This window comes from Nuphar pumila, chromosome 7, assembly GCF_984573655.1.
Source record: "Nuphar pumila chromosome 7, dmNupPumi1.hap1.1, whole genome shotgun sequence".
NCBI lineage: Eukaryota > Viridiplantae > Streptophyta > Magnoliopsida > Nymphaeales > Nymphaeaceae > Nuphar > Nuphar pumila.
This window is the reverse complement of record NC_143255.1, coordinates 123,969,701-124,024,628: the sequence shown is the minus strand read 5'-3', so window position 1 is coordinate 124,024,628 and position 54,928 is coordinate 123,969,701. Positions and strand designations below refer to the sequence as shown.

Below are 54,928 nucleotides of genomic sequence, written 5' to 3'. Positions count from 1 at the left end.
GGTGACGTGCACTAGCTGCTCCTACCACACAAGCAAGTCCCCGTCCAATTCCGACCGAATTCAATTCCGTTTATTTGCATTTGGTAAGGCAAAACAATATCTGATTATAATCGGATACAGATATAGTTTTGTTCTTTTACTAAGAATCCAAAAAATATTCAAATTTGACAAATATTTGAATCCGTTTATATGTAAAAAAAAAAAAAACGGATCTGGTATGAGCTTGAATCTGATCAGTTTACATCCCTATAGAAGCATAGGAATAAGCCCTTGCTTATCCCTTGCTCAGCGCAACTCCCTAAGGGCGACCGTAAGCACATCTGATAATATAATCAGATATGGATTTGATATGCCTTTTGCTTCATCCAACTCCGAACCAAAATCTGTGGCAAGATTCCATTAAGTCAGATTCAATAAGTTTAGATCTGAATCGATCCAACCCATTTAAAAACATCCAAGACCACATTTACTTGCTTGGCAAATGGCCCATAAGAGTCCAACTCATCCAATAAGGGCTTATGCTGGATGTCAGCCTGCAAAAGGAAGAGCTTCTCACAGGAATCGAACCTCAACCACCCATCTAATGGCCTAAGCCCCACCCCACTACGGCAAACCCCCTCCGGTCCGGGTGCTGCAAGCCCAAAGCTGTGTTATGAAAATCATGTGCCCCCCACGGAATAGTGGAGGACGGGACAACCCTGGGCACGCGGGATTTTTTTTTTAGGGGTGCATGGACAGGGCAGGACAGTATATCCTGTCCTGTCTATGGACAGTACAGTACAGGATGCGCTGTCCTGTCCATGTGCATCCGTGATTCAAACAGGCCCTTAAGTTCGTTCGTGTTGTTTCCTAAGGATCAGCAACTTAGACCAAAAGAAGCAGAGAGAAGGAACAGAACAAGCATCTATTGATCAAAAGTATGGTCTATGCAGAATCTTTCAAATAAAGATTTGATCTAAATAACTTGAAGCCAACATCATCATCACTCAATCAATCTGAAGGATGCATCGTCAACAATTGCCCATCGACACTGCAAAGCAGCAAAACAAGTGTAAGCCATGTAGTCCTAATGGAGTATATGGAAGAGTAAATGAACATATATAATCAAGGTTTTATCAAAGTGATTGGAAAATTCACCTTTTGACATAATAGTATCAGAGATCAGCAAGAATAAACATCTGGACGAGGGTTATGGGAAGCACCATAGGACATGGGGAAGTGCGCTTCCCCGAAGCATGTTTCAAAAGCGCGAAACATGATGCTTTCGAAACGTGGCGCTTCTAAAACGTGCTGAAAAATGTCAAAAAATTGGAAAGCGTGCTTCCCATTTAGGAGAAGCTCGCTTTTCCTTCTTTTTTTATTTTTTTTAATTTCTTTTTTCGCTCCCCCCCCCTCGCTTTCTAGGTCGCTTCCGGTTCGCTTCTCTTTTCACTTCCGAGACGATTCCTGGTTCGTTTTTAAGTCATCCCACGCTTCCCACTTCTTAACATTTTGAAAGTGCCTCGCTTCCCACTTCCCCAACTGGCAACTCTAGTTTGGACAACCTCTACCAGGAGAACCATTGGTAGCCACAAGTACCCACCACGTTCGATAACCTTAACATCAAAAGCAAAAAATCAATATTTGTGCTCGACTTTCTGAAAGCAAAGCATTGACCCTTTAAGCAGTTCACTTTCATTATTAATTGGAACTGAAAATTAGAATTTCTAGCTTACAAGACCAGTTGAATTTAATGGAAATGAAAGTTCAACCATGCATTACAAGGTCAAGGGAATAGTTGAATAAAAGTAACATAAATTGAGTCTAGCTATAGCATATCAACCAGCAGGTTAGTACTTATTTGGCATGTTTATTGGCTCAGCTATTAAAACCAACACTGATCTGAATAAGTTGTTACGATGCAATAACACCATCAATGTATGTAAAACAACCTAAACCGTCTAAAAAACAAAGGGGCCAAGAAAATGCTTGATGTTTCCGGACAGAGCAGTCCACCATTTTAGAAGATCCACTTTCTATGGTCCTTAACAAAGATCAATGTCCCACTTCAACAGTAATGGCAAGAATCCTAAACGATGATAATTGTAATAACGTGGAAACTTCAATTATGTCCTCAGGCATTACCATGGTTTGAATCTAAAAGCTTCAGCTCAATTGAGATCACAATTGCACTTAAATGATCTCAAACTGCTATCTGACAGAAAAGCATGTAATTTTTATCACTTTTGCTGATGGCCAATGGTAGCCATAATACAAAAAACACTTCTGTTTAGATCTGATCGATATAATCCTCACGGCATTGAACTGGAAGGCATTTAAATATGCAAACTTGGTATTAAAGCTTTCAGTTTAAAGTAGCCTTCGAGATGTTAGTGTTACATCTCCAATGGTTTCATGCCCTAAATGAGAATGTATCAGCTTCTTATTGCATATTGCATCTATTTCTGTGCAGGTCCATTTCAAATCAGACAGTCATTAACTATCACTTAGATTCTTTTTCCTTGAGACAAGTAGCGACGAAAACAAAAATGTGCATTAATGGGCTATCAATGGTTTATCTTACCAATGCAGTTTTCATTTAGGATAGGGCAAAAACATATACAAATGAGCAAGAACTCACCCTAATGATCCAGTGAGCACAGCCCAGAAATCTAGCCACACCCAGGGCAAAAACACAATGGGCTGTAAATGGTTTGACCATCTGGAAAAGCATTTCAAAAGCTATATGTCAGTAATTTGATGTAATTCAATAAAATGATTCACCACATATAGGCATTAAATGATAATTATTTAGTTTGGGTAGCCAAACAAACCAAGTCCGCTTAGTTGGATCTGGTAAGGGGCCTTTCACATTGGAACCCATTGAAAAAGGTCAGAAACAGAAAGCAATAAAGACTTACATCTTGTTACACTGTTTCACATGTAAATTTAGACCCAAAAAAGTATAGGGACCAAAATTTTATGGCTCTCTATGGTTTCCAAACCTAATTCCAAGTTCATATCTGATGCACCAGATCAAATTTATCAGATTTGTTCACAATACATCTCAATTGAACATGATCCATTTACATCATGGCATATACCATCACATTTTGCATTATGCATAACTGTGGCAAGACAGAAACCGATTCCAAGTAGACGCAAAAGGCCAAAAGAACTCTATAGAAAATGAAGTGCATTGTATATGGATGCACAAATACAGAAAACAGTGCAGCAGGAACCACCTAGAGGAGGAAGAACACATTCATAAGAAAAGTAATCCATTGAGAATTTAAAAACATAAGGTAGCATGGGTTTCTAGCAATTCAGCACAACTCAAATTGTAAAAAACAAGGTAAACCTGAGAATTTGGGCTGGAACAAGTAAATAAGATGAAAACATTATTTGCATTCCAGCACCATGCCGGGCCATAGACAAGTACATTTAATAATCAATTAATCACACACGGGAATCAAGCTATCTTCATCCACACTCAACCAAGCCATCATGGTCATGTTCAAGGTTGCACAAGCAAAGATGGGTTCCAAATGAATATGGGATCAAATGAATCATTTTGAGCAACTGGGATGCCCAACTGGGTTATCACAGTTCAAAAATGGTACAATCCATGAGTTCAGAGAACAAAATATGGCAAGCCTAGCTGAAACAGTAAGAAAGGAAGGGATGATAATGATAATGGCCAAAGAGGGCATAAACTGATAGCACTTCCATGAATCAATCCATGACACAAGCCAATTCCACTGGATAAACATACATAGAAAACTTACCGTATAATACAGAGGGAAGTTGTCTAATTCTTTGACATAGGTGGGCTTTAATTTGAATCGTATCATATAGATATCCCACAGTGTTGAAACAAGAGTTGCACAATCAAGAACTGTATGAATGTAATGTCATATTTCATGGAAAAACTACAAATTAATCTTGCAGCCAGAAATATAGCAGTTCTACAACATTATTACTTCAGTGAAAGACCTGAAAATGGAAAGAAGAGTCAAAAACTACGATATAACATATGGAAGACTAAATAAAAGCTTATATGTTGGCATTTTTATATGATAATTTTATTCTGCTTACCCTACAAGCATGAGGAAGGAGTACTCTGCTTAAGAAAGTAGCTTCACAAACAAACTTACATAAACATGGTTAATCACTGATATAATTCTTCATATTGAATTGTGTTTTTGCTAGAGTGTGCGTGTGTGTGTGTGCTCAACAATCAAGACTGATTGGGAGTTTTAGGCCTCGGCCTTATTTGCAAATACCAGGTATTAAAACTAGAACCCATAGATTTTGCTATAATTCAGCTTAAACTTGTGAGGTGAGTATTTTGGGTCATCTTCAACCAAACCTGAACCCTTGAAGTAATATTGGTCATGACAAAATCCATCCTAATCTGTGCAACTGGGGCTAACAATTAAATTACGATAGTGAGTTGTTCTTGACAAGGGTACTATTAAATTACAATTCATTATTTGAATTGTGTTAACATTTAACATATATTACTAATAATATTAACGCAAAATAAGTTAACACATAGATTTCATGTAAACGTTACATAACCCAGAAAAAAAGGTCCAAACTGTCAGAGATGAACGTGGCATATATATGCTACATCTTATCTTAGAATATATATATATATATATATATATATATATATATATATGATAAAATTGTCAAAAAATGCCCATATATAATGCTAAACAACTTATGGATAACAAAACAATAGGTAAAAGCATAAAACCCTCTAATTCAAGGCTTCATTGTTACAAACTTCAAATTTTCTCCAGATTTGACTTTGAAGTTGAAATCAAGCAGCATAGTGAATAATTGTACGACTTACCTAGGAAGAGTTATACCTGATAAGAAATGCTTAGCATTCAACAAACTCACACAACTCCAAGTACTAACTAATCCAAAGTTCAAACACAACCCAGAGGCAATGCATGGTTGGAGAATACCATAACTGGCGGTATTCCAGAAGCAAGTCAAGAAGCCCATTCAGTCTCTAAGTCAATTAGCAACAAAAATTGAACTGCTGAAGATGAGATGGTGATGGAAATGGAAATCTAATTCTCAAACTGTCACGAGAGTCTCATGAGAGCATTTGCACCTGTTTAGCAATCAAAATCAAATGGAAGCTATTTTTCTTTTAAGACAGGACTGATGATGGATGAGTAATAATGTACTGATCCATTCAGTAAATCTTCCAAGCGATTTGTGTGAGTTTATGTTATTGGCCTATGGAAATCTGTACAGATCCGAAGGCAACATAATTGGCGGCAATACCATGTCACACAAGCAGGAAAAAGGAAATACTAACAAGAGAGAGAGAGAGAGAGAGAGAGAGAGAGAGAGAGAGAGCAAATTGCACCATGCTTAAATGATGAACAACAAAAAGAACAGGATGAACTAAGGCCTCCACTATCATAATGAAAAACACCTATAAAAACATATGATACAATGATCAATTTGCATGATAAACACATCAAAGTTATCAAGTACCCCTTGATATTAGAACATGAAATCCAAAACAAATTTGGGAAAAAGAAAGCCACAAGAACCCCCAAATCAAATTGCCTAAGAGACCAACTGCTGCCAACAAAATTTTATCTTACATCTAACATAAAGCAACCAATGATCACCACAACAGAAACGCCAACCAAAAACCAAAAATCAAGTTGTCCTCAAACAAAAGAATGAAACAAAGGCATTGAAAAGAAGGGAATTTCTGAAACCAACAAACCCGAACAGGTCTTTTTGGTGATGAGCTTGTAGGCAAGAACCATGATGCCAGCCACATGAATGACTTCAGACGCCACAAAGAAATGGCTGTGATCTCTCACCAGGAACCTCAGCAGAACCACACCAGTGATCAAGGTGGTCACACCAAGGAAGATGTTCACTTTGATTGACTGCCTCCGAACCCAAGTGCACTGGGTTCCTGAAGCCCCTCCTCCTCCCCATTAGACCCTCACACAAGGAGAAGCACCACCAACCAAGAGAAGAGAGAGAGAGAGAGAGAGAGAGAGAGAGAGAGAGAGAGAGAGATTACTAAGGTAGGGGGTCAACAAAGAGTTGAGCCCGTGAGCAAACAACAGACCCAAAACAAATTAAGGGTCGAAAGCACGAAGGCAAAACAAAGAAAAATAGAAGAACACAAAGATCAGCCAGGGTCTTGAGGAAGAGAGGGCGGCTGAAGGGGGTGGATAACAAGGAAGAGAGGCTCAAGATTGTATACACATCAGCCAAGATGCAATGGACGAGCTTATTGAAGACAACCAGAATTTGACGGAAGATTACATTGTTGCGAGTCATCCACACAGCCCACCAAGAAGTAAAAAGCCAAGTTCTCCAGATCAGCTGCCACCGCTTGCAACTGCGAACCTGTGGCGGGCCTCACAGAAGGTCGAGCATGAAGGATTCCTGTCTCACGATGACTTCAGGCTAATTCAACATACTTTTAAAAAGATCCACAAAGATTGGGCAGGCCCAAAAGAGATGGTAGGTGGATTCTTTCGCCGCTTGGCAAAGAACGCACCTACTCGGATACTGAAAACCCACCTTCTTTAAGAAGTTGTCCGTCTAGACCCTATCCTGCAAAATTAACAAGGCTAAGAACCAAAAGCGGGGAGTTGGGCTATTAGCCCATAAAAGGCGCTCAGGAAGCCAGTCAGCCCAAGACAAAGAAGAGACCGATAAAGAGTTTTGGTGCAAAAAGCACCGCTAAGCATAATTGCCCATTGAGAAGCTACGCATCAGGGCCGAAATCACCATCTTGCATGATGACGAAAGACATGGCCTTAAGCCACATGTGACACAGGTGCGAGATATGAAGCCTGCAGGGATGACAGCTATAGTAGATCGACTCAAGGGAATCGTACTTAGCATGGGGCAGAGAAGTACACAGATTGCCTGGACGGTGCGTCATCCAGCATTGCTTCACGAGGAGAGCAATACTCCTTAGTCTGGGAGCGAAGATCCCTAGATCAGCCATACGCCTAGGTAACACCAACAAGTTCCATCCAACCAGGTGGCATTTAGTTCGAGGTTGACAACCAGACTAAAGAAAATCCACCATCAAATGGGAGAACTTCTTCTCCACACCCAAGGGCATCATAATCATGGACATAAAAAATTTTAGGATAAAGGACAAGACGTGACTAATAAAGGTAAGCTGACCGACGATGAAAAGGTAGGAAGCCTGCTAGGAAGAAATTTTGGTCTAAACTTTTTGGATAGTGGCAGTCCAAGTGGCTGAGGGGATGCACTTTATTTGAAAAGGGAGACCCATATAGAAAATGGGTGAATCCAAAGTTGCGCAGCTAAAAAATTATTGTCCAGCGGCCAACAATGAAGGGGGGCATTGAACATGGACAAGTAGCATTTACTGTCATTAAGGGATAAACCCGAAAGAGAGAGGAAAAGGTGAAGGATGAGCTTGAATCTCAACATATGTTGCACGAAAGCATGGCCGAAAAGGATCATGTCATCAGTATAGGTGAGAATATGATGAGGGAATTCCTGAATGCCAATAGTATCAATTATGCCTTTATCTGCAACCCTCTTGAACAACACCACGAGACTCTCGACAATGACATTAAATAATAAAGGGGAGAGCGGGTAGCCTTGCCAAATACCGCGCCCAAGCTTGAACTGCCTACCTCTTGCTCTGTTAAGCTTAATCAAAGAGTGAGCATTTGAAACCAGCTCACGCACCCATTAGGAGAAACGGTGACCGATACCGAAGTTGGCAAGCATGTGGAATAAGAAAGGCCAATTGAGAGAGAAGAAAGGTTGACCACTGATATACAAAGAGTGAAGAACTTTTGATGCCAAGATGAAGAAGTGATGAATCCGCCTATGGAGGATTAAAGCAAATTGGGAGTTTGAGAAGATTTGAGCAACTATGGTTCTGAGCCTATTGGTCAAAACCTTAGCAATAATGCGGTAGAGCGCACCCATAACCGAAACCGGACGAAACCTCAAGATATCAGAGGCTGCCACGTCCTTCGGGATGAGAGAGACAATGGCTAAGTGCGTGTGAACCAATAGTCGACAGTTGCGATGGAAGTCAGTGAAGCCATTGATAATGTCATGTTGAATGCAAAACCAAAAGATACAGAAGAAATCCACGAAAAAGTCATCGTAGCCAGGAGCTTTTCATCCTAATAGATTGTTAATAGCCGAAATGATTTTAGCGTCAACAAACTTAGATTGCATAGCTCTGGCTTGAGCTTGATCAGTAGCCTGAACGAGAAGAGGACCAATAGTACCATCGACGAAGGTTTGGGTAGCATAAAGGGTCTTAAAATAGTGGGAAACCGCAGGTAAGACATTGTCGATGGAGTAACTGACTCCCCCAATGGAGATAAAGGGAATAATGTTCTTTCTATGGCGGTGTGAAGCGTAGGAGTGAAAGAATCTAGTATTGCAATCATTAGTCGCAAGCCAATGCACCCTCGCCCATTGTTTCCAACGAATTTCATCTTTGATCTGCCAGGTTTGCAGAAGCAAAGAAAGCTTAGTGGATCTGGCCTTTAAGATTTGATGAGTCAAATCAGAAAGAGAACCCATAAAAGACATAGAATGATGAATGGCCGACAACTCTTGTTCCCAGACATCCATTTGCATGAATTTACTGATATTATTATTCAGAAGCCAAGCTTTGATGTCGCGGGTCAAACAAAAAAGCTTCTCATGATTCTGACGATGGCCCTGACCGTAGTAGAAGGCTTGCTCTATGAACGGTAGACCACAAATTGAAAGTCTGGCTCCTTCATCCACCACTTTTCAAAGACGAAAGACCTTGCAGAAGTAAAGCCTTCCCCCCAATGAGTGACGATCTGACTATGGTCCGAGACAGAAGGAGGAAGCAGGAAGCAGGTGATGTCGAGGAGGATCTCCAGCAGATCGGGAGAGACGATCACTCGGGCGAGCAGCTTGTAGCACAGGCGAAACCTTCTATTTGACCATAAGAAAGGCTCATTGGTAGGAGGAACATGGTAAAGTTGGTATTGTTGGATAAAATCCTGAAAACCCCGCATAGAGGCAGGCGGAGAAACAGGAGAATTTGAGTCATGAATAGACAACAAGCAGTTAAAGTCCCATATAAGAAGGTGCAGCTCCCCAAAAGAACTGATAATCCTGCTTAAATCAGACCATAACGTTGGACGAAAGGGAGGACGATTGGGGCCATAGACAATAGTGATCACTGCAGGAGAGGCCCCCACATTCAAGGAAAGGGCAATCGAAAGAGAGAATAGGCCATCATCGACTTGGGAGATGCCCAGAGAAGGCTTTTCGAGAATAAGAATACCACCAGTGTAGTGGACTGCAGGCTTAAAGAAGAAGTTTTCTCCTCTCCATATTTCAGAAACAACAGAGCGAGAGACTGCTTCCATTTTTGTTTCGCATAAAGCAATGAGATCTAGCGAATCCAGTTTGCCAGAAACAGACGTTTGGCGGGACAATTCAGTCCTCTGATATTTCAGCATAGCGCCTTCATAACTGGAAGTCAGCAAAACTTCGAGGAGTGCGAGCTTTGGCTGAACGCCAAGGAGAACCACCAATAAGGGAGGTTGAGGGGCACAGGTTGTAACGATGCACTCGACAGGCAGAACAACGGTGCCTCAAGGAGGACACCACCCCAACACCAGGTAAAGGGAGAGAGGAGGGAGTCAGTGTCTCAAGAACGACCCCAGATTGGGGTGCCGCAGAGGAAGGGAGAAGGTCGAAGACCGAGGCAACAAATGTGAGCATGACACCTGAGATATGAAGCAATTGTTGCGAGGGAAGAGAAACATCGAGAAGTTGGACAACTTCATCAACTTCGATACCCAGTGGAGAAAAGAGAAGGTTTTTACCTACTAGAGGAAGAGCACTTGCAAGAGATGAGTCTCCAAAGGTAAAGGTAACCGGCTCCCAAGATAAACTGTGGCTGACTGCCAAATGCGAAAAAGGGTGATGACACACGGAGTTTGCGAGAGATAGGATGAAAGGAGCCTACATAGAATCACCATGCAGTTGATAGCTCGATAGGATAGGGCATTGAAAAGCATAACATGAACCATTAGGCCATCGAAACGTCTGCATGGAAAAAGGATGTAGTACGGGTTTTCAAAAAATGGATGCTTACGAGAGCCACACACGTCTCCAGGAGCTGCCGTAAAACCGTGCAAAACGGGAGCATGGGTGGAGGTGGAGGCTAAAAATGGCATAGCGACCTTGATAGGAGAGAGATTGGAAACGTGAGCATGGAGAAACAAGATGGCGGCAGACTACTGGACAGGAGTGCCATTATCATACGTCAGATTTCCAAAATCCTCGATAGCGCCAACCAAAGAGGCTCTTGGCGGCTGAAAGGATCGAGAACCGAAAAGCCACTTGCGTGGGAAAAGGAAGGAGGGTGGATTCCAAAGTAAAGGGTTCCCGAGAAGAGCACCAACATCACCATACGTTGTCAAAGCACCTCGGGTAGGACTGCCTGAAGAGAAAGGCTCAGACAACCCTTGCAAACCGAGAGCATGGGGAAACGAAAGGATGGAGCACAACTTGCCAGAAGAGCAATAATCAGAGGGAGGATTTTCAATGTCCTCGGGAGCACCTACCAAAGGCAATAATGGCAGCAAAGAGGAGCGGGAAACGAGAGGACCACTGGGCAAGCTGGAGCGGCCACCGAAAATAGGAGATGACGGAGATGGTGCTGCCACTGACGGCGCGAAGGCTTTTTCGGTGAACGACATGGGCAATGCAGGCAACTAGCTGATCGAAACCCAGATAGATCTGATTTTGAAAACCAGAAAAGATGATCTAGGCTCATGCAGCTTGCCAACCTGCACCCAAGGAGAGAAGGAGGCGTAACGCCAGGGCATCTGAGATTGCCCACTTGCTTGGCAAGATATTAGCTTCGGTCGCAAAGAACGATTAGGGGGGGCTGGGGCACGCTTACTCTTCCAGATTGGATGTTACCGCGAGAGAAAAGAGGAGGCACAACGATGACAGACAACGCGCTTCCGAAAGTTAAGGGAGAAGCACTCGACGAACCACCAGTCCCCAGGCTTCGTGCAGTGCAGTTGAGCGCGAGAACGAAATCTGGAGAAAGAAAGTTGTCAGGAGGGCTTAACATCCTGCCAACTCCGGTCATCGCCTCAGCAAAGGGAGACCCAAAAGAAAAATGACACGCGAAGCTTCGCCCCCGCCGAGCAACTCTGAAGAGGTTCTCTCCTAAGAGAGAGAGAGAGAGAGAGCATTAATACCTCGTGCACTCCCTCAACAAAAAACAGAAATCGATCACATAGATTTGTCCGATACCAATTACCATTTAATGCAACCAATCACAGGTTGACACATCTCACAAAATTTATAGAGACAGCAAGGTCGACCATTAAGGATACACTTGGATTTTGAATCGGTTTTGGGAAATGGAACCTGTTTGAGTTGTTATGGTGACTCGGTACCAGCAAGAGTGTGCCAGGGCCCAGGAATTTGGTCAGCAACATATTTTGGTGGGTCAAATCTTGACTTCATCCTGCAGATCAAATCGACCGGGTCATTTCGACACGTGGCCGAATTATGGAGCATTGGTCCACAATGAGAAGAGTCAGACAAGAACATGATCCAGTCTGTTGGACCTAACCAAGCTATCTCAGGATATGACCATGCTCTAAACTTGCCGGGCATTATGGACCACCTACCACCTACCGCCACCACCATCAATGAGGGATGCTCCGGTACAAAATGTTTATTATATGTGGTAGCTATAACAATCAAAATTGCCCAACCTGTCCTCAACAATTCCTTGGCAAATCATGATTAGTTCGTGAAAAATATAGATGAGTCCTACATATTTTTCAAAGGGATTGATGTCCTAAATGAACGGCATCAAAGTTTTTAAAAAATGAACAGCTGAAAAAATAGTTTCTTCATGGTATTGGGGATGTCATTCATTGCATGGATGAACGGCATTGGAGCAAGCACGGATCGGTTACCGTCAGAGCTGCCTTAGATGTTGTTCATCTTTAAAAATGAATGACACCCATCAAAAGAGAGTGAAGAGGCTCATTGTGAGACTTTCATTTTATGCCACTTCAGTCACTCATCCATCCCAATCATGAATGGCATCCGCAAAAAAGTGGGACCCATCCAAGTGACCGGCATCCCATTCCTATTGGGTTTGGATGCCATTCATCGTGAGATCAACAACATCGAGGTGCTTTGACAGTATCGATCGGAGCACACTCTGACATGATCCCATCTTTTAATTAATTAGGAAAATTGCAAACCATGTTTAATCCACTAAATCATTAATTCACATGTTCAACAATGAGAAGAAGCATAAATTTAGAATAACAATAATAAACAAAAAATACATTTAAAATGCTTTTTAAATTAATGACTTGATACTTTCTTAATTATATGAAAATTTCAATAAAATTAGACTACCTTATAAGATTTTTATCTGAAATTGAAAATTCTGTTTCCGATAATTGAGCACCATTATATGTGCATTTGACATGCATTTCCCTACTCCATTCCTTAAAATCTTCATACCACTTGGGGAATTGAAATAATAACATATGACCAACATTTTTAACTATTATCCGATGTGTTTTTTGAAGAATCGAGTGGGTAACTAATAGGGAACTCCTTACTGCTTGAGCAAATGGAATAGTATCCCAAGCTTCTGAAATTGCTAAACGGGTTAATATTTGATGCTATTGAAGGCACAAAACTATTGAGCTGAAAGTCGTAAGTTGAAGGCACAAACTATTGAGCTGAAAATCATAAGTTCAAGCTTTGTCCACTCAATCTGATGACATAGAGCCCTTAAAAACTTACATGTCCCAATGACATCATTCAAAACTCGTTTTTTACTTAGAAAAACAATGTAGAACACATCCATAAAATCCAAGCTGCAATATGTGCTCAATAGTTCCATACCTTCAATAGCACCACATATTAAACCCCTTATAAGTCTTTCTAAAAGAAGGAAAAAATTCCTGATTAATTTACAAAAAACACTCACTTATGAGCAATTGTAGAAAAGCACCCCATATATTTGGCTTATTACAATCCACGGTTCAACTGCCCACCTTATCTGAATGCATTTCAAATACCCACCTGACGTTTGAAATGGCTTTTTTTTTTTTCCTTTCTCAGTGAAAAAAGTAATCTTGTGTTATCTTATCATATGGTCTTTTGTCAAACAAACCAACAAAGAAAGCAGTTTAGCTGGTTTGTTTGATAAACACATGTAGATCGAATTATTTGAACACTTAGCAAGTCATTAAAACATCATACAATCATAAAAACAATTAGCTAAATGTAATGAACAAAATGTAAGCAGCTTTCATTTTTTTCTTGTTTGATAGGCGTGAGACACAACCCTGTGGAATTAAAATCCAAGACTTTCGGTTATTATAGTGGCGGCCCAATCATCCATCTCACATTCGAAATGATAATTTAGGCAGTTTATTGCAAATCTATCCATATTTCATTATCCACAATCTTTTATGTAAAAAAATACACAAACATTTTATTTTATGTATAATAATCTTTTCATTACTACCCACACATATGCTCTCTCTCGCGCGCGCTCTCTCTCTCTCTCTCCTGGATAAAATAGTAGCTCCCAGAGTTCCATGAAAATCTTGCCTCAAGTTTAAACAACGATAACAGTTGTTTCTTTCAGAAGCCACATTCCCTGGCACACAGCCAAGAAAATATAACTATATAACATACTAAGTCCATACTAACAAACAAAAACATGCCGACTGAGAAGCAAACATACATGAATTTTCACCATATCTCATTAGTCATCTTCCCCAATTGCAGATTTAGTAGCTTCTTCCTTGCTTTTCATCCCTTTCAACTGGTGTCAACTTATCAAGTTCGCAAACACCTTCTCCATGATCTGTTTGAGGGTTCGGGGATGGAGATCTTGAGTCATCTCCATGGAAGGACTGCACCTTATGAGTGTGCTTTTCAGGCTTCATGATCACTGAGTCTCTCGACCACATATCCACAGATTTTTCAACAGAAATCCTGGTGTCTTTTATGAGGCATTGATGATCCAGTTTTAACTTCTTCGATTGACAGCTGTCTTCTTGTCGATCTGGATCACACCCATCACCAGCTACTAACAAAGAACCAGAATGCCTTGAATGACGAGATGATCTATGACGAGATCTACTATCATCCCTCAAGTCTCTGGAATCCTTCCCAGCAGCAGTTTTTTGGCTTATGTTCCTATCACTTCTGTCAAACTCCCTGTTATCCAATTTAGACTTTTCATGAGAGCGTTTATGAGATCTACTCCTGTCATCAGTTGCATTTCTTGAATATTCCTGGACGGGTAGATTTTTGGCAGTGTCAGAGGATTTGTCACGTCCATCTGATCTTGACTCCTCATAAGTGTGCCTATGTGATTTGTTCCTGTCATCTCTTGATTCTCTTAAATGGTCCTCGCCAACAGTTCCATCTGTCCTACCGGCTCTGCGGTCTGACTGCAACTTCCCATAAGCATGCCTATGAGATCTTTTCCTGACATCCCTTGCATCTCTTGGTTCATCACCAGTGAAATGCTGGTCGTGAGGGCTCTCATAATGTTTGGAACGTTCTCTCAGATCCAATTTGGGCTCCCTGTGAGCATGCCTGCGAGACCTGTGATCCCCAGAATCCTCATCTTCATCAACATATTGATCACGAGTAGTTTTGTTATTTCTTTCAAGATCTTCCTGATATGATTTTGGTTTATGAAATTTACCCATCTCATCCTTCAATCCGCTTGAACCCTTTTGAACAGCAATGTCTCTGTAATCTAGATTTGATTTTTCATGAGCATGTTGACGAGATTTATGCTTACCTTCCCTTGATTTTCTTGAATCTTCCTCAGCAATAGATTTATCAGTGAGAGCTTCATTCATTCCACCATGTTCCCTATCTGCGAGAGCTTTATCTGTTCCACCATGTTCCTTCCTGTAATCTTTCAAACATCTTGAATCCTCATTAGCATTGGATGGTTTATCTATGATCTTGTCAACTTTGCCAGGTACCATATCATGTGATTTTGATTTCTCAGATGCATGTCCGTGATGTTTAAGCCCGTCATCTTTCAAATCTACAGAGCATTCCTCAGCAGCAGCATTGCTGATAATCTCATCCATTTTACCTCCATCATCTGATTTTGACTTCTCACAAGCATACTCAGATTTATTTTCATTATCTCTTGAAACTCTTGAATCTTCCTCCACCATGTACTGATCATCAATAGTCTCGTCATCTTTTGTAAGTTCAAGATATTCGAATTTCTGATAAGTATACATATGTGATTTGTTCCTCTGTGACTTTGTGTGTCCTAAATCTTCCCCAATGGACTGATCTTCAAAAATCTCATCAGCACTATCATTTTTCTTAAGATCTGATGTTGATTTCTCAGGTTTACAGCTGTCATCTGCTTCGCCAAAGTGACATTCTTCAACTGACATGGATCCAGCATGTCTTCTATGGTGAGAAGGCATACCACTAGTGCAGGTAACTTTCCTCAAAGCTCTCAAATCTTCCTCATCAATTGATTGATCCTTTTTAGTCTCCATATTTCTACTACATTGTGTGAGATCTGATTCCAATCGATCAGGTTTGCTGCCACATTTAACATTATCAGATTGATCTAGGCCTGCTGACAAAGATCTAGGGTGCCAGATATGGGAAGGTGATGCTTCATATGTGTGTCCGTGATCGGAAGTATCTCGTGAACTATCCTTGGCAGTAATTTCATCCCTGATGGCTTCATCAGCTTTGTGTAATTTGGAAATAGTAATTTTGGACTTCTCTGATTTCATTGTATCCACTTTATCATCAGATTGATCCCTATGCTTTGTTGATGAGTGTCTAGAATGTTTGCTATTGCGAGATGTCTCATGTGTGTGCTGATTGTCCCTAGAATCTCTTGAATCTTTATCAGGTACAGATTTATCATTAACATCATCAGCTTTGTCATGCATTCTGGTATCTGTTTTCAACTTCTTGGATTTACCAAGATCTCTCTTGTCATCATAATGTCTTCCTTCTGCTGATAGAGATCTAGAATGACTAGTATGGTGAGGAGACATTACATAGATCCACCCTGCAGATGACCTTGATTCTTTATGATACTTTGGTGATCTGGAACCAACACGAGAAGATGTTCTTGTGTGAGGAGTCCTACTACTCTGTGGAGATGACCTTGATTCTTGACGATACTTTGATGACCTTGAACCAGCATGAGATGATTTTCTTGTGCGAGGAGTTTTACTCCTACTCCTGTTTCTCCTTGACACAGATGAATGATGATCCTGTGATCTCTCCCTTTCCTGTCTTCCAGATCTTTTATAGCTATCTGTATTGTGTCTATAAGACTGTTGTTCAGAACTGTAGCGACTGTAATGATCCCGAGATCTTGCAGGAGATCTAGTTCTCCAATCCCTGGAATGCATTTTTGAAGGAGATAAAGAGTGGGAGAGACGGTTGATTCTATACCTGATAGGTGATCTTGACCTAGGCTTTGGTCTTGGCTGAGGGCTGGAATCTGACCTGATCAGTTGGTTATAAAATCAGTAACTTTACCACCAAATATGCCAAAGAGATATCATCCATTAGGTGACAAAACATGCACATCAGACAGAAGATGCAATTGAAGGCAGAATGTTAAGGCATGCAATGAAACAGAACAAAAAGGATCACATAAAGTGTGATGAGAAGTTCACAGATATGTCACTTTGGATCACAATTTGAAATACCAAAAATCGAAAATCACAAGAAACGAGTACCGCTGCTTCCTGTTTGGCTCGTTGGCATCATCTACATTCCCATCGCCATCAGCTTTTAGCATCTTGCTTATTTCTGCAGCCCTGGCTGACGCGACTTCGGTTGCAGACTTCATTGATGCTGCCTTGTTAGCTGCCTGTTGTGAAGCCAGAGCTTGCTGCATAATCAATGCCTGTTGAAACTGCATCTGTTGCATGGCAACTGCCTGTTGCATCATCAGAGGCAAAGAAGATTGCTGCACAGAAGAGTTATGAGGTGTTTTCATAGGAAGAGATTTTGCCATTTCAACATTTAATGGACGGCCAACAATATCCATGTTGTTTAGCGCCAATGCTGCAGCGGCTTCTTCTGGCTTTGAATATTCTATATATGCAAAATGCTTTGAATCTGTGATGCTACATTCAATCACAGTCCCACAAAAGCTAAAAAGCTGTTTTAACTGTTCCACAGTTAGGAGTGGACTCAGATTGCTAACTTGTAGTGTTCTTTTCAAGGCATCAGCCTTTGCCTCTTTGCTAGATGAACCTGCTATCAACAAATAATTATTCCATGTTAATGATCATTGTGACTAAAAATAGATGATAAACAAATGATACCACCATAAGGCATTAGAAAACATGTCAAATGTGATCCCAAAATAGCAGCAATTTTTAATGTCCTAGAGAAGTGTTTGCCAATTCATATGGATCTGGGAATCAGCCATTTTTCTTTTCTTTAAAATCAACAACATTTTCTTCAGGGAGTGACCGATTCAGATTTTGAAGAGAATCACCTCCAAACCTATAAGATAAATTTGAAGACTTCCAAGTCAGGAAGACAATAGAAACAGCCAATAGGTGGCAGCACTATAACAGTGATGCATAAGATGCCTGCCAATCAAAATTAAAGTAGTAAGACAGTTGTGCAGTTGAGCCATAGCTATGGGTTTATTAACTTTAGTTCCTCTTGGACCCAGTGGCATCCGATCTCAAGCCTGCCTTAACTGTAGAACACCTGGGCAAAAAAAAGGAAGAAAGAAACAAAAAAAAAAGAGAAAAAAAGAAAAAGAAAAAAATTTATCAGCTAGAGGGACCCATCTTTGAGTGATATTATGAAGAATCTGACAGTTTCCTAGGCATAAAGTAGTGTCAAACTATTGCCACAAATTCACATCCTGCGCAAACAAATACATGTTCACTAAGTTCTAGCACAAGTCCATCAATAGGCATAAATTTGCATCATATTCACCTGTGGATGAAATGGAATCAACAATCAACATGATATACTAAAAAAAAGGACAGATAATACTGTATGATTCTATGCAGCGTAATGCACATAAATAAACACAAAAACATGTTTTCTGAAATAAAAAAACCATTTCACCTTGAAGGAAGTTAGACAAACTAAATCCTAAGGTCAAGTGATTAACCATGATAATGTGCATTGAAACAAATAGTACAAACAAGAAGGAACATAGAAATGCCTTGGAAAGAAAAAAGCAAATATAGGCCCACGCATTCATAGAAACCCATGCTTCTAGCTTCTAAGAGACAATGTAGACAGCATAAACTTAGAAGTTTATATCAGTCTTTGTTCACCCACTTGCCCTCACTGCATACGTGTATTCATTACAATGACAGAAGCCCAAAGTTTCTTACATCTTCCAAGAGCTTGTATGGCAAAGTTAGAAGTTATAGAAAGCTATATTGGTCCTTGCAAGCATGCATGCCCCCACACAAATATCTTGCAAATACATATTGCAGCACATGGACACATAAACACATTTACAAAATTGTTGCCATGAATGGGTTGGGCACAGGAGAGCCTAGAGATTCAACCTAGAGTTGTCACTAGGGGAAGCGGGAGTGGGAAGCGATTCGGGAAGCGGAAAGTGAGGCACTTTCAAAATTGTAGGAAGCAAGAAACGACTTAGAAGCGAAGTAGGAATCATCTCAGAAGCGACCTAGGAAGCGAACCGGAAACGAGGGGGAAGTGAGGGAGAAGCAAAAAAAGAGAAAAATAAAAATAAAAACACAAAAAAATGAAAAAAGAAGGAAAAGCAAGCTTCCCTTAAATAGGGAAAAGCGCTTCCCACCCAATTTGTTTTGGCACTTCCCATCATGTTTCAGAAGCACCACATTTTGCGCTTCAGGGAAGTGCGCTTCCCCATGCCCTATGGTGCTTCCGGTAACTTTGATTCAACCCTATAAAGCCTAGGCCCAAACAAAGAGTAGAAACCTGATTTTAACAAATTTATGTAAATCATTATTGGATCCGTTCATATTAATATATGCACTACCCACAACGCACTCCATGATATAAACAGATCTAATTAGGTCCATGCATTATTCCAGTCAATCCATACCAGTCCTGCAAGCACACAGGCAATGGACTTTCTTGTGAAAAATAAGTGACTTTTCTCAGCGAAATCTCGAAGTTTTTTTTATGAATAAACAATAATAACAATCATAATAATAGAAATTGAAGCTTAAAAAAGCAAAACAACTGAATTTCCCAAACAACATCATGACATTATTGGGATATTCTCATTTTATATTTTTTTCAATTTACCATGGTATTTTTTTGTTTTATTATTTTCTGAAAAAAAAACTTTAAAATACTTTATACTGTCAAAAGATGTATACCATCTAATTTGCAAGTTTAGTCTTTTGAAACAAGATCCACCTCTCTAGATGTTTAGCAAATCCCTGATTAGTAGAGCACAAGTTGTGAGAGTACCTACTTCTAAATGACCATCATTAAGCCAGTCACAGTGTCATTCAAACATCAATCCAAAATCATCGAGCTTGCTATTCTCAACAACGATCCAAGCCACTATTAAAATATGTAAGTTGGTTATATTCGAATTCACATGCTTCATCAAACTTCTAAATTCAGTAGTTTTCCACATTCAGTACACATATTGAACCTATCTAAGATGCAAGACCCAGGCATCACCTATCCAGCTTGACTCCTTGGTTGCCCAATTCTCCATCATGTCCTGGGTATGGTTATAAGAATATGCTCATCATTTCTCACACATCTATGAGTGAAAAACATTGATTCTTTATGATAACACACTTAAACACCCACTTTCAAGAAGATTTTGAGACAAAGACCTAGCTTTTGAAGGATTTGACAGCAGAATACCTTTTCAGGTATGATATTTTACTGGCTTTTTTTATTAACTTGTACTGTGAATCTGGTTTTGTCACATGCTAATTTGCACCCTTACTTATACGCTATAACTTGTATGTCAACACCGATTTATGTTAGTAAATGTTGTTCTAGGATTCTAGGCATTTCATTTACCATTTTATGGTGTTGATGTTATTATGCATTTGATCCTTGATTATATAATGATATTACTGAAAAGATTATCACGACTGGGTCTGGATCTCAGGATTCAGGCCCAATCTGTTTTTAGTTGTATTTAAACACATGCTCATTAATGGCATGTTGTAAATTCAATACTTTGTGTAAAGGATGTTTTTGTACCCTAATAAAAATGTATGTGTGTATATCTAATTGAGAATACAGCAGACCCTAATTGAGTGGGGTTTTTCTGCAGCCATCGATATCTCTCTCCCGCTCTGCTTCTCTTTCTCTTGTGTTGAAGGTGGGATACCATTTCTAACATGGTATCAGCGCTACAGATCCCTTTAAGATCGTGTCCAGACTCCTTGCTATTCTCTAAGGTATTTTTCTCTTGATTTTCATCGTCTCTTCCCTTCTCAATCCAACGATTTCTTCTTATCATGTTTGTTTTCTCTTTCTCTATTCCTTTCTTCATACAGCATATTCTTTTCTGATTTCACTCATAAAATATTATTTTCTTTTCTAACCCCACAAATCTGAATTCATGTTTGCGTGATTTCAAAGTTTGAAATCACGTCAAACCCGTCCCTTATCTTTCCTCATAATTAACGTCAGAATTGAATCTGACTTGTCTACTTCTGTACGTTCGCTATAGTTCCTTGATTGATTAAGATCATTCTGCCTACCTCTCAACTTTGGAATTTTCCCTTTTAGAAAGGAAATACGATTAGATAAAACACGTTATTTTCATATTAATGTGCCTTCTTACTGATTGATCCATATTTCTTTTAGAGCAGTTTCTTTTCTTTCTCACTGCATATTCTGTTTTCTTTCTCGGGTCTGCAGGTTAAAAAAAAAAACAACCGAGTTCTGAGTTTACTTTGTTTGCTCTAAAAGTGATTTTTCTTTCCGGTCTCTTAATCCTTCTTGTTTTTCACCTATTGACTAAGGATTCATTCACTTCTTCGCACTCTGGCTTGTGTCTGAGAAACTGGACAATTACAACTTTTTAACCTGAAAGAGACAAATCATCCCATTCATAAGGAGTCAGGGTCTTTCTAGACATCTGGATGGCTCTGTTCCTGTCCCTCCAGAGTTCTTATCACAAGTAGGCAAGAATGGAGAGGGTGAAACTTCAATTACATTTGTTAGAAATCCAGAGTATGTAACCTGGATGAAGCGAGATCAGGCTTTGGTTGCCTACATCACTTTCATTCTGTCACAGGAGGTGCTTGCGGCAATCCCAGATGACTGCTTAGCTATGCAGTTATGGCATCGTCTTGTTCAGACATATTCTCAAGTTTTTCAAGCCAAAATTTTATTTTTAAAGAAAGAGTTTCAAATGCTAAGGAAGGACTCCATGACGGTCATGGAGTACTTAAACAAAATGAAGACTATCACAGATCAGTTGGCCATCGTGGGTTGCGCGGTCAGTGACAAAGATATGGTGCATTAAACTTTGAGCGGGTTGGGACCCGATTATCACATGATGATTATTTCTTTGCAGTGTTTGAGAGACTTACCTACTTTTGAAGACCTTCGTGCTAAGCTCTTACAATATGAGATGACCTTGAAGGGATTCTCCGAAGGTATTCACAATCCCATTGGAGCACATGAGGTCCTTGTCACAGGTGTTACTTATGGTCGAGGACGTGGCAGATGTGAATCTCGGGAAAGGGGAGGTCAAGAGAAGAATGAACAAGGAGCCCGTGGAATTTTACCTACTCCCAGTATGTCTCTTAATCTGCAAAGGCAAAGGACGATAACTACCTGCTTTCTTTGCAACAAAAGGAAGCACATCAAAGCAAATTGTTGGTATAACCCGCAAAATCGAGGAAAACAATTGAAGACAAGAAAGGGAACAAATACATTGAAGAATACTGGAGAAGTTAAGCAGTTGTTGTTATTTGCCTTGGCTAAATTGAACATCAAACAGAATGATCACGGTACTTGGTATGTTGATTATGGTGCAGCCACCCATGTTACTGGTGATGCTGGTAAGCTCCTAAATCTTGCTCCTTATGTTGGTAGAAATAGTATTGTCATTGGAGATGGGTCTCATCACCATATTTCGCACATTAGAAATTATGTAATTCCTATGTCCAACTCTTATCTTGCTCTTTCAAATGTTATTCATGCACCTAATACCAAGAAAAATATTGTTTGAGTCTCTAAACTTGTCAATGACATTAATGCTTCAGTCGAGTTTACCCCTTTTTTTGTTCATGTTAAGGACCTTCACACGAGAAAAACGTTCGCTGAAGGAAAACGGCAAGGGAATATGTACGTGTTCCAAGAGAATCCTTCCTCTTGTGTTCAACATGATGATTCCATCTTGAAGCTCACATCATCATCATCAGTTTCTCCTGAGAGTGTTTTTAATCTTTCTGAATGTATTGAGTCGAATCTTTGGCATGATCATCTGGGTCATTGTAGTAGTCGTTTTATTGATAAGCTTGTTTCAAGCAGTCTTATTCCCAAGTCAAGTTTGAATTTAAGTGTCGATAATAAAAAATATTCCAGTTGTCTTCAGTGTAAGAGTCATGTTCTCCCATTTCATTCCATTAATAAAAAAGCTTTAAGACCATTTGAAATTATATGTTCTGATGTTTGGGGTCCCGCTCCAGTTCCTTCCATGTCTGGTACTAGATATTATCTCATTTTTGTTAATAGTTATTCTCGATATACATGGATCTTCTTCATGAAAAGTAAATCTGAAACCTTCAAATTGTTTCAGAATTTTCATACCTTTGTTCAAAATCAATTCTCTGAGAATATTATGTGTTCCCAATGTGATGGAGGGGGTGAGTTCTCTTCAAATGACTTTATTAATTTCCTCCAGACAAATGGAATAAGTAGGCAGGTGTCTTGCCCTCATACACCTCAACAGAATGAGATTGTTGAACGGAAGCATCGCCATATTATTGAAAGTGCAATGAGCATGATGCATGATAGTAATCTTTCAGTTACCTTGTGGGCAAAGGCCTTTCATACAACAGTCTATGTCATAAATCGATTACCCATGAATATCTTGGAAAACAAATCACCCCATTTTTCTTTGCATGGTGTGCATCCAAATTATCACGATTTGCGTGTATTTGAGTGTGTATGTTATGTTCATGTTGACAGTTCAATGCGACACAAGTTTCAGGATAAAGCCTTACAGTGTAGATTTGTGGGATATGATGATGATTACAAAGGATATAGATGCTATGATCCCATGAAAAAACGCATCAAGATATCCAGAACTGTTGTGTTTGATGAATCCAATTTTGGTCATAATGTAGACACTCCTCCTGAAATTGAAACATATCACCCTTGGCCGAACTCAGATCTCTTTTCTAGTATTGATGGTGTTTGCTCTACAGACTGTAATCGAAGAGATGAGGCAAACATGTCTACTGTTGTACAAAGAACTCAAGAAAGTGTGATCTCTGAATCATCATTGGCTCCCGAAAGGTATAAAAGGCATTGTTTACTCTCGACGTAAGAAGGAGATCTTCCCCAACCCTAATCAGGAGCTGAATTCTCCTTCTGCTTCCATTCAATCACTTGTACACAGAAGGTCTACCCGAACTCGGCATCCTATTGATAGGTGGGTTAGTTATGAGAATTTCACAATGGATTTTCAACTTTTCTTAACCGCCTTGGGCAAAGAAGATCAACCCACCACGTTTTATCAAGCAGTAAATTCTAAAAGATGGATTGAAGCTATGAACAAAGAAATAGAGGCTCTTCATGAGTGTGGCACTTGGGATATAGTTCTCAGACCACACAATCGAAATGTGGTTGGTTCAAAGTGGATGTATAAGATAAAGTATAAGCCAGATGGTACTATCGAGCGATACAAGGCTTGACTGGTTGCCAAAGGCTTCACACAGGAGCCAGGACAAGACTATGATGAGGCCTTCAATCCAGGCGTGAAAATGGGTACTATTCGCATTATATTGTCATTGGCTATTAAGCACCAATGGACTCTTAGTCAACTGAATGTAAAAAATGCCTTTCTCCATGAAACTCTGAAGGAGGAAGTATATATGGAGCAACCCACTGGGTATGCTGAAGGGAAGTCCAAATAATATGTGTGCAAATTAAAGAGAGCTATATATGGTATGAAACAGGCATCTCGATCTTGGTTTGATAGTTTCTCTCTTGAAGTAGAAAAATATGATTTTATTCGGTCTCTTCTTGACCATTCCCTTTTCATATTCAAATGCAAAGATATAGTTACCCTGTTATTGATATATGTTGATGACATTATCATTACAGATAACTCTAATGAACATATTGAACAGGTCAAAGAACTTTTGAACCATAGATTTAAGATGAAAGATCTTGGTAAACTGCAATACTTTCTTGAAGTAGAAGTTGATAGGACTCTTGAAGGTATGACACTTACTCAACATAAGTATATTGTTGATGTTCTTAGCAAGGCAGGTATGACAGATTCCAAGCCTCTAAGCACACCCAGTGTACTTCATCAGAAACTAAGTTCCCAAGATGGAGATTCGTATGAGGACCCTACAGGATATCGCATGTTAGTCGGAATGCTTCAGTATCTTACCTTCACTCGACCTGACATTGTCTATTCGGTCAATCAGGTATCTCAGTTCATGCATGAACCACATATTGGACATAGAGAAGTTGTTAAACGCATTCTTCGATATTTAAAGGGAACTATTGACGATGGTCTTCTATACAGAAAGAGTATGCATGACCATCACATGCATGAACTTCTTACTTACACAGATGCAAATTGGGCAGGAGATCCAGATGAGCGTAGATCAGTCTTAGGATACTGTGTTTTCATTGGCCTAAATCTTGTCTCCTGGAGCAGTAGAAAACAAAAGGCCATTGCCAGGTCAAGCACAGAAATTGAATACAGATCAATGGTAGCTGCTACAGCCGAAGTGACATGGATCAGACACCTGTTGACAAAAGTAGGAGAATCAATTTCTAAAAGCTTTCTCCTGTGTGACAATCAAAGTGCTATCAACATGTCATTCAATCCCATCTACTACAGTCGTGCCAAGCATATTGAAATTGATCAGCATTTTGTAAGACAGAAGGTCAAAGAGAAGGAAATTGAACCAGAATACGTTCGGATTGTTGATCAAGTTGCTAACTTGTTTACAAAAGGACTTATCAATGACAGATTTTGGATGTTAAAAGGCAAGTTGTTCATGGTTCAAAAGCATGTACAACTTGAGGGAGGGTGAAAAGATTATCACGACTGGGTCTAGATCTCAGGATCCAGACCCAATCTGTTTTTAGTTATATTTAAACACATGCTCATTAATGGCATGTTGTGAATTCCATACTTTGTGTAAAGGGTGTTTTTGTACCCTAATAAAAATGTACATGTGTATATCTAATTGAGAATACAACAAACCCTAATTGAGTGGGGGTTTTCTGCAGCCATCGATATCTCTCTCCCTCTCTGCTTCTCTTTCTCTTGTGTTAACAATTACTTTTGTTTCTCTTTTCTAACACTTGGAAAAGGTACTATTCGAAAAGGAAAAAATCAAAAGTACATGTTCGAATTGGTTGTTGTCTAAACATCTAAATGACCTTGGTCACATAGACCTTAGATATCACTTTCCACGCTGTGTTTAAATGGGTTGTTTCCATTTGAATATGGGATGAGATGTTTTATTACCAGATGAAGGTTAATCAATACTATAAGTAAACTGAAGAATGTAATTAAATCAAAAGAGAGAAACAGCAAAAATACCAAGAGAATGGACATTGAGGGCCTAACAATAAAATCTAGAAGGCACACTTAATAGTTCATTTTGGATTTTACGCCTTAATCTCCAGTTAGTCACCAAGTCAATACCTTGTAATACTGCAAGTTTCTTTACATTGACAGCAGTCTAAAGGATGAGTGGAAAAAATGAATATTGCATGTGCAGATTAGCAGACACATGCATAAGAGACAAATAATAGTTAACTAGGTGACTGGTTATTTTTAGGGGATTGTACTCCTAATTTGCACAATGTACTTGATAGTTATACAATTCTCCACTTGATGGTGGGAGCTTTTGGTGACTGGTTATTTATTATGGGATTTTACACCTAATTTGTACAAAGTACCCTCTAGTTATACAATCCTCCATATGATGCGGGGGCTTTTGGTGTTGGAACATCTCAGTGATAGAATTAAAATACTTCATGTAATTCTCTTAGTCACTGGTAACATGCAACATCCACCAATTCCATCAGAATATATTTGACCTTCAAAAGAAACGAATAAATGGTAAGAGGGAACCTGACCTAAACCAAGCTGTGAACAAGAAAGAGTTGGAAGTGGTCACCAACTGCCAAAAAGCTACAACATTAATCTGAAGCAACCTTCCAGACTCAAGAAGTCAGAAGTCAAAAGCAATAGGAATGAAGCAAAGTCCCTCTAGTAAACATTGGTCTAGTCTGTTCCACCCAACACAACCTCATGCTATAAGCTGGCGCTTTATTGACAAGTCACCCCCATAACATTGGCATACCCAGTCCAGTCTCTCAACAATGATTGCTCAACTAAGCCTATGTCACAAGCACAATCCATTATATTGCAGTACAATATCGCTAATAAGAGTCTCTCAATGTAAATCCCCAATAAAAATCATCCTAATGCAAAACCCCAGAAAAAAAAGCTCTATCCCACATCCTACTGGCCCCATTGTTCTATACACATGACTTAGATCAGACATCACCAACTCAAATACAAGGACGATTTAATGAAATCCATATATTCCAACATATTTTCTACATGATTCACAGCCGCCTCAGATGCATTTAATCTCAAAAGAAGAACCTTTATCTTGCATCTAAAAGAAAAATAACTTAAGACATAAAGCTAGCAACACACAAAACTTTTCAAATCTCATACAACTCCGTAAGAATAATATTTGTCACCTCAAATATACAAAATTCATGCACTATTCCTGTTAGTATAATAGTCCCTCTGTTGAAGACCACTCTTTGCCACCACAGTACATTTTACAGGTAAGGATCATAGTGTTTCAAGAAAGATAAAGCGTCTTGTACAATTAATCAAATGAAATACTATGTATATTGGGCAGTAATAGCAAAGCAACTACCCGCTCCTTCAGCCAAGAGGTAGGTACTATAGGGAAGTCGGCTAAGGTGTTGGGCTTAGTGTAGTCGGCTGGAAGGAAGGCAATGGAGAGAGGGATTAGAGAGAGAGAGAGAGGTTAGAGAGTGGTTGAATAGTTATGAAAGGGGAATCTTTCAACTACAACTAGTTGGGAGCCTAATCTCACAAAGGAGCCAATTGTATTCAAATGATCAAACATGCTTACAGGTGAGAGGAAGCACTCATTTATAGCTCCAGCAAAGCCTCAAAAAAAACCAATATGCCCTTCTAACTACCCTTTAGATTCCTTCTCAAAATGCCCTTGGAAGCTTTACATAATATCCACAATGCTCCCATGCACCCGCCAAAGACTAGTAGACGGCCTAGGTTCAAACCCAATGCAAGGTGGTATCGATTCGCTACTCACTAAACGGATATCAAGACATTTAAAGATTTCTAAATAACTTGCAGACAACCAAAATGCAAGCAGCAACGAAATGAAGACTGACACGAACCTGATGAATTTCCAGATGCCTGAGCCTGCGCTTGTGCCTGAGCTGCATGCGCTTGAAGCGCCTGTGCTGCGACGATTGCCTGTGCAGCTGCCATTGCAGCAGCGGAAGGTGCCATTGGCACGTGACTAACCGTGCCCAGCGTAGAAGTCGCTGCGATCGCAGCCATTAGGAGATTGTGAGGAGGATGGTTGAGCTTGCAATCAGTTTTTGTGCACCGCCCACTCATGTACTCCAAGCAGACCTCTCCCAGAGATGCACCAATCCCGGGCAAGATAGCCCCACCATAAGCCCCAGCAATGGCACCGGGGATCATTCCCAGCAATCCGGGGAAAGCCCCAGATATCGAGCCTGCATAATTGGGCATGTTAGGCATCGTCTGGTTCACGGGATTGGGGTATGGTGATGTGGTTGGAAACGAGGAGAGGACTCCGGCCGTGGGAAGCGTTCCGGCCGAGAAGAACACTGGAAACGGGCTGCCCAGAATATGCTTCCCATTGCATTCCACACTCACCATGTAGTTCCCCCTCTTGGGCACTATATAGGTGACGGTATAGGTGCCATCGCCCTGGTCCTTCACCACACCTTCCTGCTCTGTAGTACCGCTAACCCCGACACCCGCCGCGATCTTCGCCTTCAGGTGTGCCCCGCCCATCGGGATCTTCCGGCCATCGGAATCCTTCGTCACCACAGTGAAAGACGACAGGGAGCACGCCGCCCCACCCGCAATACCGGAGCCGGCAGCTGTGCACTTTGCCGGATCGACGGGGCCGATGGGCTTGTTCTTGAGGCTCTCCTCCTCCGGCTCGCTGTCAGACGAGTCCGACCCCTTATCGGCCAGCTTCCCCACGTCCTTGAAGGTGGCCTCGAACGCTGCTTTCGCTGTCGCCGCCTTCTCCGCCTCGGTCTTGAGCTTTGCCTCCGCTGCCTGCTTCATCCATACCGGCCGCGCCACCATCGCGCTGCGATCCGCCATCGACTCCCCAAAGTCTCCCGCGATCCCTCCGAAATCCAAACCCTAACCCTAACTCCAGAATTCACGTATCCGCACGAAGCCGGGTTCCTGAAATCGGTGCAATTTCACCAGAGGAACGTCGCGTATAAACCCTCAGAATCTCGTTTTACCTTTTTCCAGGATAATCTTTACCAACCAATAAGCAATGCAAGCGATTCGATCCGTCAAGAAAACCCTAACCTCAACACAACCAAGATGGTGATTCTGCACCTATAACGAGAATTGATATATGAAGAAGCGGGGAAAAGGCTAGAAGAAATCCGAGAGAGGTAACAATAATCAAAATTTACGGAAAATCTAAGGGGAACGGAGTTTCTTTTAGGCTATTAAAACAGTGCCAATAAATCTATACCAGGAGCACGTCTGTTGCGTGGAGGATAACTAACACGAATTTCATTGAGTGCCAACATCTTCTGCTTTATCGTTTGGGTGACACCCAACCAAAACCAAGTTTTTAACCTGGTTTTGGGTGAAAACCGAGTTAGGAGCCAAAAATCTTGGTTTTTCTTAACAACCCCGGCCCCTCCCCAACGTGTTTCACCACCCCCCTTGTGGCCGAACAAGTATCGCCTAGCCAAGACGGTGTCGTCCGGCCACTTTAAGGTCGGTGGCCGGCTGGAAATGACCATAAATATGTATGTGTGTGTTTTTCAAACATTGTTTTTCAGCCATTTCTCGGTTCCCCACCGGCCTGACAAGTGTTGCCCAGTTTGGGCCACGCCATCCCTACTATTTCTCAGCTTGTAAGGGGCTTAGAAATGGCCAATAAGTTTTTCTTTTTTTTAGTTTTGATTTTATAAACAAAGTTAATATATGTATAAGTGCTTCTCTTTGTGCTGAAATTGCTTGGCAACTCTCGATTGTTAGCAGTTATGTCCTCATTTGATAGGCACCGGGAATATAATTCAATGACATTGTCATCGTCCCACTGGTTTTCAAGTTCTAAGGAGAACAACATGAGGTAGACATTAAACTGATCTTTCAAATGAGATGCGAGGGTGACTAGGTTGTTAAGCATACCCAAATTGTTATAATTGTTTGGCAACTCCTGCATCAAATGTACTTTCTTTCAAATAAGTATCAAGCATCAACTAAATCATCGTACATTAAATATCAATAATTAAGTAACAAAAAAAAAAAAAGATCACAAGTTCACGAGAAAACAAACATCATAATGATTCAAGTTTTATATAAAAACCTATTCACTTGATATTAACTAAGAAATCAAAAGTGTCTTCATCAATTCCTTGGCCATCAATGCTTTTATCCTCTTCTTCTTTATTCATTTCTTCAATTGAGTCATATGTAAATGCATCAATGTCATCATATACAATAGGTCAAGAATCTTTTACTTTTTTTTCAACTAAAGTCTCTTACATGCGCATATAAACTAAATCAATAAGAGTTGTTGGGTCAAGACAGTTTTTTTTTTTTTGTATGTGCCGCTTCAAATGCACTTCAATTTATTTCACATGTAGATGCACTGCATGATTGACTAAGTATTATAATTGCTATATTTTGCAAAATATGAGACATATGCTTCATTCATTTTTCACCGTATCTCTGATAAAAACAAAAGCAAATTAATGAAAAATTGATAATATATTATAAAAAAAAAATTAAAGATGCAAATCAAAATTGAAACTTACGTGGACATGCAGTTCAGAGAAGAGATGTTGTAATCTCATTAAAGATCTTTGGATCTTTTGAATGATAATAAGTCAATTATAAAATAAACTCATCTTTTTTATCTTCCTTATTAACCATCTTTTTCATCATTTTCTTTAATCCTTTCATGATTTCACTATTTATCTTTACATGACCATTATAAAAAAAGTTGTGGATTTAAATACCCAACAACAACATATAAGTCATTTATCAAGTTGACCTCTCATCTACCATCAATGATGTCTCATATTCGTAGATACTTATCTATTTGACATTTATAAACACTTTTTATTTCTTCTTTAACATGATTTATGCCTTCATATAAGTAACCTATAGTAGAACCATCCTCAAAAGTTTTATAAGTGATTTTGTTGTTGCTATTATTTCTCTTATATTTTCCTAAAACTCCTCTCCTTGTATAACATCAGTCACATCTTTGCCTTCTCCTATTTTTTTAACATTTTCTAAATTTCTCCATTTAGAAGAAGCAACCAAAAACCTCAACTTCTCTTTCATTTTCAATATAGATTACAAATATAAAAAATTAGTAGCAAGACGAGTATCCTCATACATTTATATCTCTCTATCATTTGTATAATTTCTTATAAGTTGCAAAATTGATTGTGATTTATACATAAAGTTTTAATTTTTTTTACATCTAATAATGTATTAAGAGAAATTAGGCAATCTATCACAATCTTCAAGCATTAAATTAATACAGTGTGCATCACAAGATGATGTAAAAAGATGAGGGTATCCTACCTCAACAGCAGCCCTTGCTTTCAAGTAATTTGATGTATTAATTATCACAAATTGAACTATTTTGTCTGATCCAATTTCTTCAATAGTAGTTGATATATACTCATCAATATATTCATCAGTTTTTAGCCCTTTAGCACATTTAGATTTCAAAAATATTGTTTCTTTAAGGCATGCGGTCAAAATATTTATGTGTGAAAAAAAATTCATATATGTCCATATATCAATCATTAAAGTGCATCCTAATATCGACCATGACTTTTTTACCTCATCAATAAATATTACAACTTATCTTTTTAGGTTTTGAAGTCATTTTGTTCTAATTATTTTACTACTTGGAGAGGTATAACCAAGTCCACAAATTTGCAATGGCATTAACCATCTCCTTAAATGCATCATCTCTAGCTAACCTAAAAGTCAAATCGTTTATAATAATACATTTTGCTACACATATATCTACATGTACTTTTTCTTTCTTTTTTATAAAAGCATTTATAGTGTTCCGTTGATCAATACCTATAGTTGGAGAAGTAGAAGAAATTTTTATAAAAGTAAAATCTGAGCCACTTTCAATAGGAGACAAATAACTTGTGAACTTTTATTTTTTCCCTGATGGCTTGGACTCTAATCCATGAATTGAAGCCAATGTTAGATATTTCATATTTGACATTACACACCCACATGCAACAACATTCTTATTTGGTATGCCCACGAGATGATACTTAAATTGTGTTATTCCCCATTAAAGTCTACCTTATAATAGTTGCAAAGTAATCGATCTGATTGTAGTGTAGCATGGTTCCATAATGCATATTTAGGTCTCCCTGTCTTTTTTTCCTTCATAAAATGGTAAAAGTAAAATAAATGATATGAATAAATATAAAACTAACTATAGGCTGAATTTAGGAGGGGCACTCAAATGAATCAAAATTAAGTGCCTGATGATAGAATTCAATAACATTAAATTAAAATAACAATGTTGCAGAAAGTTTACAATGAGGCATGCTCTGTTTCATAACTAATTTCTCTATATTTCTCTACTTGAATCCATCATTAAAACACATCAAATATTTAACAGAATGCATCAAAAAAGAACATTTTGCATGCACTAATTACCAAAAATTTGCTAAATGCATCACCAAAAACCTGAAATCGTTGAAGCTGGTGGCCGAAATCCCGCTCTTTGTAAAACCCCCTTTTGTAGGACTCTGCGACAAACAAAAAAAAAACATGGATGAGTCCCCTTTTGTAGGACCAAAACTCTCTTTGATTCAAAAAATACTCTTATCATATAAAGAAAGAAGCAACTGAACATACCTAAGAATGCCATTAAGCATTTATTCAAGAACCATAAGAACAATCATTCACATAAGATGTAGAAATTAAACACAAAGCAAAACAAGAGAAACAATGTACCATAAGAAGTCTTCAAAATGAACAACACTGCAAAAGACAAGAAAAGGCTAAATGAATTTATGCAAGTGAAACAATAGGGGAGGAGAATTAGATAAAACTATTTAATGCCTTGATGATAAAAAAAACAAGATGCTTTCATAAAAAATATCTTTGAACCTAACGATAAAAATTGGTTAGAAATGGTAAGTTAAATTTAGAATGAAATTGCAAAAGATGGATATCAAACGCTTCAATAACATGGGAAGAATCAAAATCTTCAATGTACTAGCAATGAAGAAGGTCATAGAAGGAAAAAGAAAATATAAAGATTGTAAAAGAGAAACTAATAAAACATCAAGTCAGATTTAGTGAAAAATCTATCTGAAGGATGAGACCTACAAAAAAAAACTTTAAATCAATAGACTACTATGCATGGGAAAAAACTCAACAACATTGGTGGGTTACTCTTTTAAGGAAAATAACCCCGAGTTCTTTGTTCACCGCATCACTTGATTGACACCAAAATTTCACAAATACATGGATGAGTTTCTATCTTTGGATGGTAAAACCCCCTTTTGCAAAACTACCATAAACAAATCCACAACAATCGATTATATCGCTTTAATTGCTATAGAATCGGAAAACCTTTTCTTTCACAATAAGGACACTCTAAACCAATAATCTCTTTCCTTCTGTAATCTCTAACACCAACAGAGAACTCAGAGAGGAGAAGGGAAGAGGGAGAGAGAGAGAGATGCACCGGTTTTTGGCTGTCCGGTTGTAGTCGCTCCTCGTAGAGAAGAGACGGTAAGTCGGTAAATGGTAACTGGGGTTTCAAACTTTCAAGCATTTTTTGAGTTTTGAAAGAATCATGAAAAAAAAAACATAAAAAAGTGCAACAAAAATATCGGTGATATATAGCAAGTTTTAGTAAATCTTGCGATATTTTCATGATAAATTGTCAAAAAAAAAAACTTTCAAGATTTAGCCTTTTAAAACTTTTACAGTTTTTCTCGCATTTTTTTTTTAAGATTTTCATAAATATCGCGATATTTGTCACCATGCTCTTGGTTGTCAACAATTATGTTCTCCTGACATACACCTACCATGGAATACAAATCAATGACATTGTCGTTGTCGTGTCAATTTTCAAGTTTGAAGGAGAACAATATGGGGTAGTCATTAAACTGATCATTCAAATAGACTGAGATGGTTCTGCTAACTACAGGAGGGTGACGATATTGTTAAGCATACCCAAACTGTTGTATCACCCGGCTAGTTATTTGGCATTCGACTTCATTTATATTATGTAACCAAATATCCTTCCTCGCAAGGTTCATGGCTTGAACAACCACATCCTCCTCCATATCAAAGTGTAACATCTGAGGATTTTTTTGTTATTTTTATTTAAATAAAAATAAATTTATGAGTTATTTTAATGTTTAGACATTTAGGTGATAATGCTTGACCTTATATCTGGGATCCAATTGCATTTAGATTGCATTTAGATTGCATTTATAATCGAATTTCACTTTTTAGAGTTATATTGAAGTTAAATTTGCTTTTAAAATAAAAATATAAATTTGAGATAAATTATGAAATTCACCTACACCTAAGTGGGACCTCTTATGGGTGAGGTGGCGCATTGGACCCACAGGAGGGGCAACCCAATGGGATGGGTGCCACTTGTCACTCATCTAGAATGTGAGACAAACCTAAGGGATGACCCACCTTACTTAATTAGCTTAGATTATTAATTTAGTAACATTAGTTTCATAGCTTTAATTAAATTGATAACTCAAGAATAAATAATTAGAAGGCTATTTGAGATGTGATTGAATTTAGAATTCAAATCCACTAAGAGGGGACCATCCCATATGGATAAGATCCCAAGTCAAGGAACCCCATATGGATTCCAAAAAGGAATTGGTAAGTTTTGAGAAAAGTCAAAATTTGAAAAAAATAAGAAAATAAAAATAAAAAGGAAACATTGGATTGGATTCTTTTTGTTTTAGAAACAAATTAAACATAGGGTTTCTAAATGAGGTAATGACCTTGCTATATGGCCAAGGCTTAATTGGGGTTGGGATTCCTAATGAAACCCAACCACATGCCACACGATTTTGGCATTTTCTCTCTCATTTCCTCTTCTCAATTCCTTTCCCTATTCCCTCTTTCATCTCTTTCTTTCTTACCTTCTTCCCCTTCTCCACCATTGTTGGAGCAAAACCTTCATTGAAGGAGGCTTAAGAGAAGACACCAAACTCGAGAAAAATGGAAAAAGAGGTAGGAAATCTTCTTACTTATGTTTGTGATTTGATATTACGATGCATTGGCATACCCTCTACTAATCCAGGGCATAAATCAACATGCAACCTAGCCTAGAAGCACCTATGGCTATGGTTTAGCGTGAAAGCATGTTTCGAAAACCCAAAACTTGGTTTTGGAGATTTGGTTTTAAGAAATTAGAGTTCTTTCTTAAAATCAGATTTGGAAGAAAAATAGAATATGTGTGCAAGCATGTAATATACATTGTATGTAATATTTATCAGCATGTAAAGATGCATAATGTGATGTTTTGCATACCATATTATAGTTTTTCTAGATCTAAAAATCGATTGATAGGAACGTGTTATAGATCTATGCATAAATAAGTATTTTTTGTATATTGTGCATGCAAATCAATGAATCTGAAAATTTAATATCATGTTTAAGGTAATTTATGCTTTTAGACATTGAATTCTCATGTGATTGTGTTTGCAAAAAAATATTTTTATGCAAGTATGAATGGGTTTCATGGAGGTGTTCTATGTTAAATACAAACCCATAATTCATTAACCTACTATTCATGTTTTTACTAGACCAATTTTAGAAAAAAATTTGTTTCTCTAAGAATCCATATTCCAAAAAAAAAAAATTGTGATGTTCTAAACATTCGAGGCTTGATTTTAGAACTTTGTTTCACTCTGTTTGGATCAGTTATGAGGGAGAAAAGTCTGTTTGCAACAAAAGACAAAGTTTTTGTCCTATCTGCATGATTGTTTCGACCAAATTTTTTTTAAGACTCATAAACCCATGAAAATTGATGCAAATCGAGTTGGTTAAAATTTGAGAGATAGATCTTACATAGTAGAACACCTAGTAAAAAGGGGTTTTGCAGATTCTTTTTTTGGAGATTTTAAAAATTTACCCAAGATAGGAAAATTTTTGCAAGCTACAGAAACCAGTTTTATAATTCTGCAGAACAGGAGTTTGTTCTCAAAAAATTTTGAATTTTTAGAAAATGTTTTTGAGTATGGGCTTTTGGTGGTTGAAAGTAAACATGTTTAAGCATCTATTGAAAAATCCAGAGGGCTAAAATCGTTGCATGTGAATTTTAATGATTTGTGCAAATTTTGGTAGATTGTTAGCAAGTTTTAATTTTCTGTTTTGCTAAATTTTAAGTGCATGTCAGTCATGTATTCGATTCTCTTAATTTGTAAAGAATTTGGATATGGGCTTTGGTCTGTATGTTGTAGACATGTATGTGAACTCTAGAAAAAAATTTAGAGAATTAATTATGGTTTGTATGATTTTATACATATTTTTTATCGATTGATAGAATTCAACAGAGTACAGGCTTAAACACAGGCAGATTTGCCTAAGGCACTAGATGAATGGCTTAAACTATTGAAATGATTTACTATAAATACATGTTATTTCTGAGCTAAAATGTGATATAATATGCATATTTTATGAATATATATCATGTGAAATTATGCATGTTTATATGTCATGAATCCTGATACTTGAAGCAATAGAATTTAGAATGTTTATGCATGTTTTAAAATAGATGAATACCTATGTACAACATATAATTGTGTGTCTAAGTGAAGTATATAATTGGTATATTTACATATAGTATAAGGTTGACATGCTTGTGTGAAAGCATGATATTATTTTGAATACATGGAGTGACTTACATGGGATGTTATGCTTGAAATATTGCATGTATAAGTAATTGATGATTAACCTATTATGTCATGATACTGCATGTTGATTGCAATTATCCTATGAATTATAATGATGTTGACTAATCGAACATATGCATGTTGGTATTGTATACTGTTTGCATAAGAACCTTGTGTGTGGTTGTATTTTTGCATTGACACATCTAACAAGAGAGTTAAAAAATTATGAATTTAATTCTCTTGCGACTTACTAATATAGAGTAAGCCCGGTAAAGCGGTTGACCCTATGAGGATGTTTATTTAAGCACAAAAGGTTGCTTTTGACCCCCACCCACAAAGTTAGAGAAAACTACCATGATTTATTCATGATATAGCAAAAACTGATATATTAGGTTGCAAAGTTTGAGAACTCTCTTGAAGTCGCCATCCCTTTTCCAGAATTATGACTAGTGTTGGGCGTAACATAAGTTAATAAGTCATAATTGTATGAATAAACAAGTCTGGTTGTATCCCAAACTAAGTAACTTTATGTTATAACTACAGAGGATTAGTAAAACGAAACAAATATGTGAAATGTATGTAGTTAAAGCATTGCATGCATCATTTAAAAAATAATAATAATTGAAGATAAGAATTTATTCATGCATGAAGGACTCGTATTCATGCATTATATAAATGTTCATGCATAAGTATGATTTTGATGCAATGTTGCAAACAATAGCATAAAATGAGTGTGTATGGATATATCTTGAGGTAATGCTATTTCTAATTTATAACATGTTGCATGATTATTATGATTTACTTTGGTATGCTAGTTGTATTCTCAACGAGGCTATGTCTTAATGTATGTTGATATCGTTTATAGATGCAAGTGTATTTATTTTCTACTCAAACTCAGGTTGTTTGACCCCATTAATTTAACAATTTTAGGTTTTGAGGAGGCCAATTGATTCTCTTCTGCATAGTTGTAACACGGACTTGCTTGCTGCCTATTGAGGTGGTCATTTTGTTTCCTTACTTGAGAAACTATTTTAATTGGCATGAACATGATGTTTAGTGATGGTTTCGGATCTAGGCCATTATGGTTGATTTGAATTATTATGGATGATTTAATTTAATTTAATGAATGATGATTTCTTTTTCTTTATCCCTTGTTGTGGTTTGATTAGTAAATAGTTTGGTACGACAACTGTGGCAGTCTTGATTGAATATTTTCACCGAATTTTTGTATATAAAAGAAGAAATTTTAAAAAAAATCAAATTATAAATTTAGGGCGTTACACAGAGTCTCCGTAATGGCACCACGTTACCTACAAAATGAAGTTTTATTCGTGGTTAGAGTCTTATATTGCATTATTTATTAAAATATAACATTTCTTTTGTGTATACTTACATGTGCTCTGGTCAACATGAGTAACTTTGCAGTGCAAAGAGCCCTTTTTAATTAAAGATTTATCCCCCTTACATCATTCTTCTCGTCATCTTCCTTATGATCGAGGTTTTTTTAGCGCATGACCTACTTCACATAACAATACGTGAAAATTGAGGGACTAGGTCACGACCAAAGGACCTTTCAATGGATATGTGCTCTTGTAACAAAACCTGAAATGATCAATACACAAATTAGCACATAAAGATAACAAAATCATATTTTCATATCAATCAAATCAAATCAATATTTGTACCTCTAATAACACTAACATGTTAACCAAGTTTTTTCATTCACGACTCACGTGCCTCAAACTTATATAGAGGTGTGCAAGTGATGTTGCTCCCCATGCATATTCATCGATGTAATTCAGGTATTGAACTAATTGCACATATGATGCATAGGTTGATTTTGCACCAGTGTGGACAAATAAACATGTGCTAAATAAGTGTAACAAAAATGCTCTCACCTCCTTGTCTACCCTATGATCGACCTTCCCTCTAACACAAGGTAATTTCTCTTTCATTTTCTTTATCTTGTTGTTGTCATAATTATTCAGCAACCATGACAACTTCAACCTTTCACCTTTGAATGTAGTTGCACTTGCTTTAGCAAAATTTTATATAGGCACTTGGACTCTCTAACTCGAGGTGCATTCACTAGCTCTCCATGGCAATTTAGTCTAGTGATGCGTGTCACATCTTCTATCCCCTCGATACTACCTCCCCACTTCTTCAAGCCGAAAACCTCTGTCGAAAAACTTCTTAAACTGCTTAAACTGATCCAACTCCCCGTGAAATTGGCCACCACCGTGGAAGACCACTAGGAGATCACCAATGGTGTGGCCATGGAGCACTCCTTCTTTATTTCCTGGAAGGTGATCGTTGCTAGGAGATTGGCCAGCAGTGCAACAACTCAAATCGACTATCGAGGACCAGTTCTCGCCCTTCGAGACGATCTCGGCCATCGCTTGGAAGGTGATCGTGAGGACTCGAGGAGAAGGCTCTTTCCAAAGCATGATCATCGTCTGAGAGGTTCGGGAGGACGAGAGTCGTTTGATCCTTGGGAATGGATGGCAGGGAGTGAGGGGCATGAGGACCGACTTCGATGCAGTGGGAGCCGAGTGATGATCATCTCACAATCAAAGAACTTAAATGTGAATCTTTCATGGTGTGAGCTCAAAGAATTTTAAAAAATGCATTCGATCCAATCAGACCTTCGGTTCTTCTGATAGTGTTAAGAACCACTGATGAACTTAAAACCAGTAGAACTGATGCATAAGGCTTGTTGGATTCTTCGACTCTTGAGCATGTTGCTAATGTAATCACAAAAAAATAGTCAAATATCATAATTTAATTATTAAATGTAATACTAAATTTTAATTCAAAACTCAAATCAGACGTAAATTCAAAAAGATTTTGAATTCATATTCATTATTTAAATTCTGATCTAAACCCATGATTGCAATTCAAATATAAACTCATAATTCAAATTCTATTTTAAATTTAAAATTCATTTGAAATTCAAACTCATAATTAAAATTTAAATCCAAACTCATAATCCCAATGTAAACTTAAGTTTAAACTCAAATTCTTAATTTAAAAGCTAAAGACAAATTCAAATTCAAAGTCACAATTTAGTTTTAAATAATACAAATTTAAAATTCAAAACAAAAATTCAAATCAAAACTTATATTTCAAATGTAACCTTATAATTTGAATTATAATCTAAGCAAAAAAATAAAACACAAATCCAAATTTTTAATTTCAAAACCTAATTCAAATCAAAATGCATAATCCAAACTCAATTTTAAATCATAATGAATAAGTTAAAATCTAAAAATTTAAGATTTAAGATTTAAGATTTAAAATTCAATTTTAAAATTCAATAGCTATAATTCAAATTCAAGTCCAAAGTCATAACTTAAAATAAAACTAAAATAAAACCATAGAAATCAAATTTAAAATTAAATTCATAATTCAATTTGAAAATCTATAATTATAATCAATGATTAAATGTAACATTAAAATGCATCTAAATTTCAAACTCAATTTCACACCCAAACTAATTAATGAATTACAATATTTAAACTAGTTATCTTGCAAATATGTTTCACACACACATAACATTTTAAAGATTAGTTGTAAGAATCTAACTAGTTATCTTACAAACATGTTTCACATACATATACATGCAAGAATCAATACAAACACATATATATTAAGATTATAATCAGTGGTTGAATGTAATATTGAAATTGATTGCAAATATCTTATAAACATATTTCATGCAATACATTAATGAATAAAGTACACGTCCATAAATACTGAACCATGTTTGTCACTGCGATCTTTTCCTTGGAGCATGCATTTTCTTCTCCGAGTGCCGATCTTCTACCTCCTCACACTCTTGAAGATACTTTCCCAGTCTCTCCATATTTGTCTTCTATGGATTTTCTGTGCACTCATCACCCCAACCTCCAAGTGACCACATCTCTTGCTTTTTTTAGTCGAGTATTGAGGTTAACAACTGCCGCAAATACAGTCAATGACTTCATCAACTTCTTCACCACTGACTACACACATGAATCCCCATCTTTAGATGCTTTCTGGATGAGAAACATGATTTAGGAAAAAAAATTCAACCTTTTCTGCAACTTTAACAATTGTTCTTACCGCCACTGAAGGTGTTAGTTGCTTCTTATTTGAGTGCAAATTTTTGGGTCATATCTTAGTCATGTTGCATTTATTATGAAATATGTTTGACACTCATACTTTTGGCCGTGAAGTAGGTTCCCTGTCTATCCACGTGTCAAGACTTCTCCGTACAGGATAGTAGGTCTGATCAACCAGTGGGTAAGCTATCAATTGCTTTGTTCCATTAGTAGGCATTGGTGTAGGTGTTGTTGCCTCATGTCAGTCTCTTTAATCATCATTTTATAATTAACAAATAAAAATTTTTCTAAAAAAACAAAATGAACAAACTAGTGATTGAAAAATCATTTTCATAACAAATATTGTAGGTGCATAATTGTATATTGCAAGAAAATATCTTTTTAGTTTATTTTTTCTCTTTTGTTTGCAAGATGAAAATGCCAAAAAAAAATGAAAGCTCATAAGGAAAATGAAGCAAACAATAAATTATTCATTATAATGGAGACAAAATGTTCACATTTATACTTTTCTTTTTTCTTTTTCTTTTAGATATAACAATCATCTAAACATGAGATCAGTCTTAAAAAAGTCATAAAGAAGATCTAGCAAAATAGAAATATGTATAACTTTCGATGATCATGAAATGTTAAGGATAAAAAATAATTTATATTAAATAAAAAACAAATATTAAAAAATAATAAAAAATAAAAAAGATCACAACATTGATTGGTTCACTATGGTTTTAATTGTGTAAAATAGGATAGGACCAATAACCTTTTACCAACTTTTAGAAACTTTTAATAAGGGGTTTTATGAAAAAGTATAAGCTCATAAGCATAAAGATATTCAGAATTCATCAATCACTTCTTATAAATAACTATATTCAACAAATTTAATGACCAAGAGCAAACAATACACTAAATACAAATTTTTGATAGTATAAAGCCCATGACCACATCAGATAAACAACCACATGAAAATGAAGGCATACCAAATTAAATAAACAAAGCGAGAAACAACGACTCACATGAAAATAAATTTAAAAAAAATGGAATAAGCTATTGAACATGCAAAGATAACTTGAGAACTATTCAATTCTTTGACAAAATAATGGATTCATGCCAATGTACATTTAAAATAATTGATTCATGACAAAAAAATTTAAAAATAATTGATTCAACCGTTAAAGTTGTGTTTACCTAAATATCTCGTTGTTGATGGTGCTCAAAAAGTCATCGATGAAGCGCTATCGTGCGACGTTGAACAAGCAATTGTGTCGAATAATTTTGCCAAAAATTAGTCTCACTAAAAAATTTTGTCGAGAAAAACACATGGGGGAAAAAGAGTTGGGGACCACAAAAACCTTAATTTATGCGAAAAGCCCTAAAATACAAACCATTATTTTTTAAAACATGAAGTGTCGCATTTAATGGAGTATTTACTAAAGTGAGGTTTACAAGTTATATTCGTGAAGTCGTATTGTATTTGCGGATGTTCACAAAATCTCCTTTTTATTGAAAAGTTACAAACTTTCTTCAACGTACCTATATATTGCACTAACTTCAGCAAGTTCACATGTGCGAAAGACAAAAAAGTCTTTAAAAACTCAAGAATCGATAATTTTAGATATGCGGATGATTTTGTCAATTTGGTAGATATTTTGGGAAGTGTGTCATTTTCAAGGGTAGTACAATCATTTTTTTTTATTTTATATTATAGTGTTTGTTTATGACGCAATACTCTTTCAAGGACTCTAACAAAATTCACTAAAAGATAAATTATGGTTTTACCGATTCTCCCACCAAGCCAATAATAGTTTATGTTGGATGCTGGTACAGATCCAGTGTGGCCAAATGGGTCTCACATGGAATCCAATGACTCACTTAAGTGGGCCATTGAGATATGCACCACCAAGGATAATGGTGGGCCCATTACACATTGGATTCCCAGCATGTTTGGGAATCCAATGGGTTAGTTAGGGCTGGATAACGACTACCCAGGGGAGGTTTAAATCTCCAGCCCCTGCCTCTACAGAACACACTGAAGAGGTCTCAATGTTTATATTGAGGATCCCCCCCTGAAGCAGTCCGTTAATCAATTACTCACTTCTCTTCTCCTCAAGTCTTCACAACGCACACCCTGGTCCCAAATCTAACAGTGGTATCAACGCATGGTTTTCGGTATGCACGGTCCCAACATTCTGATGTTTCTTCTTTGCCAGATGGGTCCTATGACCATGCCTTTGCTGTCGATAGCAACTCAGTGGTGTGGTCTCCTGTCCAGTTAGCCTCCCTGTACAACATCAACAGTTGGAGGCACTCCTTACTTCTTCGTCAATGCTGCAGGGAACCTCTACCATTCAAAGAGTACTCTGGCATATTGTGGACGGAGTCAACCGACCAACAACCAACTTCTTCCACCCTCGGTTTAATATTTCAGCAACATCATCGTCGGTGCTAGATGATCATTTTGTCTCCAAACATCCGATGGAGGCACCAGATCCTGGCGAGAGCCCCAATTTTTGGCAGTTCTCCCAATCCGCCTATGCGGCAGAGTCCCTCTCAGTTCGGTTCGGTTCGGTGATCGATTGATCCAGAGGTGGAACATATTCTTAATCAAGGTTCGGCTTCATCTTGAGGGCCTCACTCCTCCATTGTCATCGAACCCGTCGTGGATCACCATCGAGGAAGCGAGGAAGCTGCTGCTTCTCCCCTTGCCCTCTACTTAGCTCTCCCAAAATGAAAAAGCAAAAGCATAGTTCTACCTGCAACTACAATCGAGCGAGCAGATTCACAAGGGTGAGTGTGAGTCACTCAAGGAAGAGGAGGAGGGTGTACCAAACTGAGAGATCACTTGTTTGAGGCTGACATTGGGTGACTAAGCTTGCATTTTCGTCGAGACCATGGTTTCCCTAACGCAGGTCGTTCCCCAAATGCTAGCCCTACCTCCACCTATTGTGGAGAAGTAGCGATGTCCCGATCAGCCTAGTCAGAGCCAGCCAAAATTGAGGCAAGGCGTTGGAGCTTGTCGAAGATGTCATTGCTACAGGTGGAGAGGTTGAGGAATTCGTGGGTGTCGTAGAAGGAGGTAGGGGAGCCCACAAGCCAGGCGAGGTCGATATCGTCGGAGTCGACGAGCGACGAGGCATCAAAGTCAAGGCGGTAAGAGAAGCACTCTGCAATCAGAGTAGGTGGCGACAAGGGCTACAACCGTTAAAAAAATGGGAGAGGCAGAGGGAGAGAGGAGAACCACCCATTGCGTCCCTCTCTCGCTAGACCAAAACCTTAATCTAGCGCCTTAGACCAACTCGGCCATCTCAACACCTTTACAGCCATCACGCTGGCCATGGGGGCAACCTTTGCAGATGAACCGCATCAGGGGTTTCTGGAATCCCTCCGGAGAGCTCTAGGCATGGTTGCTATATTTGTCTTTCCTCCTCCTTGTTCCTCTCTATCATCAATGGAAGAAAACACCTATTCTTGCATCACATATACGCCCTCTTCTCGGTAGCACCTCAGGCGTGAGGCGTCAGACGATGAGGTCCACGACGATGATCTTGAGGCTGATCAGAGAGAGAGAGAGAGAAAGAGCAGAGGGTCGAAACCCTCTTCAAATCTGAACAGTAAGGGAGGTTCGTGTGTGGGAGAATCACTCATAAGGCGCTTCTGGTGGACATTGTCGGCACCCTCATTGTGTTGTCTCAACCAATGACCCAAATTTACAGGAGTTTCAACCAAAAATACGATGTGGAGTACTCAGGGGATGCCCTTTTAGTGGAGGCTTTGTTGTTAGTTGAGCCCACCTGTGGTGCCAGAATCACAACGGCAATTGTCAGAATCCATGGCAGTGGTTGTACCAAAACCCGACAGTGGTTGCCGTATCTCACAACGAAGGTAGGGGTTGAGGGCAACAGTCATCTTGTCCACTCTCTGTCCCTTTGTTTTTCCTTCCCATAAAAAGGGAGAAACCCTAAAGGTGCTCCCTTTTACGGGTGTAAAAAAAAAGGAGGGTTTTGAAAAGGGGAAGCGGCCGCCCTTCTTCCCTCTCGTAAAAAAGGGAAAACCCTAATGGGGTGGTTATCTTTTTTTAAGTAATTTTCAATATTTGTCCCTCATCCTTCTATTTTATTCTGACTTTAACCATCTCTTTTACAAAACAAAGGCTTTTATTTCTAGATAATTTCAAAAACAAGTTGTTCTTTGGATATTATCCGAGACAGGGTTACTATGTTCAATTTTTTTCAGAACAACCCCAGTTTTTGTAAAATTACTGTAAACCACTTGAGTTTTTTGTTTTAACTCAAAAAGTTTCAAAGTTTTATTTTAATATTATTATTTATTGTTGTTATCCAAAAATATTTTTAACTTTTTTGATTTTGCAGAAAAGTGGTTCTGGTTAATAGAATACCTCAAACAAGTTTGGATCTGGATTGGGTCAAGTTGTTCAGGTAGCTTCTTATAGACCTTGGTTGGATCTGGTAAAACTTTTTAGACCTAGTTATGATTTGGTTTATATCTCTACATTGATATTTTTGGATCCAGAAATATTGTGTCGGCATATGTTTTTATTATATGCATTAAAATTTTTTTTATGTTAATATCTGGATTCAGTATGGTTGATCCAATTTTTTTATATAGATTAAGTTTAATTGTAAAATCTTTTAAATATAATGTTTGAGTCTAGATTGGATCTGATCGGTATTAGATCAGATGTTTGGGTCTAGTAAGGTGACACAAACCTTGATTTGATCGAGTAAAATATTATGAATATAGTTAAATATGCATGGATCCAGATAGTTCAAATTGATTAAGTATAGATCTAGTTGAATTAGTTTTAGATCCATATAATATTATTGGATCTTATTAAATTTAAGCGGATCTAGTGTTGTATCCGGACACGTATAATTACCTTATAGGATATGGATTCAGAATTGATTCAAAGTTTATATATATATATATATATATATACATGGATTCATATTGGATCCAAGCTTTATGTTGAATCTGGGTAATATCAGGCTAGATATTTGGACCTTATAATGACATATATTTTGTATAGGTCCGAGATTGACATAGTTAGATGTAGATAAGTAGAATACTGAATATTCAATATGGATCCATTTGTATATGAAATATGTGGTTTTGGATATGGATTTAGATTATGGTCAAATCCTGTAAGATTCATGGTTTTATTTAAGCTTGTATGGAGATCAATTTTAATACAGATCATGTTGGACTTGATAGATAGCATCTCAAGTCAGATTTGGATATAGAATCCTACAAATCCAATTAAATTGGATATATATGTATATATGGATCCGGTAATGGATTTGAACTTAAATGTTCAAACTTGTGATTTAATTAAAGCCTTGTATTTGGCTAATCATTTTTGGCATATCTAAATGATAATGAGATGACTCTCATTGGATATGGATCTAAAGTATATCCAAATTAAATTTGGATATAAAGTTTTATGCTTAAACTTCATGATGAAAAATTAACCTAGTCTGTAAGTATCCTTATGATGGTGATATATCATGAAGGAAAAGTTAAGCTAGTGTATGTAAAACCTCATGATGTCATGACTTAATGCAAATATTGCTTAAATGTAAACCATTGAAATAGTGAGAGCTGAATTATAATTTTACATGCAAGTGAGTATATTTATTTGTATATAATGATAAATAATTATTATAAATGCTCCCTATGGTATGCTTGTATAAATGCATGAAGGGATATTGTGATTTTATGCATAAAATTCTAAATGGTGTTGGTCAATCATATTTATGACTATTTAGATCCAAATATACTGATCTGAAATGTTCAGGAGGTGATTAACATGTAATAATACACATGAAAAGTGAAAGTATAAACTATGGTGAAATTTTGAAAAGTGAGAGTATTTGTGTTTAGCAAATCATAGATTTATAAATTTCATAGTACTCTACTAGTATGCATACCTATGGTATGGTCATGGAGGAGCTACAAGATCCTCATGACTATGTGTGACCCATATTATGATATATTTATTTTTTATTTATGGATTGCATGACTTAGTATGCAGTAAATGATGAATACTTGAAATAAACTGAAATACATAATAAGAATTTATGACATGATGGAAAAACAACCTAGCTTGTCAATAGTCACATGATAGGGACATATCATAAAGAAGAAATCTAACTAGCGTATGTAAAACCTCATAATGTCATGAGTGCAATAAAGAATGCACTGGTTATGATACAATGTGGGTATTCGCCCCATATAGCAAAATAGAAGATGTTGGATCCTAGTATGGATCCAATGTAGCCAAATAGGTCTCACATGAAATTCAATGGCCTACTTAAGTGAGTTATTGAGATATGCACCACTAGGGATAATGGTGAGCCCATTACACATTGAATTTTCAGCATGTTTAGAAATCCAATGAGTTAGTTAGGGCTGGATAACAACTACCTAGGAAAGGTTAAAATCTCCAGCCCCTGCCTCTGCAGAATACACTGAATAGGTCTCAATGTTCATATCGAGGATCACCCTCTGAAGCAGGTTGTTAATCAATTACTCACTTCTCTTCTCCTTAAGTCTTCACAACGCACACCTCGGTCCCAACTCTAACAGTTTAAGGCAATGACTAAAATTATATTCTTAAAGAGCTAAAATCATTTTCTTTGTCATAACTCATTACATTGAAATCACTGCATTTTATGTGTTTCGTGTGGACCGAGTACTTCACCTAATCACCTCAAAGAGGTCTTAAGCAATGTTGTCAGTGTCAGTGCATATCGACCGATAGGTATTGTATAGGCAAAAAATAAAGGATCGACTATTTTTTAATAAATATAGAAATACTTAAAATTATTTTTAAATATTATTTTAATATTTTGACACGTCACGTTCTGATTGACACAAGATATTTTTTTGTTTTTTTAGCCGATTCAGAACGATTTACTTGAGAATCGGTATCGGTAGATTCACCTGAATCGTTGGCCAAACAATTCATATACCTATACTGACAACATTGGTCTTGCGGATTCTTGCTCTCTAATTTACTCTGAAATGAAGCAAATCTTTATAAGGATAAGAATCCAACTTGAATAGTACATTCACCCAGATCCATATCAACCCATTTAATTTGCTATATTATTCCCTTTGATAACAAATCTGTAATATTTCACAAATACTGTGATTTTATTGTGGTATATTCAAAAGCTGACACAACGTTGATTTTTTTTTTAGAAAGATCACCTGTTTTTAAGAAATTGCGTTTTTTTGCAATATTAGCGTGACAAAAAACAATGTAAAACTGTTTTATATTATTAGAGTTTTCTTTATAACATTTAATTTATATGCTTTCCAAGATTATTCACAGAAAAACAAAAAATTCAAATTATTTCAGAGTGTCCCATGCCAAGATTGTTTCCTGGAGCGAGATTTCTAGCATTGATTTAGTGTACGAAGCACTTGCATGGGTCCAGATGGGATGTTACCCTTCACAAATAAGGTGAGCATAAGGTCGGATACCCATAGGGATGGCAGTGGACCAGCACGGGGTCAAGGTCTCCACCTCTGCCCCCATCTCAAAATCCTGCCCTCCATCCCCCCATGGGTTTTGATTTTAATCTCTATCTTGGCCTTCATCCCTGGTCCAAACAAAGTGAGGTGACCCGTTTTCCCTCGGTCCATTGCCATCCCTAAATAAGGATTGGGTACAAGGCGGGGTGGGGCAAGACGGGGATCAGGGCAGGGTGAGGGAAAGCATAAGTCCATCCCCGCATGGGTTTTGATTTTAACCTCCATCCCTGCCTCCATCCCCGGTCCAAACAGGGCGAGGCCGTTTCCCCGGTCTACTGCTATCCCTAGGTACCCAACTCTTGAGCTCAGTAAGAATGGGGTCAGGGTGATATTTTTTTTAAAAGACAAGATGGGGTTAGATTGACCCCCATAAGTTATTATTCATCGTACTGGAGTTTTGAACCTATAACATCCCACCACAAGGAGACGTGCACTGACAGCTCCTACCAACCAGGCAGAGCCCCCATTGGTCTTATAGTTGACTGGTAACTGGACTGAGCCAAGGTAGAACCAAGATAAAATTTAAACGGAGTAAGACCTGACCCACCACCCAAACCACCACACCCCCTTCCGAAAAAAAAACATATATATAATTTCAATGGAACTGGACCTGACCTAAGCTTGGCCCGAATCCAACAAGGGGTAGGCCAGAGTCTGAGTCAGGCCTTGGGTCAAGCCAGGGTAGGCTGGCCCGTCACACACATAGGGAGTCCCAATGTCACAAGCCAGTTAGGACTGTCAATGGGTCGGGTTTGTATGGGGTACCTGACTCAAGTAAACTTCATTCCAGATTTAACTTTTGTGACCCGAAAAGACCCAAACCCGACAATTTGTTACTTGGGTGGCTCTGGGTACACCCATTGTGACAAATATGGAGAGAAATATGAATTTATCGCAAAAAAATCTCGATATATTCAGTAAAAAGATAAGAACGGTATTTTTTTCGCGAGATTTTGTATTTCTCGCTAAATGAACCTTTTTCAAAAGATCTGCGTTATTTTCGCGAGAAATAGAAAATCTTACTAAAATAACAGAATACATTTTTTTTTTGTTTTTTTCACTCAACGAAAATAAAGGACGCCCCAAACCCCTGCCTCTTTCTCATTGCCTCTTTGGAACCCTAGCACCATTCAGAGGTTTTGGCCGGTGAAGAGGCATCGGCAGTGGACCAGCGGGCGGTCAATCGGTGTCTGTGGAGTTGGAAACAGCCCGGTGAGTCCAAATCTGCTTATCTCTCTCTCTCTCTCTCTGGGTGGTGGTGGGTTTGGTGCAGGAGCAAGTGTTGGAGTTGGAATTGGTGGAGGAGGTGAACGTGGGTTTGACAGTGGAGGTGATGGACTTGGGATGACACTTTGGCCGCTCTTTTAGATGTGCAAAACATCGTGGTATTGTCACTTATAATGAAAATATCATGCTTTTTAAATTTAACCTGCAGTCCCCTTTGCTCCCGGTTTCTCTCGCCAGCGAGCTCGTTTCGGTAACCGATTTCGTTTCTATTTTCTCCGCTGTTTGTTCATTCTTGCTTGTATTAATTGCGAAGATGAAAATTAGTTATCGATGGAAGCAAGTCAATGGAATATTGAAGCCTATGTTGCCAATTCTCCTATCCATATTTCGTTCTCTCCTCCTGTTTTGGTGGAGTGGCATGTTTGGATTTACCCACTTGTCCAGAAACGCAGTATAAGATGAGGATTACATTGTGGAGTTGACTGCAAGTTCTGAACTTAGTCTGCTTTTATATATGAGGGTGTATCAAAAAAATGTTATTGAGAAAGCTGGGTTGAATTTAGATATTGCATTCTGAAGAACAAAGCAATCTCCTAATTTATTTCTAGTTTTTTTTTGGTGAAATTTGGGTGCGCCAGACTATCTACCCTGGAGTTATAATGCGTGGTTTTTTGGTGGTGTTTAGTTCTTGTGGATTACGACTAGCTGTGAACCATGGTTCGAAGCATCAAGAAGAAGAAACAGTTGCGCAAGAAATCAAAGGTATCTTTTTGTTGGAGCCTTCTTGCGAAGACTAGTTGTTTTTGTTACCTATGCTAAGGTATCGAGTTCAATTGTATAGGCACAGAAGAAGGATGATGGACCTTCAACAAGTGTTTTAGACCCTGCAAAGGTGTGGTTTTTTTAATAGTAAATTCTGTTTTTTTGTTTTGATCTTAAGAATAGCTATTTTTGGATAGGTTTGGCGCCCTGGCGTGGACTTATTGCAAGAGGATGAGGAGCTCCAATGTGACCCATCAGCATATGATTGCCTTCATGCTTTTAGTAATGATTGGCCCTCCTTGAGGTGTGTAGTTGAATCCTTTTGTAGCTATAAATTGTGTAGTTTGGAATGACTATGGTCAAGTTTATTATTCATAATGTTTCGTTTGTAATGAAAAGAGTTTTGTCTTAGCTTTAAGACCATGCTTTTGTTGACCCTGTGGATTTATTGCTACAGTTTTGACATTCTAAGCGATGACCTGGGATTGATAAGGCCAGAATTCCCTCATACTATGTATTGTGTCTCTGGTACTCAGGTGAGCTTCATGTTATGATGACATGTATAGCAAATATTGCTTTAAAATCTCCATGGTTATGTGAATCTATTGTTTCTGTGCTAAAGATGTTTTCCGAAGATTCCATATGTTGCAGTTGTTAAACTTGAACAACTGGTGATTGAGGGAAGATAATTGTTGTTACATGATACCCATGCATCTGCTAGCATTAGGGAGGACAAGAAGAGGAAAATATGTTCTGATGAATTGCTATAAAAAACTTATGTCACATCGGTCTTGACAATGAATCGGGAGATTTAATCAGCAGTTTTCATAGGTGAAAGTAGAGCAACCAACAGTTAATAACTTCATGACTTGGAGATGCTATGGTATCGATATGGTGATTCAGCTTGTTGCATTTGTGAATCACTTGTCGTAAACAGTTGCCTTGGTTTAGTCACCATTATGATGTAATATGTAACTGTGTAAAATCCATGATGCAGCGTTTGACTGTGATGGTGGCTAGAGTAGACCACTATTATTTCTTTGTTTTGCCATGAAACAGTGAGAAAGGAAAAATGCACGCTACTTGATAAGAGAGTGTTAGTCTAAAGTGCCATACTTGCAGTTTCATCATATTAGGCATGAATCTCAATTCTATACATCGAATGAATGCTCTGGATAATGGGATTACATGTTTATCTATGAGCCAAGTGAAGTTGACTGTGAAGATGTTCTAAGTGCGAGATGACTAGTAAGTTTGTGAGCTAAATGTGGTGTGATCTACGAGCATGAAAAAGCATATATGTGGTATATGAAGTTTCTTATGGTACTTTTTGATGTTTTTCCTACAATGCCATGATTTATCTATTTCTTACTCCTGTTTCCAGCTCTTAATGTTAGATTAGTCTTTCTTCCTATAACATACATGCCCGCACGCACACACACACATTGAGCTGAAAATCATAAGTGCAAACTGTGCCAACTCAATCTGACCACATAGATGCATTTAGAATGGATTGTTTACTAATGATCAAACCTTTGATTGTGTTTTCTAGATGTAAAATTAAGATTTTTGAGTCGTAAAATTTTGGTACATTGTAAGCCGTTGATTTTTGAAGCCCTTGAAAAGCCTGCTTAAATGTCACAGTCACATGATTCAAAATAATCAAAACACATGTTCTACTAAAGAAACTTTGTAGATCACTTCCATAGTGTCCGATCTACAAAAGAAGTCTAAACAATATGACAAGTAGGCTATTTCTACTCAATAGTTCACTACCTTCATTAGTACCAAATATTCACACACTATATATATGTGTGTGTGTGTGTGTGTGTGGATATATGTGTAATCTGATCTAACATAACATATCAGACTGCACACGTGCAAGTTTATCACGAAAACTCTAACCTAAATCTCATATTAAAATCAATTATGCAACTGAAAATAAACTATTATCAGTAGCTGAAAATAAATCGCCCACTGTTATTCATATGACAAATGGCATTTTGTTTATGACTGCAATGTGGTTCACATGAGCTGGACAGTAATAAGTTGGAGAAACATACATGTTGGAACCCTGATTAACAAACCCATTGAAAATCTTGAAGGGTAGGTGAATCTGATACCTGTCATATCTCTGCCTTGAAAAAAGGAAAAATAAAAGAACATAAAGCCTTTTTCATATATTGCTGGATCCTTTTTTATGAAACAACTGTGATCAAACTAAAAAAAATCTCTGCACATCCCTGCATATGTAGTTTACTTGTTCCTTTGTGTGTGTGTGTCTCGTGTGTGCGTGCATGCTGCTGGGTGTGTTTGTGTGCATGTGTGTGTGTGTGTCACAGGTACATCTGCATGTCTGGATGTCTGTGTTTGTCTGCATCTATGTGTGCTTTTTGTGCAGGTGTGCTTTTGTATGTGTGAATGTGTGTGTGCATGTTGTGTGAAGTGAAACCCAGGGTGGGATCTTTTGGAGGATCCCGATATCATGCATAGCACAATGTGCAATGAATTTATTGGAAAAATGTTGGACAGTCTTAAACATGTATTAAATATATATCGCTCTTGAGAAGGCATTCAGATGATTATGTAAGCATTCATGTAAACATGGGCATCTGAAACTCTCTCTCTCTCTCTCTCTTTATGGGGGTGCTATATTTTGTGATGCTGTTATTCCAGGCAGATGAAGCATCAAAGAATTCTATTCGAATAATGAGGCTGTCCAATATATCAGGAAGAAAGAAGCAATTGGTGCCTAGACAATTGGAAGATGGTGAGAGTGACTCTGACAGTGAAAGTAGTGAGGATGAAGGTGATGATGAGAATGATTTGTCCAAGGCTCCTACTTTGCAGGCAAGAATTATCCTCCTACTTGTGTCATTGTTTGGTTGGAAATCTGTTTTCTGTCATTACTTTTCTGCAGAGAACAGTTAGTTGCCTCTTTTCAGTGAATAATTTTCTATCTTGATTGACCATTTTTGATGTTCAGGTGCGTATGGTGGCTCATCAAGGATCTGTCAACCGAATACGCTCAATGGTTCAACAACCACATATATGTGCCACATGGGGAGACAACGGCTTTGTTCAGGTTAGTGTAGTGTTTAGATTTTAATGTGATTTTTTATTCCTTTAAAATCACTAATTATTGATCAGTCATTGGCTTTATTGGTTATTTATTTTTCTTGAAACTGAAAGAGGCATGTACTTGATACACCCACCCACACAGAGAATGTGACACTGATAAATATATTAGTGTCTGCAAATTAATTATACTGGTATTCCTAGAGAGAACTCCGTCATAGATTCAGCTCATAGCCTCATATACCCTCTTTCTTTTTCACAACTCTTTAGTGAGCATTTTATTTGTTTTCCTCCAAGAGAAGGGAGAGAAAACTAAGATGCGCAGTGTCTAACCCATCTTAATTTGGAACTTCTTTATTTTACAAATGTGGTGCAAACCATTGTTACAAATCTTTAACTTCAAACTGGATAAGGTTGGCCTGTCGTGAAACCACCTGGACATCGTGCTTTAGTGCTATTTCCCAACACAAAAATGGGCCTGGTTTGCATTGTTCGGGAACTATTCAAGCACACTCTGAGTTATGGTGTCTATCTTGACATTGCAAGCGGGGAAATGAAAGTCTGAAGTATGTGGCTACTAGCTGTATGAGCTAATCTGCTTAGAGTTATATGAATCTAGTCTAGTTTGTAGTTAGATTCAGTGGCTTGAATGACATTAGCCTCATCTGCACCCAAGCTTATATAGATTTGCAGTTTTGAAATGTAAAGTGTCTTTACATTATAAACTTGGGCTGGACATGGTTCTGGATCATATACGCATTGTCAAGTCTTAGAAGAACATGGTTACTCTGATAAACTAGTAATTTGAATCTATCAAATCATGTTAGGATTCAAGCCTTTTACAGAATATGAGTTGGACATGGATGAACTTATTATGTTTATAATCTTGCTTGTCACCTTGATGGCACTTCATGTCCTTTTGGTATTTATGTTGCTGCCTTGTGTTGAGCCAGGTTTGGGACATCAGTGCTCACTGTAATTCCTTAGCAGCATCGGACCCTAGGGTGAGCACTGGAGCAGTAGGCATCACTCGTCAAGCACCTTTGCAAATATTTAATGGGCATAAAGATGAGGGCTATGCATTGGACTGGAGTCATGTTACTCCTGGAATGCTTGTCACTGGTAGAGTGCTTGTAACTTTCTCCTAAAAGCTTTTTGTATTACATTGTGGAAAACAACTAATAAGCCTGTTATGTGAGAACTGATGCTGATTGAAAGGCACCTTTTTGGATGTGTAAAGGTGATTGTAAGAGTTGTATTCATCTTTGGACCCCTACATCTGGTGGAAAATGGGTTGTAGATAAGAACCCATTCACTGGACACACTGCTAGTGTTGAAGATCTTCAGGTATAATCATACACAACATAAAACTGCTCCTTTGTACTTATGCTTTTCTGGCCTCAGATTTTAGATACGTATGTCCTGTACATTATATAATTTTTTCTTCATTTTACTGGTGGTTAATGCAGTGGAGTCCAGTTGAAAATAATGTTTTTGCCTCCTGCTCAGTGGATGGACAAATTGCCATATGGGATTGTCGTGTACGGACCCATGCAATGGCTTATATAAAAGCACACAATACTGATGTCAATGTAATATCTTGGAATCGGTGGGTGAACAAATATTGTTGTATCTTAGCCCTTGTGATGCTTTTATGGTTTTAAAGAATGGGAAGCTGATTCTTTCGTGGTCATCTACAGGCTTGCCAGTTG

General features: G+C 37.9%; 2 protein-coding genes and 1 pseudogene across 4 annotated transcripts in view; 1 reads left to right on the top strand and 2 right to left on the bottom strand.

Annotated features, from left to right (window-relative positions):
• Positions 1-1,448: 1,448 nt before the first annotated feature.
• LOC149833312 (uncharacterized) lies at positions 1,449-8,279 on the bottom strand (annotated as a pseudogene). Its single transcript, XR_016433230.1, has 6 exons — positions 8,213-8,279; positions 5,747-5,959; positions 3,768-3,975; positions 3,084-3,224; positions 2,621-2,701; positions 1,449-1,595 (listed from the first exon to the last, which is right to left on the bottom strand). The product of XR_016433230.1 is annotated as an uncharacterized LOC149833312 (transcript).
• A 5,170-nt stretch (positions 8,280-13,449) lies between these two features.
• Positions 13,450-29,109, bottom strand: LOC149833311 (uncharacterized). Its single transcript, XM_090015044.1, has 3 exons — positions 27,712-29,109; positions 16,809-17,331; positions 13,450-16,572 (listed from the first exon to the last, which is right to left on the bottom strand). Exons 1-3 carry the CDS (start codon positions 28,682-28,684, stop codon positions 13,839-13,841), a joined length of 4,230 nt encoding a protein of 1,409 aa, XP_089871170.1. The 5' UTR covers positions 28,685-29,109; the 3' UTR covers positions 13,450-13,838.
• A 20,148-nt stretch (positions 29,110-49,257) lies between these two features.
• Positions 49,258-54,928, top strand: part of LOC149833310 (Transducin family protein / WD-40 repeat family protein) — a 7,447-nt gene continuing 1,776 nt past the window's right edge. The window contains exons 1-11 of one of the 2 annotated variants that reach the window (XM_090012789.1): positions 49,258-49,361; positions 50,062-50,138; positions 50,218-50,268; positions 50,336-50,442; positions 50,596-50,674; positions 52,815-52,988; positions 53,125-53,223; positions 54,170-54,338; positions 54,457-54,563; positions 54,686-54,825; positions 54,917-54,928. The exon at positions 54,917-54,928 is cut by the window's right edge and continues 61 nt beyond it. In XM_090012789.1, coding sequence (XP_089868915.1) covers positions 50,091-50,138; positions 50,218-50,268; positions 50,336-50,442; positions 50,596-50,674; positions 52,815-52,988; positions 53,125-53,223; positions 54,170-54,338; positions 54,457-54,563; positions 54,686-54,825; positions 54,917-54,928 — 986 coding nt within the window. In that variant the 5' untranslated portion in view covers positions 49,258-49,361; positions 50,062-50,090. Of the gene's footprint in view, positions 49,362-49,464; positions 49,535-50,061; positions 50,139-50,217; positions 50,269-50,335; positions 50,443-50,595; positions 50,675-52,814; positions 52,989-53,124; positions 53,224-54,169; positions 54,339-54,456; positions 54,564-54,685; positions 54,826-54,916 lie in introns of those variants that run through there. The other variant, XM_090012790.1, reaches the window with a different exon arrangement.

Coding starts and splice junctions, on each gene's coding strand:
- LOC149833311 (XM_090015044.1), bottom strand. CDS start 28,684: ATGGCGGATCGCAGCGCGATGGTGGCGCGGCCGGTATGGATGAAGCAG. Junction 17,332..27,711: donor GGCATCTGGAAATTCATCAG/GTTCGTGTCAGT, acceptor TGTTGATAGCAG/GTTCATCTAGCAAAGAGGCA. Junction 16,573..16,808: donor GAGCCAAACAGGAAGCAGCG/GTACTCGTTTCT, acceptor CCAACTGATCAG/GTCAGATTCCAGCCCTCAGC.